Source organism: Sorex araneus, chromosome X, assembly GCF_027595985.1.
Source record: "Sorex araneus isolate mSorAra2 chromosome X, mSorAra2.pri, whole genome shotgun sequence".
NCBI classification, from domain to species: Eukaryota; Metazoa; Chordata; class Mammalia; order Eulipotyphla; family Soricidae; genus Sorex; species Sorex araneus.
Genome location: NC_073313.1, coordinates 346248723 through 346309670, shown reverse-complemented (window position 1 = coordinate 346309670; position 60948 = coordinate 346248723). Strand labels below are relative to the sequence as shown.

Below are 60948 nucleotides of genomic sequence, written 5' to 3'. Positions count from 1 at the left end.
TTCTAATGCTGTTTAGAAGCATGTTTAAAAAAAAATAGTTTAAAACAGTTTGGCTAACTAAAGGATAAGTCCAAAATAAGTGAGTCAATCTGAAATTGAGGCAAGTATTTTTTGAACAAACTGGGGTTAGGCGGTTAGGCAAGTCGGGCTCTGATGCGTCTCCTTTACAGTGGTTTATCTCTAGGTCCTCAAGAAGAAGTCCTCTAGTTTGCCAAATCACAACTGAAGTTATGCTGCTACTGTTAATTTGTACTAAAAGGATTCTGATGGTAAAATAGAGAAACTTAGACACTATCTTATTGAAAAAAAAAAAAAAACATGTTTAAAATTCTGTGGGAGCAAGTCCCCTCTGTGTTTCTCCATCTGTGTCCACATTGCTACTGACTCTCGTCCCCTCGAACAAGGCGTCAGCTTCCCAATGTTGTGAAGATACCAGAGTTGATTTGTAAAGCACTTTGAAGATGAGCACTGTTTGACAGTGCTAATTAGTATGCTTGGGGGGGCCTCTCCTAGATTCCCTTCCTCATAATAATGAGTTTTGTTTGGAATTGTAATAAGTTATGAACTGCATGATTTAGATAATCATAAATATTTGATCAGCTGTCCCCTTTGAACAAAAATTATACCCCTTTGATTTAAAAATTATGTTGCATCTTTGTAGTAATGTAATGTATTTTATGCCTGCTTTTTATTAAAAAATTAAATAAAAGAAATTAAGACAAGCACTAAAATACTTTTCCTGTGAGTAGTCCTGGGATGCTACATACTTCTAAAATGTACCCCCAAAATTTGCCTTCACTAAGGTTTAGCAAAAAGTTGTAGCTAAGGTTAGGATATGTGAACGTTTGCCCTGATAGCCTACAGAGAAAAACCAAATTAAAGTTTTAGCTAGAAGTCTTATTTGTGCTTTGCTTTAAAATGTTTTAGAAAGCATGCAGTCTCGGTAAGTCTCATTTCAAGGCCAAGAATAAAAGGAAGACAGAAAATAAAGGCAGGTGCCATCTATACTTACGTCAAGTCTTGTGTGCTACAGTGGTTGTGCTAAGAATGGTGTGCTTGATGGGTGCTTCTCTGGGAAGTACTTTGGTATCTGATCTGGATAGTTTATTCTAAGCCTCAAATGTCTTCTATAAAATAAAGATGGTTGGGACTGGAGCAATAGCACAGCGGGTAGGCGTTTGCCTTGCATGCAGCCGACCCGGTTCGATTCCCAGCATCCCATGTGGTTGCCTGAGCACTGCCAGGAGTAATTCCTGAGTGCAGAGCCAGGAGTGACCCCTGTGCATCACCGGGTGTGACCCAAAAAGCAAAAATAAATTAATTAAATGAAGATTGTTTACTTCTAGGCTTGTTGTAGGATTAATCGCTCAAATGATTGTTCTTCTCCCTCTCAAAGAAGAAAAATGGGAAACTCCTGACCCGAAGATAGTATAGTGTAAAAGGATTTGCTTTATTTTGGTTTGGGGGCCACACCTGGCTGTGCTCAGGAGGCCAAATAAGGTGGAGGAACGGCATGGGCAAGGCAAGCAGGCACCTTATCACCATACTCTTCAGTCCCTAACAGGTTTTGCTTTAAACCAGTGGTTTTCAACTGCTGGTCCTCAGGCTTATGCCAGTTGGCAGAAAAACATCCTGGTAAATGAAAAAGTTCCACTTGTTTAATACCTAGGATGCCTGGATCATGTAGCTGAAGCACAGAGAACCTGTCACAACTAGTGCGAGTGACTGTAATGATTTTGCCAGACTGAGAAGTGTTTCTCTTATTTTCACTGTCTGCATGTATGAAACCTCTGCTGAACAAGGATAAAGTGGTTGGGCCTGGAGATTCAGTACAGTAGATGGGTTTTGCCTGGTATGTGGCCAAACCCATCCTAGCATTCCATACAGTCTCCCTGACATCACCAGGAGTAATTCCTGAGTGTAGAGCCAAGAGTAAGCCCTGAGCATCACCAGGTGTGCCCCCCAAGCATAAAAAGTATTAATAAAACTATATAAAAATACTTAATTAAAAACAGTTTGCACTGTAGGTCAGAATATGACATATAAGGAAATTTGATGTTTTGTTTTTGGGCCACACCCAGCTGTGCTCAGGGATCACTCCTATGGGATGCCAGGGATCGAACTTGGGTCAGCCACATTCAAGGCACATACACTATTGTCTATTGCTCTGGCCCGAGGAAATAATGAACTGATATATAAGACGAATGATTTTTATTTCTACATAGTGTTTCTTCCTGCTAGCTCCAAGCAGAAATTTCAAAATTAACTGCAGCTTATAATTTTAAAACTCAACTTTACATAAGTTAAAACTAATCAGAAATAAAACAAATTGCAGCTTTATGACAGTTCAAAATATGAACATTTATTTTACAAAGGAAATTAAAACATTTTCTAATAAACAGCATTACTGTATGTATATAAGAATGATGTCACTGATTACAAGGGGGAAAAGCTAAATGTTAGGGCTTATAAACTTACAGGAAAATAAAAATAGGTTAATGTACTCAAAATCCATAAAAACTTGTTAAAACTTTGTATATATCTAATTTATGGCTAGCTCTATTGTATCAAATTCCAGTAATGGTGATCATGTGAGTATATTTCTTCTTAAGATGGTAACATTGTGCTTGAATCATAAAATTCACCGGAATTGCCTCATAATGTTGAGATTGTGGCTAACAGTACCATCATCCACTTTTTAAGGAATAATTTAAAGGCACAGTACAAAATTAACTTTTACTATATGAACTTAAACCAATTACATTTTACTAGCTTTGAAAATCATGCTAATCTAAGGACAATATAATACAGTAAGATTCTACCTAAACAGCTGGACATCATTCCCACGAAGTGAATCAGTGATGTACTACACTTATGACTGTAAGCCAATGCCACTTCATTTTGTTCATTTATGTTACACAAAGGATTTATTTAAAAGATTATGAAAGCTGGCGTTGGCGAAATAGTACAGGAGTAAGGTGCATGCCTTGTATGTCGTGGACCCCAGTTTGATCCCTGGTACCTCATAGGTCCCTGAGCACTGTGGGGATGGCTTGAGTAGTTCTGGCACCACAGACTAGAACCCTGACAATGAACCAGCAACCTGGTTGGCCAAGAATTATTGTAAGGAGGCCTTTGACCTCTAGAACATCCGCGTGGATGCCCATTCCCCCAAAACATAATTTTAAAAAGAAAATTGTGAAGGCTGGAAAATAGGTGATTCGAAATAGCTCATTGGAAAGAACCTGATCACAACTTCTTGTTCTTGGGGGGTCATACCTGGTGGTACTCAGGACTTAGTCCTGCTCTGTGCTCAGGGATCACTTCTGGCAGTGCTTGGGGGCCACATTGTTTGCCAGGGAGTGAGCCCAGGTTGGCTGTGTGCAAGCCAAGCGCTCCACCTGCTGTACTATCACTCCCATCCTGATTACTTTTAAAGCATAAGGCAAGGTAATCTCAAAATGGACTGAATTGGGGCCAGAGAAATAGTACAGGAGCCAGTAGGGTGCTTGCCTTGCACCTGGCACCACAATACTTCCCTGAGCACCATCAGGAGTGATCCCTGAGGACAGAACCAGGAGTAATTACTGAGCACCACCAAGGTGTGGCCCCCAAACAAAAAAGAATGATTTTTGTCATCACTCTTCTCAGAACTGCAGATGTCAAATTCCTACCTTAACCCAATGAAGCAGGAAGGAAATGAACATCTCTTTGGTGGTGGTGAGAGAGGGTTTCAATAAACAGCGGGGCAAGGGGGGAGGGGGGACTATTCTACGTGTGTGTACGCGCGCGTGCGCACGCGAGCACTCCAGGGAGAGGGGGTTTCAATAGACAGGGGAGGACTAGTGTGAGAGTGTGTGTGTGTGTGTGTGTGTGTGTGTGTGTGTGTGTGTTCAAGCACTCCAGGGAGAGGGGGTTTCAATAGATGGGAGGACGTGTGTGTGTGTGTGTGTGTGTGTGTGTGTGTTCGTGTTCAAGCACTCCAGGGAGAGGGTGTTTCAATAGACAGTGGGGGGTACTATTCTGTGTGTGTGTGTGTTCGTTCATGAGGGGGTTTCAATAGACAGTGGGGGGGACTATTTGTGTGTGTGTGTGTGTGTGTGTTCACTCACTCCAGGCACCATGCACAGTGCCTAGAATCCAACCTGGCCAGCATGCCAAGTATGGGCCCACTGAGTCATCTGTAGCCCCAGAAAATGAACAAGTTCAGAAATTCTTAAAATGTTTAAGTGTCTTAATTTTAAAATACGTTTGACTTTAAAATTTCTTGATCAGTTGACTAAATTTAAAGACCTTGATTGAGCAACTAGCTTCGCCCCTCCCCCCCTTGACTCAGTTACTCCAAATCCACTTGATGTGCAGGCATAGTTTCCATCATTCAGCCTTTGTGACTGTCTTCCGGTAGCGCAGTACTGTAACTGTTACCCATATATTTAAAGCCAGCATGACCACAAAACGTAAAAGAACTGAAATCGAAAAGAAAGAAAACTTGTTAGTTAAAAATGCTGTTTTCATATTATAAAACAAAATTACCTCCTGCTCTGAATAGCCTAAGGCTTCAGCATCACTTCCACCACCCCAAAATGGGGCCTCTACAGAAGGAAAAATGACTGGATCATGAGAATTATTTTCTTCTTTTTGTGTCACACATTGCACAGGGGTTACTCCTGGCTCATGCACTCAGGAATTACTCCTGGTGGTGCTCAGGGGACCCTATGGGATGCTGGGAATCGAACCCAGGTCAGCTGCATGCAAGGCAAATGCCCTACCCTCTGTGCTATCACTCCAGCCCCTGGATCCTGAGAATTTTTTACAAACAGGTATTTCTGGAAAAATATATGATTAACCTGATTAACCAAACCACTTGGTTTGACTTAAATGAGCTTTGACTAGAACATGTTATAGTTTCTTAATAACTATTGTTGTTATTACTGCTTTTTTGTTTTGATTGGATTTGAAGAATGGGTGCTACAGCTGGCAGTGCTACTCCCACCATGGTACTTGGGGGTTGCTGCTGAGGTGCTTGGGGGACCATACAGTGCTGGGGATTGAACCTAACATGCAAAGTACCAGCCCTCCGAACTATCCCCCTGGCTTCTAAGAGCTTTTATTTTTGAAGCTTTATGTGTGGTGGTATCAGCACATTCCATGTTAAGCAAAGATGGTATATAGGATATTAAGTTCATTCTAATGTATGTCACTGTCATCGATTTGCTCGAGCGGGCACCAGTAACGTCTCTCATTGAGAGACTTATTGTTACTGTTTTTGGCATATCCAATACGCATGGGTAGCTTGCCAGGCTCTGCCGTGCGGGCTCGATACTCTCAGTAGCTTGCCGGGCTCTCCGAGAGGGGCAGAAGAATGGAACAAGGGTTGGCCGGTGAAAGACAAAAGCCCAACTACTGTGCTATCGCTCCAGCCCTTCTAATGTATAATTTCTTTTTTTTTTTTTATGGGTAGACCCTTTTTTTCATCCTCAAAGAATTCAAGTTCTGTGGAGACTCAGACCTGTCTCCTTTCCTTACTTAACCCACTTATACTTTGACCTGGACAATTCTAACCCTTCTCTTAGAGCTGATAAAGTATTTGAGGCAAGACATAATCTCCAGAAAGGGGCTTACAAATGCATCCCAATGTTGTTTAGCTCTATGTTCTCAAATAATTAGCTTGTCTCAAGGGCCTATGTCTGAGGCAGAAGTGATAGCACAGCAGGGAGGGCAAGTTTACCTTGCACATGGCTGACCTGGGTTCGAGACCCAGCATCCCATATGGTCCCCTGAGCACTGCCAAGAGTAATTCCTGAGTGCAGAGCCAGGAGTAACCCCCGTGCATCGCCAAGTGTGACCCAAAAAGAAAAAAGGTCTATATCATAGAGTAAGTGATACTATCTGTTTTAATGATTTTCATGATTTCCCCAAAATTTCTATGTCTGATTTGGGGGTTAAGAACGCCTAAAGGAATGATTGAATTTAGGTTAACCGAAGTAGTTTATTTTCTCCATCCAATGTCCCTTAACAACATGTGAGTCAAATGATCCTCACGACCCTCCTTTAAAAAGCCAGCCTTCTGCTTGGAGGCCGTTCTCTGGGGCTAAGATCCTTTTGGTCATACCCCAGTCCCCTCCCGTCTCACCAGGCTTTCCATGCTCTGCGTGTTGGCCCCACTAGTACCTGGCCTCTGTGGCTAAACCATGCATTCACAACTCATGCCCTGACTGAGCGATATTCCTTGTCTTCTCCCCCAGATAGCTCTTCAAAGCAATTTCTGGTTCTCTTTAACTAGGTGAGGGTCCTTTATCATTGTTATTCCTGTGCTACCTTTTCAAAATACAATACTCTTTTTTTTTTTTTGCAAGAAGGGGCTTGAATAGGGGAGGAGTTGGGCCACACCAGGCTGTGCTCAGGGGCTATTTCTGATTCTGTGCTCAGGGATACTCCAGGCAGGGCTCGGGAGAATAGCTGCAGCGCTAGATCTGAACCTAGTTGGCCGTGTACAAGGCAAGCACCTTACCCACGGCACATTCTATCCCTTTCAATACCTTTACATACTCAATTCTGTAATGATTTCACTGTTTCCAATACTAGAGTATCTACAGTCTAGTACAGAATCTCTCTTACATTCTAGAAGTAAATTCTTGAAACTATGAACAGTGACTGATCAAGACTGAGAATATGCTGTGGAGTCCAGGTGATCTGTTAAACCCATACGAGAATTCACGAGTGAAAGAGACACACATGTCACAGAAGTCAAAAGATGTGGCAAGAAAATATTTGGCTTACTTGTAAGATCATTGGTGGTCATTAAAGTTGTTATTATTCTTGCTGTAAAAGAAAATTTTCTATAATAAATATCAACTTGCCTCTCAGATATGCTAATGCTTAGCTACTATCTTTCTCTTTTAAATACAGGAATCAGTGTTACTAGACTCTGGCAGCTCAGAATACTAAAAAGTCCTCTATTACATAAAGTTTCTAAAATCAAGCCAGTAGTTGCTGAAGCTGCCTACAGGAACAGACAGCTCCTAGGAGGTAGTGCAGTGCTGCCCAGGGAAGCCAGGATCCAGCTGCCTTTTCACCGACTACACCAACACCCTTCAAGTCTCCTGCACCCCAAGAGACTCTTGAAAATCCCCTGTGCATGCTACACTTCTGGGTCAGATTTCACCAACTCATGGAATTCATGCCCTTTATCCTACATATAATGAAACCAACACCTAGAAAAGGGGTAAGATACTCCTTAGGGTCTAACTGGAACTGTTTAATTCATTTTTCTGAAATAATACTTCACATATATACACTTGGGAGACGAGGGTGACAGTTTAAACATACGATGTAAATTGGGGTTTAGAAACCATCTGCAATTCAAGATCAGCTTTAGCATATAGCATATAGGCCCTTGAACATATAGAAGAATGCCCTGTGCATATATAACAACAATCTGGAAACATACAGAAACATGGGTCTCTTAACATATAGAAGAGAAAGAATATGTTTCAAAACTAGTAGGTCTAGTTAATGTGATAGCTCTGAATTTTTTTAATGTTCAAATATAGCATATACATATATATGTGTATATATATTTGAACATTATATATATTTGAACAAAAATACATATACATATATATATACATACACATATAAAAATACATATATGTATATGTATTTTTAAGGCAATTTTAAAAGGATCTAGACAGTGAAACAAGATCAAGCAATGTGACCCCAGGACTACTTCACTGCTTCAATTATAGTCATTCTTAAAATTCATTGTATGACTTGCATCTCTAATTTTTTTTCCTCTTTTTTTTTTTTTTGCTTTTTGGGTTACACCCGGCAATGCTCAGGAGTTACTCCTGGCTCAGGAATTACCCCCAGTAGTGCTCAGGGGACCATATGGGATGCTGGGGATCGAACCCAGGTCGGCTGTGTACAAGGCAAACGCCCTACCCACCGTGCTATTGCTCCAGCCCCTGCATCTCTAATCTTGTATAATATAAAATTTAAATTTTTAAATGTCGGGGAAAGTCCCAAATAGTGCTCATGGAGCCCAGGGGTAACGCCTAACAGTTCTCAACTAACCATACCAGTGTTTCAGTGCTAGGGCACAAGAACCTAGCATCAGCTACATACCAGGTACGTGCCTTAACCCCTGTACTATCTCTCCAGCCTCTAAAGATTATTATTTTTAAAACTTTATCTTCAGCTTTTGGGCCACACCTGGTGGTGCTGAGATGTGTTCCTGGCTCTGTGCTCAGGGATCACTCCTCAGAGTTCAGGGGACCATATGGTGTGCTGGGCTCGGCCACAGGCAAGGCAAGCATCTGACCTGCTGGAGACTATCTCTCTGGTCCCTTCTTTTAAAATTTTATTAAATAAATTAATAGATTAAAAATAATTGGCCTTTTAAAATTTTGTTTTTGTTTTTGTTTTTGGGGCCTTACCTGGTGATGCTCAGGAATTACTCCTGGCACTGCATGCATGTAGCGGGGTGGGGAGGAGGGGCATGGGAGATCAAACCAAGATCAGCTGCATACAAGTTGCAAGACAAGCACCTACCCCCTGTACTGTCTCTCCAGTCTCATACCTCTTAATACCTGATCATGTCAAATGAGAGGCCTATTGATTTTAAGCCAGACTTTTGCAGAAAGGTACACGTTACTCTTTTTAGCAAGTAGAACACAGATCTTATAGAAAACAGCAGTCTGCACTTAATCAGCCTTCCAAATATAGGTACGCTAGTAGGTTCAATCTTAAGCTATTTGTAAAATATTACTAAAGATGAAATTGTATGCATTTAAATTTTCGTTAAAGCTAGAATATTAACATTTGAAATTAAACACTATTGTAAATGTTTCAAATAAATGCATGAGGTTAATGCACAGGCCACCCCACCATCATTAGAGTCTTGCTCTTACTGGCACAGGTGTAGGAAGCAAGGATCCAGGTCAGAGCACTCACGGCCCCCGAGTCTCCTGTCTTCCACAGGTACTGGAGCTGGGCAAACTTGCTTGCAGCACTGATGAAAGTGCATAAATTCTATTTGCAGATAAAACATGGAAAAGTTAGGGATTTCTTGGTTTAAAAAGCCTTAGTATGCCCTAAGCACTGGTTGAACTCTACAAGAAGAAAACATCCAACCCCATCAAAAAATGGGGCGAAGAAATGAACAGAAACTTTACCAAGGAAGAAATACGAATGGCCAAAAGGCACATGAAAAAGTGCTCTGCATCACTAATCATCAGAGAGATGCAGATCAAAACAACCATGAGATACCACCTCACACCACAGAGACTGGCACACATCCAAAAGAACAAAAGCAACCGCTGTTGGAGAGGATGTGGGGAGAAAGGGACCCTTCTACACTGCTGGTGGGAATGCCGGCTAGTTCAGCCCTTTTGGAAAACAGTATGGACGACTCTCAGAAAACTAGAGGTTGAGCTCCCATTTGACCCAGCAATACCACTGCTGGGAATATATCCCAGAGAGGCAAAAAAGTACAATCGAAACAACATCTGCACATGTATGTTCATCGCAGTACTGTTTACAATAGCCAGAATCTGGAAAAAACCCGAATGCCCCAAAACGGATGACTGGTTGAGGAAACTTTGGTACATCTATACAATGGAATACTATGCAGCTGTTAGAAAAAAGGAAGTCAAGAATTTTGTAGTTAAGTGGATGGGCATGAAAAGTTTCATGCTGAGTGAAATGAGTCAGAAAGAGAGAGACAGACATAGAAAGACTGCACTCATCTATGGTCTATAGAATATCAGAGTGGGAGACTAATACCCAAGAACCGTAGAAATAAGTACCAGGAGGTTGACCCCATGGCTTCGAGGCTGGCCTCACGTTCCGGGGAAAGGGCAACTCAGAGAAGCGATCACCAACTACATTGTAGTTGAAGGCCATGTGGGGGAAAGGAGTTGCGGGCTGAATGAGGGCTAGAGACTGAACACAGCGGCCACTCAACACCTTTATTGCAAACCACAACAGCTAATTAGAGAGAGAGAACAGAAGGGAATGCCCTGCCACAGTGGCAGGGTGCGGTGGGGGGGAGATGGGAGTGGGGAGGGTGGGAGGGACGCCGGGTTTACGGGTGGTGGAGAATGGGCACTGGTGAAGGGATGGGTTCCCGAACTTTGTATGAGGGAAGTATAAGCACAAAAGTGTATAAATCTGTAACTGTACCCTCACGGTGATTCTCTAATTAAAAATAAATAAATTATAAAAAAAAAATAATAAAAAAAAAAATAATAAAAAGCCTTAGTATACCAGCTACCAAAACTGCCTTTAAAGCCAGAGTTTCAGGTCGACCAATAATTTGTATAGAGCCAAAATCCACGTGGTGAGAAAAGAATGCAAGAGAAACGGTCATATACTTCCTGATCCACTCTCCAAATCCCATCTCTTCAAATCCCCACAGATGGCGATTCAAGGTCTGTCTCTGAGGTAGAAAACACAGGACTTACCCCTTTCCCAGGAGGAACAGAAAAGGTGGGAGGCAGGGCTAGAAACACAGGATGAGTCTTAACACTAACCTGATCAAAAGCTCCACATTCTACAACTGTTTATTAAAATTTCTAGTTTATGCTCCACATTCTACAATGGTTCATTCTACAGCTTTTATCTACTTCCACAATCTGGTTCTCTATTCACTTCCAAAAGAAGTTTCAAAGGTTTTGAATATATTTAAGTTAAAAGAATATTTTAGTATATGGAGATTGGTGCTTTGGTAGCACTGTAGCACTGTTGTCCCATTGTTCATCAATGTGCTCGAGCAGGCACCAGTAACGTCTCCATTGTGAGACTTGTTACTGTTTTTGGCATATCGAATATGCCATGGGTAGCTTGCCAGGCTCTGCTGTGCGGGCGGGATACTCTCAGTAGCTTGTTGGGCTCTCCGAGAGGGATGGAGGAATCGAACCCAGGTTGGCTGAGTGTAAGGCAAATGCCCTCCCCGCTGTGCTATCGTGCCAGCCCAAGGTACTGTGGTACATCTGGAAAATGTACAAATTAAAGATATGACAGAGAAGGTTCTTTGCAGGGCAGGTGGAATGGGGAAGAGAGGACACTGCCATTTCTCACCATATCTTTTCAGGGAACAAGACCTACCATGGCCGTATCGATGATCCACTTCTGCAGAGTGAGGACAAACCAAGAGACCACCAATCTGACCAAGGGCTAAGGGAGACAGCAGTGTTCGGCGTGCAGCTCTGCACCCACTTACCCCCAGACCCATGCAGACAAACGAAGACCACAGACATTATACATCTACATCAAGTGTGGAACAGGGAATAGCTCTGCCAGCACTTGTGCAACCTGGGAGAGCGAGTGGGTTAAGTGAACACCTGCTAGGAATCCAAAAGAACAGAAGCAGATTATGGAAGAAAATAACAGTCCTGTGTTTCTGGATCATTCCTGGGATTGGAGACATTCCAAATGGGTTTGGCTTCATGCTTAATCCCTAAGCACACACACATCTCCAACCTCATGTCCCATGTTAACTCTTAAAAGAGAGACCAGTGATATAATTAGGCTTGCTCTGCAGAACTCTCGCCTTGGGGATCTCTGCTTGCTGGTTTCCCACTAACTCCACTGCAAAAGCCAGAGTTGGGATGAGTCATGCCCGAGACCAGGAGAGGGACAGTGTTTCCCATCATGCTTGAAGGGGAGGGACTTTGCTGGGGTCTGCTCATTTGCTGTCTTGCACCCGGGCCTCTCTCTAATCCATCAAGCTGGTAAAGGACCTGCTTAATAATGCATACACCCCGGCCCATCTCCAGTTCTCAGCGACAGGAAGGATACAGGATGACGTAAGGTGCTGCCCGCTTCACGTTCCCGTTGAAATGGAAGACACAGAGCAGAAGGACCAGGTCTGAAAGAGAGGCTCTGTGTGAGAGGGAGGACGGGGTGGGGGGTGGGGGCGGCAAGGAGGAGGATGGGTTTAAGGGTTTTCCCGGGCACAGAGGCTGGTTACCTTGAATAATGAGAATGGGGTACTCCAGGTAGGTTAGCAGTGGGTACTGGTAGTAACACTGGTACCGGAGAAACACCAGGAATCTGGAGAGAGAGAGGGGACCCCTCTGAACATGCGCTGACCAGCCCACAGGGCATCCACACAAGTTCACAGACCAACCCCTAGAAATGGTGGCTGGACGCTTTGAAGGTCAAGGTGGACCATTGAGAAGAAAAGCTAACGATCATCTCCAGTATTTTTGGAGCATGGTGGGCATGGGTGTCCGTGGTCTGTCTCTGTCAAGTCTCCGTGGACAGTCCCTTACAAACCAAGCCCTGATGTAGATCAAGGGAGAAGAGGCTACAGCTCTGACTCCAAACCCTCGGGAGTCCCTCTTCTGGCCCTCCCACACATCAGCTGCCCAGGCCAGACAGGACACACGAGTGGGGCGGCTCTGGGGGAGGGCTGGGGTAGGAGTGGGCGGTGGGGCCCTGCTGGGAAGAGCACTAAGCACTGAACACACACCCCGCCGGGGCTTGTGGCTTCCAGAAGAAGGTGGGAAGAACAATCCCTGGTTCCTCTAAGAAAATTCTAGTTCCGGGGTCCTGGGGATCAGAAAGGCCAGCGAAGACCCCAGGATGGCCACCCTTCTCCGGAGAAACGGTCCCAGAACATCCTGCCTTCCCAGCAGGCGCCCCAGCACCTACAGCCCAGATGGGCCACGAGGTGCCCCTCTGGAATCCGGGTCCGAAAGCAGGTGCCTGTCAGGCTCCAGAGCAAGGGTCAGGAACCTCTCGGCCGGAGGGCTGGGTTCAGCCAGGTCGGCCCCTAGCGGGGTGGCCGCTGCGAGCAGGCTCACGAGCCAGGTCACGGGCACCTGCAGCCTCTGCTCCATCTTCCCGCAGCCCAGAGGGCCCTCCCAGGGGCTCGGGTCCCTCCCCCGGACTTCCCCGTCTGCATCTTCCCGGCCTTGGACTCAGAGCCCCACGGGTCGCAGGATCTATGAGTGTGTCACACGCCCTCCCAAGCCTCCCATCCGATCAAACCTCAAGATCGGGATCCCGGGGTCACCACGCCTTCCCCGCACCCCAGTTGCCCCTCCGGACGGGCTCCCGCGGCGCAGCCGCGCCCAGGGGCGCCAGGGATAACTGCACAGGGGCAGAGTGTTGCGGACAAGGAGCCCAGACGAGGCTGCAGCCCTGCAGGGCCCGAGGACCGAGTCTCCCAGGACCCCGAAGCTCCCCCAAGCGCTCGGCTTCCCGAGTGTAGGTCTGCACCGAGTCACGGGGTGCACCCCTTGAGTCTCGGACAGGCAAGCCAGGCGAACCCGGGCCGAGGCACGCGCCCCGCTCGCCGGGGCCAGTTCCCGCCAGTCTCCTCTGCTCGTGGGACTCTGAGTCAGAGCGTGGGGAACCGGGCCGGAGCGGGGCGCGGCTCCCAGACCCGCTCTCGGTGCCGGGGCCCCGCCCGAGGGGCCACCGCGGGGTGGGTGTGGTGACTAACGAGTGCTGGGACGGCTGCCAGTCCGCGCCTCCCGCGTCCGGACCTTTGCAGACCCCGGGGCTCCTCCCAGAGGCAGAGGCGGGGGCGGAAGGGCGGTTGTGCACCCCCACCCCGCGCGGGCCTTACCCCGCCAGCTCCAGCAGTAAACTCGGGAGGCTGATGCCCCGCGCGCTGCGCGCCGCCAGCACGGCCGAGATCTGCGGCAGCTTGAGAGCCGCGCACACGCCCAGCGTGCTCCAGTTGCAAAAGCCCAGCAGCAACGGCCCCATGGCGCCGGCGCGGCTCCGGGGCTCGGGGGTCTCGGGATGGGGTTCGGCGGAGAGAGGCGCTGCCGGGACCAGAGCAGCGCAGCCCAGTGCTTCCGCCTTCCCGGGCCACCGCCCCGACCGGACCCCGCCCCGCGGAAACCACGCCCCCACTCACAACAGGCCCCGCCCCTCCACTAAAGGCCCGCCCTATCCCTCCCGCAATTGGCCCAGACTCGTCCCTGAACCTAGCATACCCACCCTTTTCCCCTTCAAAACCCGCCCGTCATCCTTCTAGGACACGCCTCCTGTGGGCTGGGCCCGCCCCTCCGGGTCCGGTCGCCGCGCCGCCTCCCCTCCCAGCTTGAACACGCCCCCTACAGGCCACGCCCCTTCCCGACTGGGCCCGCCCCTGACTCGCCCTGAGGCAGCCGGGTGCAGTCCCGGGAAGACGCGCTCGCTGCAGGCAAGCCCGGCCACCCTTTGTTCCCCCGGCCTCCCCTTTCCTGGTCGCCCCCTCTATCACGCATCCCCGCCCCGGCTTCTCCGATCGTCAGTGCCCAGCGCGGGCTGCACCTGCCAGGACTCGCTTTTCTGTGTTTTACCGGACCCGTGCAGTAGGACACGCCCAGGGGACACGCCCGGACGGTCCCGCTTCGTCCCCGGATGTGGTGGGTGGACAGACCCTGGGTGGGCCGCTTGGTTAGGGTTTTTCACGTCCTAAGAGAGTTGTTTACTTTCCTCACTAAAGAAACTTGAGCACGAGTCCCCCGTCACAATCCGAGGTTCGGAAAGAGACCTGGAGGGGGCCAGGGACTGCCACCCCCATCACCGCGGAGCCTGAACCTTAGACCCCGGGGTCCACCGCACTTCTGAGCAAACATGCTTTCTAGGGAATGAAAGTCGATTTCTAAGCATAAAAGAGCGTAGCCCTTGAGACAGTAAACAAGACAGTGAACAAGGGGGCATCAGCCAAGCTGTCAGCTTTTCGTGGATATGGAGTCCAAGATTGAGACAGAAAAAAATCTCTCTCCCTTCCCGCCCACCCCCAGGCAAGCAGTGCCAGACTGCACCCTCCCTCGTTTGTGCTGTGACTCACAGCTGGGGCTTTCCCTCTGCCCCAGCCTTCACCTGCCCTTTCCTCCCTGCCCTCCACGAGGCTGAAGAGGAAAGCAAAACAGTGCGTGTTTGGAGGCTGGACTGGCACTATGAGAGATAGGGTGTTTGATTTGCACGCAGTCTTCCCGGTTTGATCATACCCACCCCCGTGCCCCATATGCTCCCCCAGCACCACCAGAAGTAATTCCTGAACTTCTGTGGGTATGACCCCTCCCACCCAAATAGAACCCAAACAAAATAGTTTGTGTTTAGTCTTTGTTACACAGAAATACTAATATGTTTAATAAAATTGCATGAGGTCTGGAATTTGAGTCAAAATAGTAACACATGGAGTAGAAGGGTGCAGATGCAGATAAAACAAGACATGTGTTAACTGATTGGTTTTGAAGTCAGCTGAATGTCTTTGGGTGACTGTTTTGCTACACGTGATCCTTTTGTACATGCAGTCCATATCTAAAAAGGGAAAGAAAGAAGGAAAAAAAGAGAAAGAAAGAAAGAAAGAAAGAAAGAAAGAAAGAAAGAAAGAAAGAAAGAAAGAAAGAAAGAAAGAAAGAAAGAAAGAGAGCAGTAAGGAAGAAAGAAAGGAAGGAAGAAAGAAAGTCAGGAGGGGGCTGGAGCAGTAGCACAGCGGGTAGGGCGTTTGCCTTGCACTCGGTCGACCCTGGTTTGATTCCCAGCATCCCATATGGTCCCCTGAGCACCGCCAGGAGTGATTCCTGAGTGCAGAGCCAGGAGTATCCCATATGGTCCCCTGTGCATTGCCAGGTGTGACAAAAGGCAAAAATAAATAAATAATTTTTTTTTTTTAAAAAGAGTCAGCATTAAAACTTGTGCACAGCAGGTGTGTTCCCCAAACAAAACTCTCTAGAGGGAGGCAGTGGCACTCTATGTCCTTCCTTTTTTTGTTTTTTTTGTTTTTTGGGCCACATCTGGTAGTGTTCAGGGGTACTCCTAGCTGTGCGTGTGCTGGTGGACCAGGTAGTATTGGGGATTGAACTTGGACCTCCAGCATACAAAGCATGCACTCTGGCCATATCTCCTGACTTTCTTTCTTTCTTTTCTTTCTTTCTTCTTCTTTTTTTTTTTTTTTTTGCTTTTTGGGTCACACCTGGTGATGCACAGGGGTTACTCCTGGCTTTGCACTCAGGAATTACTCCTGGTGGTGCTCCAGGGACCATATGGGATGCTGGGAATCTAACCCGGGTCAGCCATGTGCAAGGCAAATGCCCTACCCGCTGTGCTGTTGCTCCAGCCCCTTACTACTGACTCTTGATCTGGAATCACTCCTTGTGGTATCAGGGATCGAACCTGGGTCAGCTGCATGCAAGGCTAGTGACCTTCCCCATGCCCTGTCTTGGCAGCTCCAACCACCTCTTCTTAGAGTGGAGAGTCTGAGCCTGGGGGTGATTCAACAGCTGGATTATGTCACTCAACCGGCATCATGGAAAATATCTCGTGCCCCAACACTGCCCTGTGCATCCACACAGCCCCCCAAATCTGGCGCATGTCCAGTGCCTGGGTTCCATGACCCTAACCCCTATTAGCTGGGGCACTTTAAGTCATGCATTTCAGTCTTTGGGCGCTTCTGCATTCTCCGCTCTAAGCTGACTCTATGGGAAGTTGCCAGGTGCTCATCCAAACGGCCATACTCACCTCAAGCACCACGGGCAGTGAGAGGTGTCAACAGTCTCTTTCTGGAGCCCTGCCCTGAGCTCCTGGTCTCCTGGCATCAGCCAGAGGAGCTCCAGGCCCTGAGCTAAAGAGGGAGTCAAATAAAGAGCTAGGACTGGACCTTACTGGCCCCACGCAGCATCCCTGCTGGAGACAGACACAGAGTTTTACAACTCAGCACGTTCTGTCCTGAACTGTGCACGCAACAGCAAGGAATGTTCCCACCACCGAAAGACTGGCTGGAGGACCCTTCCTGGGCTCCAAGAGAAGTTGCCTTCCCATCAGGGCCCCAGGCGGTCTTGGGTACACACACATCCCTGCCCCTCTCCTGACTCAGACCCGGGGGGTGGATAGGGCCACCCTTCAGCCTCATTTCATCAGTTCGGTTTTCAGGATTCTGTCTCCAATATAGGTGCCTTGGGGGTTGGGTCTTCAACATGGGATTTGGGGAGTGGGGGGACACAACTCAGCGTGTAAAGTGTATTCATTAACCCTCTGAATATACCTACATACATTTATGCACACGCACGTACACACACGCACATCACACAATGGACAAGAAGCTCCCGTTTTGCAAAGCCCCAGATGTGGACACACAATAAGATGAGACGCCCTGGCAGGAGGGGCTGAGGGCGGCTGGCCACACGCCTTCCTACCTGTCCGGGCCCCACTTTGGTGTGTGCATCCTGGGCCCGAGTGCCTCTGAAAGGCAGCTCCCTGGGGCTGGAGCAACAACACAGCAGATAGGGTGTTAGTCTTAAACGCAGCCAACCAGGGTTCAATTCCCAGCATCCCATTCCCATATGGTCCCCTGAGCACTGCCAGGGGTAATTCCTGAGTGCAGGGCCAGGAGGAACCCCTGTGCAGTGCCCAGTGTGACCCAAAAATGAAAAAAATAAAATAAAAAAAGGTAGTTTCCTGTCAGCGGTGATGGTGCAAAATCTTCCAAGGCAGCCGCCAGCTCAGGGCAGAAGTGTCTTCTCTGCAGACTCCTGTGCGGAAGCTCTGTCGCATGCTCTTACACCCCTCCAGCAGCCGGGAGAACAGGCTGCCCCTCTCAACCCCACCCCCTGGGGAAACAGGAGTCGCACTCGGCATAGCAGATCTGTGCACTCAGGCGTGAGATTGCTGTGGTCAGTTCTACCTGGCCCTGGGCCAGCCACCCAAACCGTGTCCCGGGAGACTGTGGAATGTTCTGGAAATAAGAGGGGTCATGGCCTTCTCTGCCAAGGGGAGTGTACCAGCAGAGGCTCCATTACAAGCCACAGTACCGCCTCCTCCCTCCGCTTGAATAGGTTTCCGGGGAGGGCAGCAGAACCCGCCGCGGGGGCGGGGAGGGGCAGCTGGGGCGCCAGGTAAGCCGCCGCTGCTCCTGCGCGGTTATCCCAAAGGTCCCGCATCTGCATCTCGGTGCTTCCAGCAGGGGTCTGGACCGGCCCTCCCTAGGCAGCCGCTGGTGCCCCGCCAAGGCGGGTCCTCAGCCACACCCAGCCTCAGAGCCTCCTTGGCAGCCCCGTGGCTGCACCCCGCCCTGTTCCCACCCGCCCGGCGCACTCGGGGCAGGAGGCGTCGTTTTCTTTCCTTACGTTTTATTAACTGTTATTTTGGTTTGCAATAGTATTCATGATGGTTTCTCACGGGCATATTCCAACCGTCCAACAACCACACCCATTGCCGGTGTTCCCTCCCGTCGTCTCCCTCTGCCAAGGAGCCTAGCCAGCCGCCTTCCGGCACACACCTCCTCCAATTCGATTGTGCCCTTGGTTCCCGCATTATGTTGCCTTAAAATCAAAACAAAGGGGCTGGAGGGATAGCACAGCGGGTAGGGCGTTTGCCTTGCACGCGGCCGACCCGGGTTCAAATCCCAGCATCCCATATGGTCCCCTGAGCACAGCCAGGGGTAATTCCTGAGTGCAGAGCCAGGAGTAACCCCTGTGCATTGCCAGGTGTGACCCAAAAAGAAAAAGAAAAAAAATTTAAAAATTAAAAAATAAATGAGATACCACCTCAAGCCCGTGAGAATGATGCAGACTCGAGTGGAGAAACAGCCAGTGCGGGGAGCCGTGGTGAGCGAGGAGCCCTCCTCCACGGCTGCTGGGGGTGTTGGCGGGTTCGACCTCGATGGCAAGCAGTATGGGTCTCCAAAAATCGGGCCCCAGATGACCCGCCAAGACCACTTCTCGGAGGCCTCATTTTCATTGGTCCGTTCTCTCTGAGTGGCAGGGAGTGGGCGGGCAGACCCAGTCTACCCTGGTGTGGCACTGCCTGGCCTGGTGTCGCAGCTGGAGCCCAGGGCTGAGGCCACAGCAGGGCAGGTGGAGTTTCGCCTGAAGTTTCAAGGCTTTGGGGCAATAGTCCGGGTCACGACACTCCCAGTGCCCAGGAGCTGGCGAGGGCCCAGACACTGTGAGGCCGTCAGCAGCCCCATGGCTGCCCAGGACAGGGCAAAGACAACCTCTTTCTGGCTGAAGCCTGTCCCTGCATGCAGCTCCGGCTGGGTGGGGACGTGCTGACACGGGGCTGTCCCGTCCCCTCAGTTGTGGCCTTGCAAGGCTGCATGAGCTCGGACAGGCCCTGAACTGCCTGGGTTTCAGTCTCGTCGTTGGATTAACAGGGATGCTGACGCATTACCGGAGAAAGGACTTGAAGAAGTCACACTGAAGGTGCTCAATGGCTGCTCTTCCTGACCAGCGCCAAACTGGCACAGACTGGTATTGGCATTGTGTGGAAGCAAGGGGGAGGCAGGGTCTGGGCCCTGAAGGAGGGTGTAGGGTTCCCCATGGCCCAGCTGAGGTGCCCCAGTGCTACATCGATTCTTCTGGCTGAGAGCTGATCTCTGGAGCTCCCGTCTGTCTGCAAGAGTGTGGTGTGCACCCCCACCCCATGGTGCCATCCCTTCATCTGGAAGAACTGGGCCTCTTCCCTGTGCCCTGTCCGTAGGGGAGCCCGCAGGACCTGCCTCCTCGAGCGTCCCCTCAGCAGAGCCCGGCATCCCTTCAGACTAGAGCTGGCCGCAGAGTGGTTTAATCTGCCCCAAACTCTTCACTGGGGTGAAGCTGGTGAGTTAGGGGCTGCTGGGCAAGGCCCTTCCCCTCACCCGGCCTTTTTGAGGTCCCCAAGCCTACAGACAGTTGTAAGAACGGTACAAGGAGCCCTTGTATGTTTTTCACTTGTGTGTCAATAATTAAGGTTTTTCACTGACATGAGCTTGATGAGTCTCTGTTTACACACCAGACACTTGGTTCTGCTAAACCCATTGGCAAGTTAAAGACATCAGGACATGCTACCCCGAATTTCTGCTGCTTATGTCTGCCCGCTTGGGAGAGCCTCACAAACTCCCCATGGTGTATTCATATGCCAAAACCAGTAACAATGCTGGGTCTCATTCCCCTGACCCTGAAAGAGCCTCCAACGCAGCATCGTTGGGAAGGACGAGTAGAGAGAGGCTGCTAAAATCTCAGGGCTAGGACGAATGGAGACGTTACTGAGACCGCTCAAGAAATTCAACGATCAATGGGATGATGTTGATGATGATGATGTCTCTTAAGAGCAGGAACCTTTGTCCACACGCCCTCTGTGGCATGTCCACCCTCTACAGAGTAATGTTCACGCAGCACTCAGGTTCGGTACTGCACCTTTAGCTGACACTCGACCTGTTCTCCAATGTGGGGTCTGTGGAGTGCTTTGCCGCTGCCTTTGCTGTGGTGGGCCCTGGTCCCGGATAGACCAGAGCGGCCTCCTTCACCATGAACTCCTTTGCCTATCCCTGATCTCGTGGGACAGCATCTCTCGTGACAGAGCCGTTGTGAAGACTCCGGCCAGCTCTTTCACAGAAAGTTCCCATGGGGCTGTGCCTGTTTTCATCCGACTGTGAGCACCTCTGCTCTGATCTGCAGAAGTGCCCAGTCCATCCAGTTCCACTGCTGTCTGCTGACCTGTTACGGGGGTGACTAAGCCTACTAATAACTCAGACAAGGTGGACTCCGCCGTAGGCCATCATCTAGTGCTCCCTAAAACTCTTTCAGTCAATAGTTTCAGTGCCTTTTTGTTTTGTTTTGTTTTGATATGGGGTGCTCCGGGCTTACCCCTGGTTTGGTGCTCAGGGATCTTCCTGGAAGAGCTCAGGCGTGCATATGGGTGCTGGGGATCAAATCTGGGGGCATCCATGTACAAGGCAAGGGCCCTTTCCTCTTCATATCCAGTTTTAGTGCCTAATACAGACTGCTTCAGTTATAACAAACACTGGGTGCCCCCCCCCAGTGCTCAGGGACTTCTCCTGACTCTGCACTCAGGGACCTCTCTTGGTGGGGCTTGGGGACCATGAATGATGCTGGGGATTGAACCTGGGTTGGGCGCATGCAAGGCAAATGTCCTACCTGCCGCACTAGCTCTCCATCCTCAGATATCAAATGTTAAATTATTGGTCTAAACTCACGGATTAGCATCCCCATTCATACATGGTGGGAGATGGCTGGTCAGAGGTGCCAGAGGCCTGGCCATCATTTTTTTTAAAAAAAATTTTAATGAAACATTGTGAGATACAATTATAGACTTACACACTTTCGTGATTACGTTTCAGTCATACAGTGGTCGAGTGCCCATCCCTCCACCAGTGCCCATTCTCCACCACAATGTTGCCAGTATCTCTCCCGTCACCCCCACCCCATCCCCAACCCCACCTCGGTGGCAGGCACATTCCCTTCTACTCTCTCTCTCCATTTGGGTGTCATGGCTTGCAATGCAGATATTAAGTGGCCATCATGTTCGGTCTACACTCTACTTGCAGCACGCATCTCCCATCCCGAGCGGGCTCTCCAAGCATCCCTTGCGTGGTGGTCCCTCTCTATCTCAGCTGCCTTTTCCCCCAGCATGTGAGACTGGCTTCAAGCCGTGGAGGAATCCTCCTCTGAGCATCATTCTGATGTCCCAAATTGGCCAAGGGAGCCCCTAAGGGTTGGAGTCTCGAGTCACAGCCTGGGCCCGGCTGCCTTGCTGGCACTGGAAGCAGCTGCAGTCATGTGGGTTCTTCCCGGGCCCGTGGTCAGTGTGACTGCATGAAAGTTGAGATGTGCGTCCTGCCAGAGTAGACAGTGGAGAAGAGAAGGGACACAGTGGGGAGGTGCATGCTTGGGCTTTGCTGCAACCCCTAGTCCAGTGCTCTCTTCTGCCCCCTGTGCCTTTACCAATGCCAACCCTGTAGGGGGACCCACATCTCCCCCTGCCCTTCAGCCTGGGAAGTTCTGTGCAGAGGCTGCCCCAGCGCCAAGGCTGATGCCATACCAGTTGGCGAGGTGAGAAGCAGGCAGCCTGGTGAGAAAGAAGGCGAAGTGGGGAAGAGAGAGCACAGTGGACAGGGCACTCACGTGGCATGTGGCCGACATGGGTTCAATCTCCAGCACCCCAGATAGTTCCCTGAACCCACCAGGAGTGATCCTTGAGCACTGCCAGGAGTGAGCACTGAGTACCACTGCACGTGGCCCAGACAACAACAAAGAAGAAGGTGGACTGAGGGCTGGTGGGGGGGGGTTGGCGGCAGTGCAGAACCAGAGACCTGGGCCTCCAGGGGTTGGTGCGAGTCTGAGCAGTCCCGGGTCTGGCTCCCTGAGTCCCAGGCTGGCGTCAGGCTCCGCACCCTGCCTGCCGGAAGCTGCCGTGTGAAGCTGTGTGTGGTGTGGTTCTGGCCCGCATGGAGTTGGGTCATCTGTTCTCGGGGCTCCCTTCGCGGGCGAGGGGGCCTGTCTCTGACTGGTGACGGGGGGGTCTCACGTGGCTGCCCGTGGCCAGGAGGCAGCTGCCAAAGCCTCCTGTGTGCCAGAGAAGAACATGCTAGGAAGCTGTGGGTCCCTGCGGATGAGAGACAGAGGGGGCCCACCTGGACCCCCAGTCCCTCAGCCATCCTCCGGGCTCTGGAGAGCGCAGGACCCTCTGCAATATGGTCAGCGACCCTGCTGCCACTGACTTCCTGGGAGAGTGAATGCCAGATCACCTTCCCGCACACACCCCTGTGATGCAGGTAGCCCTTTGGTTTCGGGCGTTTTTCTTCCTGTACTTCGGTCGTTGCCCTTGAGACAGGAAACATTGCCATGCCTGAGCCCAACGTCCTCCCTCCCTGGGGATTTGTCTGCTCCTTCTTTGCTGGGCTCCGCCAGCCCTCCCTGGGGACAGGAGGTCTGGAGCCTCAGAATCGAGGTGGCCCAGCTGCCCATCCCAGGATCACTGCTTGCTCTCACTCTGCTTAAATGGCAGCGATGGCCGGCCCAGTGGAAGACGTGCAGAACTGACCCAGAACCATCAGCAAGAGGCAGCTTCCGCCTGGACGCACACTGCTGGAGAGTGTCCCCAGGGAGTGTCCTTCCAGCCTGCTCACCCCTGAGAGCGTCCCCTGGAACTGCACTGTTGCTGGAGATGGAGGACCCGTGCCTGGGGCCAGCACCACCTGTGCTGGACCCATCCTGGCCACACCCACATCACTAAGGACGGTGGCTCTCAGCCCCCCACCTCTCCTCACGTGACTGTGCGGGCGGGGGCCCCCATCACAGGCGGCCTCCACTGCTCCTGCACGAGACTCAGCCCCTCGCCCTCTGGACAGCCCTGTCACCCCAGCACTGCTGTTAGCCCTGTCGGGGGTGGGTGACCCAGGGCCCAGGCTGGGAAGCAAAGGGGGAAGCTGAGGGGTGTGTGATGGGACACTGGAGCACAGGGTCCCCACAGGATGGGGGAGAGGGTGGGGAGAGAGACAAAGGGTGGAGAGACAGAGAGGGAGGGAGAGAAACAGAGACAGACAGAGACAGAAACAGAGATAGAGATGGGGAGAGAGGAAGGAAGGAAGGAAGAGAGGAAGGGAGGGAGGGAGGAAGGGAGGAAGGAAGGAAAGAAGGGAGGGAGGGAGGAAGGGAGGGAGGGAGAAGGGAGGGAGGAAGGAAGGCAGGGAGGGAGGAAGGGAGGGAGGAAGGGAGGAAGGAAGGAAGGAAGGAAGGAAGGAAGGAAGGAAGGAAGGGAGGAAGGAAGGAAGGGAGGAAGGAAGGAAAGAAGGGAGGGAGGGAGGAAGGGAGGGAGGGAGAAGGGAGGGAGGAAGGAAGGCAGGGAGGGAGGAAGGGAGGGAGGAAGGGAGGAAGGAAGGAAGGAAGGAAGGAAGGAAGGAAGGAAGGAAGGAAGGAAGGGAGGAAGGAAGGAAGGGAGGAAGGAAGGAAGGAAGGGAGGGAGGAAGGGAGGGAGGAAGGGAGGGAGGAAGGGAGGAAGGAAGGAAGGAAGGAAGGAAGGAAGGAAGGAAGGAAGGAAGGAAGGAAGGAAGGAAGGAAGGGAGGAAGGAAGGAAGGGAGGAAGGAAGGAAGGAAGGGAGGGAGGAAGGGAGGGAGGGAGGGAGGGAGGAAGGGAGGAAGGAAGGGAGGAAGGAAGGGAGGAAGGGAGGGAGGGAGGAAGGGAGGAAGGAAGGGAGGAAGGGAGGGAGGGAGGAAGGGAGGGAGGGAGGAAGGAAGGAAGGAAGGAAGGAAGGAAGGAAGGAAGGAAGGAAGGAAGGAGGCAGAGGTTTGGAAGGACATTGCAATATTGAATATTGTCTTCAAAGACAGAGATGACAGGGCAGCTCTGGAACTGGAATCAGGACCAGATTCTTCCACAAAGTCCTGCAGCACCAGGTGAGTCCCAGGTTGGTCTTTCCACATCTGAACCTGTTAGATAATGAGTGTGTGTGTGTGTGTGTGTGTGTGTGTGTTTTGTTTGGGAGCCACACCTGGCCATACTCAGGGCTTACTTCTGGTTCTGTACTCAAGGATTACTCCTAGTAGGGCTCTGAGGACCAAATGAGAAGCCAGGGATCGAACCCGGGTCAGTCACATGCAGGACAAGCACCCTGCCCGCTGTACTGTCACTCTAGCCTGGTGTTTTTTCCTTTTCCCTTTCCCCGCCACCCTTGTTTTGTTTTCTATTTGGGAGGCCAGACCTGCCATGCTTGGGGGAAACTCCGTTGTCAGTGCTCATGGTTTGCTCCTAGCCGTGCTCAGGGAACCACTCAGTGCCAGGGGCCCAGCATCCAGAGCCTGATCCCCAGCCCTCTGAACTCGCCCCTCCCACCCCACCTGTGCTGTCGTAGGGGGTCGTTTGTCACTGCAGTGCCGGGAAGCGGTTACGCCCACTTACAGGTGGGGAGACAGAGACACTGAGGTTCCAAGCACCCAGCTGAGAGTACAGAGCACTTGGTCAGGAGCAGCGTGGACCCGGGCCATTAGCTCCCAGAGACTGACCGGAAATCTCTCTCTTGAGGCATCCTGAGTGACCTGCGGGATCACTCAGCCGGTCCTCAGCCCAGTGCTCAGCCTTTACGAAGGGCTGAGGGAGACCCGGCCCAGATTAGGGGGGCTCGCTGTGCTGCACGGAGACTGGGCCCCCACTCCCCCAGCCCCGCTCTCTGACCTTCCCTACACGGGCTGCAGCTCCTCGTCCAGCTTCTTCTTCCGTGTCCCCTCCGCGAAGAGCAGGTCCATGCGGGTGAGGGCCCGGCCCAGGGCCGTGTCCAGCCTGCTGCCCACCACCTGGCTCGAGGCATTGGGGACCGTGTCCGAGAAGAGAGGCACGTGCTCGGGCAGCTGCACCGGCTCTTTCCTGTTACCCTGAGAGAGGGACAGTTGCGTCACGTGCTGGGGCCCGGGGACACCCCACACTAGCCGGGCCCTGAGGAGGACAAGGAAGGAGACAAGGGAGGAGGTGAGGAAGGACGCCCCCTCCCCCCCAGGAGAGTGATGAAACTCAGACAGCCCTGGGCCCCTTCTTCTGTACCCTGGGACTCCCCCAGAACTCCCTGGGCCCCTTAAGTTTGTTTGCTATACAGATCAGTGACTGGGTTGGTGGGGGCGGGGGGTCTGTGCTGTCTCCATTGAACCCTGCAGCCCTCCCACCCCCTAGACTCCAGCACCCCCAGGTCGGTTGCTAATGCATCACCGCAGGCAAGGAGAGATTCTTTTTTTTTTTCTTTCTTTCTTTTTGGGTCACATCTGGTGATGCACAGGGGTTCCTCCTGGCTCTGCACTCAGGAATTACCCCTGGCGGTGCTCGGGGGACCATCTGGGATGCTGGGGATTGAACCCAGGTCAGCTTCATGCAAGGCAAACGCCCTGGCCGCTGTGCTATCGCGCCAGCCCCAGGGAGAGATTCTTACTGGCTGGAAGTGGGAACCCGGAGCTGAGTGAAGTTTAGTCCCTTGAGCTGCGTTTTCGACCCCAGGGCAGCCAGCACCGAGGCAGGTTCAGAAGTGCCCGAGCTGCCCCCACGCCCTGCTCCAGACTGTCTCCTTCTCAGTCTTGGTGCTGCTCTTCCCCTGCCTGAAACGCCGCCCGCCGGCCCACCTGGGTGGGCGGGGATGGGGGCACAAAGTCAGCAGTGAACAGACAGCCCAGGGCCGCACATGGTCTTACCAGGGGGTCGAAATCTCTCAGGAAGCTCCAATTCTGAGCCCTGGGAAGGGAAGCGCGCAGCAGTGAGTTTGCCCGGGCATCTGGCAGTGCCTGATACTGGGCAAACGCAGGCACGGGGGCTCAAGGAGGAACTGGCGCGAGAGAGACAAACCCTGGTATCAACCAGCGTTCCGGAAGGGTCCTGTGAAACACACCCTCTTCGCACACAGGGATCAGCCCCATGAACCGATGGGAGGGTCAAGGCGGGGAGAGCAGCCAGGGGGACACATCTCCAGATCCCAGGCTCCTGAGCCCCTGGGTGACTGAGAGGACCTTCCCCTTGGTCCTTCCTGAGCACCCACCCCCACCCCCTCAGCATCCTGGCTCTGAGTGAGTGAGTGCTCTGCCTGGGCTCTCTGGAGCCACCTCACCCCTCCAAAAATTAATGCTCACAGTCACAGGACAGAGAGGAAAACTGGTGTTTTTTTTTTTTTTCGTTTTTCACAAAATATTCTGGGGCACATGCTCTGTTCTGCACTTCACCTCCACCTCTTTCTTTGTGCTGAATGAAATGCATTCTTTGCCCTGAGAAATTCGATATCTGGGAGGGGTGTGTGTGTGTGTGTGTGTGTGTGTGTGTGTGTGTGTGTGTGTGTGTGTGTGTGTGTGTGTAGGGGTGAAGGGGGGAGGGAAAGTGGGGGAAGGGGGAAGCGAACTTGGGTCATGCACTTAGAAGCTAGGGGCACAGGTCTGGCATATGCAGGGGCTGGAGTTGGAACTGGCAGCTCGTGGGCCCCGGCACAGTTGGTGTCGCTCTTGAGGCTCCTGGGCAGTGCTGGGCTGGGCTGGTGACCCTTTGGCAAGGCCAGTTGGCTCAGGCAGTTGACCAGGCACCACTGGGAGTATTTCCCGGCAAACATATATGATAAAAGCACTTTCTTGGCCTCTAACTCCAGGGCCTCCACTTGGTTTGCCACTTTCCAGTTGTTTCTCCATCTTTCACATTCATATATTCTATGTTTATTATTATTATTATTATTATTATTATTTTGCTTTTTGGGTCACACCTGGCGATGCACAGGGATTACTCCTGGCAGTGCTGGGGGCCTATATGGGATTTTGGAAATTGAACCTGGGTCGGCCGTGTGCAAGGCAAACGCCCTACCCGCTGTGCTATCTCTCCAGCCCGTTACATCCATATATTCTAGAATATATGCCACATCTATATATTCTAGAATAATAAACCTACCCTGCCATTTCTGGAATTAAAGAAGTAACCATCTCTATTGACTCTTATGGAAGATTAGAAATGAGTATTCTTGCCTCTTTCTCATCTTCTGTTTTCAAAAATAATTATAGAGTGAGGCCAGAGAGATAGTCCAGGGGTTAAGGTGCTTGCCTTGCACGTGACCAAGCTGAGTTCAACCACTGGTACTACATATGACTCCCTAAGCTCCACCAGAAGTGAGCCCTGAGCACAGAGACAGGAGTAACCCTTGAGCACGGCCAAATGTGTCCCCAAAATGAAACAAACAAAATTATAGAGTTTGGTTAAATTATTTATCTTTCATGTCCTTATGATTATAGAAATACTGTTCGGTGATGAACTGGGTCTAATACAATCCCAGTTTCTTTCTTGTTCAACTTCGATTTTTTAATAGTTGACAATTGCATTTTTCCTAATTAGAGCAAAACTACTTTTTCTTGGATTTTTCTACACACTAATCTTTGATTGCAAATTCTTCAACAGAACTATAGCATCCCACTCAATAGTACCTTCACATAATCAAACGCATGAGGTCATCAAGAAGGCTCTTTCTCTTCAGCTGTCCCTGTGACCCCGAGTTCTCCCGCTCTGAGGAAGGAGGCATGGGGCCGCCTTCTCCATCAGTCTATGGCGTCCTCCTTTCTGGCTCCTCCTTCCTTTCTTGGGTCTTCCGTTCTTGCTCCCTCTCCTGCACGGCAGCACGTGTCCCAGCACTGTGGACGCTCCCCTTTGATTCTGGAAGCCTCAACATCTCCTCTGCAATATTTCTCCTTGCCTCAGAGACCTCTATTAAGAGTATGTTGGACCTTCTTGCACTGTTTTCTAGGGTTCTCATTCCACTTGATATTTCATATTTCCCATCCCCTTGTTTTTCTGAATAACGTCTACTCATTTTGATTTTATGAACTGTCACTTTGTTCTGTGATTTTACATTTTAAATTTAGGCTCATTTTCTAGGAGAGTTTTTGTTTTGTTTTGTTTTGTTTTGTTTTGTTTTTGTCCAAGTTGCCTAGTTGCTCCGTGTGCAGACTCTGGGCCATACCTGTGGCTTCAGACCACCCCCCTGAGGCTCTAGTCCACCCACCTTCTGAGCCTTCCGATCAACTCTGTTTCTCTTTCTAGAGTCCCTACTGCAATCTGGATTACTTCAACCCCCGCCCCCCCCTGCCCTGTCCCCTCCACTCCACCGTACTCTGCCAATCCATCTCCTTCCTTCTTCCCACAATGTCCTGGCTTCTACTGACCAGTGTCTCTTGCTGTCGCAAGGGACCCAAGTTATGATTTTTGGCTTTGAACGAATGGAAGCTAAGGGCATGGATATCAGAACCTGCTACGCTTTGGCGAGAGCCAGTGAAGTATGAGGAAAGCACACAAGGTCCTTGCTTGCTGCCTACTTGCTGTGTGACCAGGGCCAGATCACTGCATTTGGGAACTCAGGGCCTAGTTTTCTCTGTGGAAACAGAAGTTAATTTGTCCAGCCTTTGAGAGGTAGCCAGTGCAAATAGAGACGAGCCATCAGTAAAGCACACAGACTAGATATCAAAGGCTTGGAACAAAGAACATAAACCACTTCTTGCATTTTTCTTTCTATTGCCTACATAGAAATGATAATACTTTTTCTTTCTATTGACTACATGAAATGATAATACTTTACATATAGAAGGTTAAAAAAATAAAGGTTAAAGTGGATTTTACTGATTTCTTAATACTTTTTGTGTTTTGGTTTCTGGACCGCAGCTGGTGGTCTTACTCGTGACTCTGTTCTCAAAGGTTACTCTCTGATAATACCCGTAGGGACCATGTGGCACTGGGGATCAAACCAGAGTCAGCCGAATGTAAGGCCAGATCTTTAATCCCTGACATGTGCACTTATATGTTCATCGCAGCACTGTCCACTATAGGACAAAATCTGGAAACAACCCAAGTGCCCTAGAACAGACAATTGGTTAAAGAAACTTTGGTACATTTACACAGTGGAATACTATGCAGCTGTTAGGAGAGATGAAGTCATGAAATTTGCTTATAAGTGGATAGACATGGAGAGTATCATGCTAAGTGAAATGAGTCAGAAAGAGAGGGACAGACATAGAAGGACTGCACTCATTTGTGGAGTATAAAATAACATAACACAAGACTGACACCCAAGGGCAGTAGATAGAAGGGTCAGGAAGATTGCTCCATAGTTGGAAGCCTGCCTCATGAGCGGGCAGGAGAGGACAGCTGGAATAGAGAAGAGATCACTAAGAAAATGATGGTTGGAGGAATTGGTAGAGATGGGGGATGTGTGTCGAAAGTAGATAAAGGACCAAACATGATAACCTCTCAGTCTCTGCACTGCAAACCATAATGCCCAAAAGTAGAGAGAGAGTGTGGGATTATTGTCTGCCATGGAGGCAGGGGGAGGGCGTTGAAGGGTGGGGGGCATACTGGGGATATTGGTGGTGGGGAATGTGCACTGGTGGAGGGATGGGTGTTTGATCATTGTGTGATTGAAACAAACATGAACGTTTGTAACTATATCTCATGGTGAATCAATAAAATAAAATAAAATAAGGTAAAAAAAAGATGGGATTCCAGCATCTCAGACCCTGGAGGACCAGGGTCTTGGCCTGGAATCCTCTCTGCCCACTGATCTTTCAGCTGAGTGGACTTCTCTGGCCCACTCTTCTTCAGCCTCCATGAACTTCTCTGCACTTTTATGTACTTTCACAGCTGGCTTTTTTGGTGAGGGGCCATCTCCAGTGACGCTCAGGATTCACTCCTGCCTCTGCACTCAGGAATTACTCCTGCCAGTGCTCCAGGGACCATGTGGGATGCTGGGGATAAAATCCAGCTCAGTCGCATGCAAGGCAAACGCCTCCTCCTCTGGCTCCAGGCCCTACTGCTCTCTGACAATCCCCTGGGTTTATTCAGTTTTCCAGTCACTCTCTTTGTGAACATTCTCTACACACAACACACATAGAGGACACACATTTCATGTTGTCCCACTACACACTCTCCTATCACACCCACACAGCTACACGCACAAAGACACCAATACTCTACACAGACACAGACACAGACACAGACACACATACACAGACACACATGTGCATACACACACAGAGACACACACACAGACACACATGCGCATACACACAGATACACACACAGACACACACACACACACACACACACACTCATCAGCAATTCTCACTCTACCGCCAAAACATTCCCTGAATTCTTCGCAGATCTCAGGCTCCACTTCCACCCCCAAGGGTAGGCCGCTCAGGGCCTCCACCACCCTCCCAGCCGGCCCCCCCCCCCCCCCCCCCGCCCCCACTCTGGCCATTCTAAGCTGGTGATCAGAGCGGGCTTTCAGAACTGTAAGTAAGCTAGATCCAGCCACACTCAGCCTAAAACCCAGCCGGTGTCTCCTTACATTTGAAAAAAAAAAAAAAAACCAACACAAAACCCCCAAACAATGCAGACCTTTGCAGTCCCAGAGAGAGGCTTTGTTTGATTCTGTTTTGAAAATGCACCAAACCTCCTGGCCCTTCTCATATATCAGGTCTCAGTTTAACTGTGACCTCGGGAGGTCTGGTCAACAACAGTGGACAAAGAGGTACCCGGGCCCTGGTTCCCGTCATCACACCAGCACCCCACCCCCATCATCCGCCCCCTCCCTTCCCCGCTGGGGTTTTTGGTTCTCACCAGGTCTGGAGCCTGCGGGTCACTGACGGGCCCCAAGGAGCCAGGACCGGGACGAGGCGGGCACTCCAGGCCTGAGGGAGCTGGGGACCCCCCCCACCCCCGTACCCGAGGCGCTGAGGGGACAGCCTCTGCCTGGTCTCAGCCTCCCCTCTGCCTCCCTGTGGTCTCCTGCCTGCCAGGCACAAGGACTCAGCCCTCAGGACCGCGGTGGGGGCGCCCAGAGCCCAGGAGGGGAGCCCGGGGGCCGGCTGCTGTCCTGCTCCCTCTGAGCCCACCCAGTCTGGCTCCCCGCTGCCCCGGGTGTCTTTCTCTAGAAGTTTCTCGGGCCCCCAGGGGTCACTCACCAGCGCCTCTGGCTCTGCCTCTCGGCCTGCAGCCGCTCCCTCCACAGCTGGTCCTGCTGCACGCTGCTCAGGGTCGCCCACCCTGACCTGGGCCCCGCGGGAAGACCCCCACTTGCCATCGGGGCCTGGCGGGGAGTCGAAGGACTCAGCTGCTGGGCCTCTCTGGGGGCCCCAGGGGGCCACTCCCCACTGGTGCCTGGTGTGGGATGTGTGTGTGTGTGTGTGTGTGTGTGTGTGTGTGTGAGAGAGAGAGAGAGAGAGAGAGAGAGAGAGAGAGAGAGAGAGAATGGGGGGCCTGCGCTCACCTGTCCCAGGACGCGCCCCCCCCAGGTGGGGTGGCCCGGGAGCTGTGGGGACACTGGAGGTGGCCCCACAGAGCGTCTGCCTGTTGACTGTCTGCCCTGTTGACTGTTGCCCTGGCAACGCGGTGGCTCCCCGTGTGCCCGTGAAGAGGCCATGTGGAGGGCTGGCCGGGCCAGCTGCTGCCCACTGTCCTCTCTGCCTGGGGAGGGGCGGGGCCAGCCTGGCCTCTGGGGCTCTGAGCAAAGGTTAAATGGGGCCCTGCCAGGACACCAGGGGACAGGCCCGGAGAGAAGGAGGCTGCCAGGGCCTGAGAACACAGACCTCACGGGCCTGCAGCAAGGCCCAGTGGGCAGTCCCTGCTGGACACCATCACCTCCTGACCGCTCAACCACTCATCCCCACAGGCCCCAGCCCCTCTCCTCCGCCCCTCTCCCCTCTCCTCTCCCCCTGCCCCTCCGCCCCTGCATCTCTCCCCCTACCCCTCTCTCCCTGCCCCTCTCCTCCTGCCCCTCTCCCCCCTACCACTCTCCAGGCCCCCCCCACTTCTCTTCCCTCCTTTGAGCTAGTCCAGACCACCAAGGCCAGAGCCACCAGCACCCCCTGCCCATACCCACCCACTGAAAGTGCCTCAGGGATGGACGTGCCTTGTGTCCATCAAGAACCCCTCTAGAGACCCCCGGGCAGGGCGCTGCCCAGATTGCCCCCTTGGGGTTGCTCCCTGATAGACCATTTCGTTGGTGAAGTCACTAGTGTTAGCAGAGCCAGGGAGCACTGGGGAACAGAGCCGAGTCTGTGGGCAGAGTCAGGCCCCAGGCATCATTGGGTACCCCTGGTCACCCCAAAACCTCCACGCGTCCCATAAAAATTTGGAGTCAGCAATTGTGTTTTCTTCCTGTCCTTGTACACTCCTTGAAAGCCTTTTAGAGGCAGGAAGGCTCTGTACTCAGGGATTACTCCTGGCAGGGCTCATGGTGCCCGGGGATCGAACCCAGGTTGGCTGTATGCAGGGCAGACACCCTTCCTTGCTATACTGTCACTCTGCCCCCTAGATTTTAATTTTTTCAAGGGTCATACCCAGAGGTGCTCGGCTGTTCCTGGAACGACTCGCCCCTGAGCACCTAGGGAGCCACCAGGGCGACGCCTGGAGGTGTCCGGGATCAAATTCATGCTGTTGTAGCCCTGGGCCTGCACTCAGCCACACCAGCCATCTCCCTGGCCCGACCCAGGGTTCCCAGGGGAGCTGGTGGCATAGTTTCTCTCGGTGTGTGGCACAGACCATGAGAGAGAAGCCACACACGTGTGCTGCAGTGAGTCCTCATCACCAGGGGAAGGAGGGAACCCTGGCTCTGCACTCAGGAATTACTCCTGGCTGTGCTCAGGGGACCATATGTGATGCTGGGATTCGAACCCGGGTCTGCCGCATGCAAGGCAAACGCCCTACTCGCTGTGCTATTGCTCCAGCCCAAGAGAGTCTGTCTTTGGTCTTGAGATTGGGTTCTCTCTGATGTCACTGCTACTTAGGTCACTGCTACTTAGTACATCCCTCTGACCCTGTCTTTGTCTCCCCTGGGGTCTCTGTGTATTCCTTTGGGTCCAAATCCCTTTGGTAATGACACGTGCACATTGCATTGCAGAGTGGGGCCACTGACTCCACCACAACCCCATATTGACAAATTCATGACGTTTCCAAGGAGAGTCCAGGCATTGGAACACCCACATCTGAACTTGGGCTGGCTGGACCACATTCAGCCTCTGATGGATTGAAGGGTTTGGAGTTCCCTCTGGCATCTGTTATGGAGAGAGCTCTTGTCTTCAGCCCGTCTGTGGGCTAGACACTCTACGTCTATGGGCGTCAGCCCATCTCCTTAGATGACGAGGCTTTCCTCCATGCCTTGTATAAGGAAAACCAAAGGTTCATCAGAGTTACAGAGTGACTTATCCAAGGGGACAGGCCACGTGCAAAGGGCCCAGTGGGGTGACGCGTGGGCCCACGCTCCTGCTGAGAGCCCGTGCTTCCATCAATGACAGACGAACACGAGACTCACTACACCATGTTTCTCTCCAGGAGCCTCCTTGATAATTTTCTGCAATTAGACACTCCTTTTTCAAAACCAATCTAGGCTCTGGGAGACAAGTTAAATATTCCCCAATAGATAATTACATGAAATTAGCCGTCGCCTTGCTCCTAGCTTGGAGATTGTATCCACTGGCATCTCTCCTTGATGTCTCCTGACAGTCTGGTAAGAGGGAGTTGATCAGACCTGGATTGGGGCGGGGGGCAGAGCTTGTAGGGGGTTGGAGGAAACAGTGACCCTGAACCAGAATCCCTGGATGGGGAATACACAGGGCTTGGGTCAGACCCCCACAGGCTGCCAGTCCCGTGCTCGATTCTTTTAATCTCGGGTTATTATTTTTATTTATTTTTTTATTTTGTGGGGTGTGGGGTGCACAAAGCAGTTCTTGTGTTCTGCAGTGACCCCAGTTTATGGTGCTAGGGTCGAACCTGGTTTGGGTGCATGCAAAGTATACTATAAGCCTTATGCTATCTCTCTGGCATGCCTGATTTTAATTTTTTTTTTGGGGGGAGAGCAGAGGGGCCCACCCAGTGGTGTTCAAGGCTAACTCGTGGCTCTGAGCTCCTGAGCGGACTCAGGGGACCATGTGTGGTGCCGGAGATCAAACCAAAGCTGGCCATGGCAAGGAAAGTGCCCTCTATCCTCTCCACTATTGCTCTAGTCACTGGTATCAATTCGTGAGCCCTTATTTGCATAGGAGAAATATCCCTTGTAAATGATTGTACTATATAAATATAAAAATGTGGCTTCTAGTAAGAAATGCATGCTGTGCTGGGGGGCCCAGGCTCAATCCCACCACCGAAGGATGCTCTAAATACTGCTGAAAGCAACCCTCTGAGCAACACGTGTAGGCCCCTGGCACCACCAGACGTGGACAATTTTACCAAGAAACAGTGAAAGCAAAGAACAAAAAACTCTGGGGAAAAAGTAAATAACTAACAGTGAAAGATGGAGTATCTATAAATAGCAAAGACTACTATGAGCAGGTTACATGCTGCTCAGAGAATATATCTATCTATCTATCTATCTATCTATCTATCTATCTATCTATCTATATATAATCGTTTATATGTCGGAGACCTTAATGCTTAGAGGAGCAGCTCTGGTATAATAGGCTTCAATTTCACAAATACTAATTTGGATATTTCAACCAATTTTAGTTTAAAAACTATATCCTGATGCTTTTGTGTGAACCCATTGTAACCTGGATTGCATCTTCTATAGAAAAAAAAAAGCTATACATACGTGTATATGGTAGTTTCTCAGGAAATCCCTGTCTAAAAATAACTAAAATATACCTAAAATACAAAGAAAAATACTAACACTATCCGTAGTTAAACACATAAACAAGTATATGATTTACATTTACCGACTCATTTATTTAAGTTTCACAGCAATGCCATGGGAAAGCTGCTATTAGACCCATGTATACAGGTTAGGAAATTAAAGTCAGGACTAAATAGTCTACTCAAGGTCCAATGGCCTGAAGTATCCAAATCAGAGTATTTTTTTATTCTTTTGTCGAGGTGGGGGGAATTGGGACTTGAGGCGGCACCTGTTGGTACTCATTGACTGACTATTCCTAGTTCCCTCACTCAGCTCAGTCCTGACAGTGGCTGGAGGACTCTAAGTCAGTCAGCGCTGGGCAAGGCGAGACTAGCCTGGGAAAGGCTGAGTGAGCTGGGGGATGGAGCAAAAGCTCAGTAGTAATTCAAACTAGATGGACAAACAAGCGAGGGAGTTTACTCGTGAAAGAGAATCTTTGACTTAAGGACAAAGGGTGAAGTGTAGACTCTGGTTGACCCCACAGAACCCACTCAATGCTCCTGGCTGCTTAGAGCAGCACCGTGTGGCGGTGGCAGTGTCAAAGGCAATCTTGCTTGTGACAAAAAGATAAGTGAGCCGAACAGCTCCAATTTTTTTTTCTTTCTGGGTGGAAGAGCAACGGATACAAGGATAGAACGTTCTCCTGTATTAGCACTCTAATTAGGGACAATGCCTCTTCATCTGTAACTTGATTTTAGGGTAACTAGAGATCTACTACAAATGATTTTAAAACTTAATTTAAAACTGGAAATCATCTATCTTCTGATCCCCTTTGCCATATTGCCCACCACCCCTGTCCTCATCTCTGGCAGTCGCTAATCTGTTCTTTTTTTCTATCAGTTTTTTCACTCCACACATGTGAGACCAAAAGTACCTTCCTTTCTCTGACTCACTTCACTTGACACTCTCAAGTTCCATTCATCTTGTCAAAAGTAATCAACATTTTGGCCTTCTTTGGCTAACTGAAATTCCTTTGTATCCGTATGTATGTGTGTGTACTTCTATTAGCTGTACACACATAAACACTATATTTTATCTCACTCCTTCTCCCCTAGAATTTTTCCTTTTAGTAATAGTTTGGACGTGTGTGTGTGTGTGTGTGTGTGTGTGTGTGTGTGTGTGTGTTTCTTGGTTTCTTTCTCCTCTTTAAAGCCCTCTGTTGCCAAAAATTTGCTTTCAATACTGTTTTGAATACTGTTTTGAATAATGCTTTCATTACACTGTTGGATGTGTGTTCTTTAACAACTCTAGTTTATGAGGGGTAAGGTTTTTTTATTTTTAAATGTATAGTAAGATGCAAGAGACTCTGTGTCACTCTCTTCCGGGAGCTTGGTCTTATAGTCTCTGGATGTTGGCTGTTGGTGGGATTACACGGTGCCAGGGGCAGTTTGTGGGTGTGGCTGCCAAGCTACTGGGAAATGGGGGATCTGGGTGGAGAAGGCCCAGTCCCAAGCCACAGCCATGTTCAAGGCCACTCTCCACATTTTCGGACGAGCCTCATGCACTAAAGGACCGGCAGAGGAACCCAGGTGTGCGGGACCCGGGGCTGAGATCTCCAAGCCTGCTCGGAATGGGCCTTCTCCACCCCAAATCCCCATTTTCCAATAGCTTGGCAACCACACCCACAAAATGCCCTGGGCGCTATGTAATCCCACTAACAGCCAACATCCAGAGACTATAAAACCAAGCTCCCGGAAGTGTGTGGCCGCGTGACATCTAATAGCCTTGTTCTCCCTCTTGGAGAATCTGACAAGCTACCAAGAGTCTATTGCCCCCACAGGAGAGCCTTGCAAGCTCCCATGGCATATTCATATCTCAAATACAATAAAAGATAAATACATACTTCTTGGAGAGCCCAGCAAGCTACTGAGAATATCCCACCTGCACGGCAGAGCCTGGCAAGCTACCCGTGGCGTATTTGATATGCCAAAAACAGTGACGATAGGTCTCATTCCCCTGACCCTGAACGAGTCTCCAGTCGTTGGGAAAAAACAGGTAAGGAGAGGCTGCTAAAATCTCAGGGCTGAGTTTAATAGAGACGTTACTGGTGCCTGCTCGAGTAAATCGACAAACAACGGGATGACAGTGACAGTGACTGTGATACAGTAAGAAATGCTGCATTCCTGAGAGTTGGAGGAATTTTAAACATTGGGGGGAATATTTGGGGCTTTGTCTCTTATTTTGCAGGCATGGGCAAGTGAATGCATTTGAGAGGATAAACGTTGAATCTGATGAGGGCCATCAATGCATCTCTCAGGCAGCAGGGGGCAGCCTCAGCTTTGCATCCAGTCTGGGTTCTGGAACTACTCATCTTCTTTTGTTGTTTTTTTTACCCAGCGTTTCTGGTACTGTGTGTGTGGGGGAGGGGGGGCGGAGCAGTGCATTGGTGCCCACACAATGCCTAGGACTCAGGACTCAATCCAGGGCTCCTGCATATAAAGTATGTGCTCGGTCCACTAGGGCTCTCTCCTGGCCTGGGCAGGAAGCCTTCAAGATGTGGGGTTCTGAGTGTGAGGACCTCCTGCCAGTTCTGATCTAAGACAGAGCGGAAGTGGAGTGCCCCTCAAAGAATGCATCTTCTGGGAAACGGGTCCTGGATAAGGACCTCTCAGGCCACGGTGGGTCCAGGCAGCAGGGAAACTCGAATGTTTTCTAAAGGGTAGGACCCAGGGCCGTCGGCTCCTCTGAAAGGACACATCTGGACATTTCCACTGTGCAGGCGTGCGAAGGAGGCGTGTTAGGGGTTGACACAGCGGATGTCAATCTTTTAACGAAACTGCTCCTTCCAGGTTGAATGTGGCCTCCCCTGAGGTCTGTGTGCTTTTTGTTTTGTTTTGTTTTGTTTTTTGGTTTTGTTTTTTCTTTTTGGGTCACACCCAGTGATGCTCAGGGCTTACTCCTGGCTTTGCCATCAGGAATGACCCCATGGCAGTGCTTGGGGGACCATATGGGATGCCGGGAATCGAACCCGGGTTTGCTGCGTGCAAGGCAACGAATGCCCTGCCCACTGTGCTGCCGCTCCAGCCCCAGTCTGTTGGCTTTGGGGGTGGCTGCTGCCAGGGTCTCTCCAGACCACACTCGGGCTCCTGGTGATGAGGATGAGTCTTTCCCCGCAGCCGAGGGAACCTGCGAACCATAACAGGGCTCCAGGGGCCTCACTTTGGCCTTTCCCGTCCCGCTGACCCAGGCAGGGGCCCGCCTGTCACATCTCGCCCCGGCTTGCTCAGGGATGGTCTCCCTGGTGGTCTCTGATGGGCACTGTGTTGGCCACAGGGCTCAAGGGGATGAGGGCAGTCGGGGTGGGTGCAGGGGCAGAGATCTGTCTCTGGCAGACCTTGGTCCTGGCCGGCCTGGCCCCCGAGGGACGTGGCCATTCCCCAGTGAGGCTGTAGGTGCTGCCGGGAGAATCTAGGGCCTGAACGATCGCCCAGAGGCGAAGGGAGATACCAAGGATGACAAAGCAGCGAGTATGGTGAGGTGTCAACCACGGGGGCAGGGTGGAGGGGCTGCGGGGGACAGGGTCTTGGGCCCCCCTCACTGAGGATGTGTGTGGGCACGGAAGGCCCCTCCCCTGTGGGCTGGGCGGTTACGTCTCAGATGGGCTCCCGAGTGGGTGTGACCTCCCCAGGCATCCCTCGTGAGCACAGAGCCAGGGAAAGATCAGTAACGGTCAGGGAGTCAGGGAGGCTGTTTGCTCCGGGCCTGACAGCCTCCTCTCCTGCCAACGGGCCTCCTGCTGCGAGCCAGGCCTCTGGGAGTTGACACTCACCGAGTGGCTTTGTGTGAGGAAAGGAAATAGAGCAGGTGTCTGAGAGCGAGCACTGAGGGGTCAGCCTGGACAGAGCGGTGCTGCTTCTCAGGGACACCTCACATCAGAGGACAGCTTTGTTTGGGAAAGATGTGTGTGTGTGCGTGTGTGTGTGTGTGTGCGCGCGCGCGAATGTGTGTGTGGCTACGTGAGTGTGTGGTGTGAGTTTGCATGAGTCTGTTTGTGCATGTATGAGTGTATGTATGTGTGAATGTGTTTGTGTATACGTGTGAGTGTATGTATGTGAGTGTGTGTATTTGTGTCTATGTGTGTTTTTGTATATGTGTGAGTGTGTTTGTGTATATGTGTATTTGTGTATATGTTGTGAATGTGTTCATGTAGATGTGTACTTGTAAGTGAATGTGTTTGTGTATATGTGTGTTTGTATACGTGTATATGTGAGTATGTGGAGTATATTGAGTGTGTTTGTGTATATGTGTGTTTGTATACGTATATGTGTGAGTATCTGAGTGTTTGTGTATGTGTGTTTGTGTATAAGTGCATGTGTATGTGAGTGTGTGTGTTTGTGTAAATGTGTGTATGCATGAGTGTGTATGTTAGTGTTTGTGTGTGTATGTGAATGTGTGCATGTGAGTGTGTGTGTATGAGTGTGTGTTTGTGCGCATCTGCGTGTGAGTGTATGTGTATGTGTTGCTGTCGGATGTGTGGCACAGACAGGCTCCGGGTGAAGACACAAGCTCCACGGTGGAGTGACCCTCTGCTTGAGGCCTGTTCCGGGAGTCCCACACACCACCCCCACCCCCATGAGTGGAACATGGAGCTCCTCACCCCGCCCACCCGTGATGTGTAAAGTGCTCAGTGGGTGGCTGGGCCCCGGGAAGCAGTCTCTGGCTCTGCTCTCTGGGGGTCTGGTTACAGCCCACCAGCTGTGGGGGCAGGTTCCTGCAGGCCAGACCCCTGTTGGGGGCCTGGTGTGGGTGCGGGGTGCGGGGTGCTAGGGTGGGGCGGAACGGGCACCCGGGTGCAGGGTGCTGGGTGCTGGGGTGGGCAGGGCCCGGTGCAGGGCGAGGGCTGTGGTCTGCGGGCAGGTCTGGGGTGTGGGCTGTGGGTCTGTGTCCTCACCTGCCCGGCTGCTTGGTTCCCCCCTGTTATCTCTCCAGGCTGCAGACCAGGGCGTCTCCGCTTTCTCGGAGATGACCGGCCCTTTGCTGCCCAGGCCTGGGTGTCATTTCAGCCCACATCTGATCCTTCTCCCCGGGGAAACGGGAGGACGTGTGAGCTGTCTGTGCTCGGTGCCTGCTCCTGTCCCCACTCAGGGTGCACGGCTGAGACTGGGTCTGAGCCCACCCGCCGGCCCACCCGCCTGCTCCCCTCACGTGCCCGCTGCTGTCATTGCCCAGCGGAGACGCCATGCTGTGACCTGGGACAGCTGCCCCTGGCTAGTCTTACCGAGAGCAGAAACCTCAGTTTCCCCAGTCAGCAGCTCCGTTTTAGCTGCCCCCATCCTACCTCTCACCTACACCTTAAGCATTTCTGCAACCCCCTGGGCTTTGTCTTAGGATAGAAGTTTATCCCTTCCCAAGGACCAGAGATTCTGCCCCAAACCTTGGGCTCAAGGGAGGGCTGAGAGATAACGGGTGGTGGCTAGTGGGATGGACAGTCAGATAATCATATCTCAGGGAATGCTTGCTACACTCACAGTTTCTGGAATGTTCTGGGCTAGCGCATCATCTGTTTGCTGTCAGGGTGGTGAGGGGGACCCTCCTTTGGCTGCTGTGTGTCGTGTGTGTGGGGACCCATCTCCCCCGGATCGCAGGAAGGTCTGTGGGAGAAGCCTCACTCCGCGGAGCGAGTCAAGCAGTGGGGTCTCTGAGGGGTCTCTGCGGGGTCTCTAGGGGGTCTTCACGGGTGGCAGGAAGCTCGGCGGCTAGAAGGACCTGCAGAGTAGCCTCAAGCTGGAACACGGGGGCCAGTGGCTCAATGTTTCCCGAAGCCCTTGACTCTCTCCTAGAGGGGCGTATGTTGATGCTTCGGTCTGTGTTTTGGCAGGACCACACCCAGAGCGCGCCGCCCACCCTCCAGCCCTCCCACCCCCATTTCCAGGTGCTAGAGGAGCAGGAAAGAGGGAGAGCCGATGAGGGCTGGGTTGTTCGTGAGAGTTCCAAGATGAGGGAGCAGCGCTTCAGGGTAGTGATTTCCAGGAGTCAAAGTGACCCTCAGCTTCTAACCGTATTTGTCGGTTTCAGGGGTTGCCGCGGCAACAGTAAACTGGCCCGTGGGCGGGTGTGATTGCCCTTGTGCAAATGCATCGCAATGAACACCTCCAGGCGCCAGGCGCCCCTTGCATGATCTTGGCTCCAGCAAATCTTAGGCTCCAGTGGGTCTCAGCCCTCCCCGGCCCCTTTGGGTGGTCTCACCAGTGTAACCCCTCAGCCCTCTGGCAGAACGGACCCGGCTCCCCTGCCTGCGTGTGTCGGGTAAGAGACCTGATCGCAGTGAGGAGCTGGCCACAATGGGCGGGAGCTGATGTCCCCCCCGTCTCACGCCAGGGCTCCATGGTCACTAGTCCGGAGTCAGCACAGGGACGGTCACCTGTGCAAGAACCCGGTGGTATTTGGCAATGCGGGCACTGGGGACCATGTAGGCCCAACAGTTTCCTGGGTCCCTCCTCACTGAGTTCCCAATACCCACACCCCCTGCTGCTCTCTCCCTTCTCACCGGCCCGGGGAGGTGAGTGACAGGCCAAGTGGGGGCGAGGGGGGACGGGGAGGACTGGGCTCCCTCGGACACCTGCCCCGTGAGCAGGTCCCCCTTGTCTCCTGGCCCAGGTCCCCATCTATTCTTCGCTCTGCAAAGTGCCATGGAGAGAATGTGCTCTGACCTCCCACCAGGCTCCAAGGGCTCAGCGCCTTGCATACGCGACCTCTGGGTTCTGTGGCCAGGGGGCCCTGCCACCTTCACGCCAGGTCCCTGCACCGGTATTCCGTCATTCCCATCCGGCTTCCTCCCTGAGGCACAGCCGGTCACTCAGAGGGCAGAGAGCGCGGCTTCCTTCTGGCTCCTGGTTTGTGGGGGTTCGGGAAGGTGCAGTCAGTGTCTCAGATAACCCCCCACCCCAAGAGTGGATGGTGGTGATGTTTGGGTGGAGCAGACCTCTACCCAGGGGAGGCGTGGAGGAATGAGAGCGAGACAACTTTTTCTGCAAACACACGGGGTTTATTTAGGCCAGCATGCAAGCATACTTAGAAGCAGGCAGGGGCTGAGAGCCCTGAGCTCAGGGCCTCTGCATCCCGTTTATCTGGGCCAGTTCCTGTCCAGGTGGGGTCTGGCCCAAGGATGCAAACTGCAAAGCTGCTGAGTTGTTACAGAAAGCAAACTAGCAAGTTAGCAAAAAGCATTCTTCAAAATTTTTTTTTTTTTTTTTTTTTTTTTTTTGCTTTTTGGGTCACACCCGGCGATGCACAGGGGTTTCTCCTGGTTCTACACTCAGGAATTACTCCTGGCAGTGCTCAGGGGACCATATGGGATGCTGGGATTCGAACCCGGGTCGGCCGCGTGCAAGGCAAACGCCCTACCCGCTGTGCTATCGCTCCAGCCCCTCAAAATTTTTTTTAACCCTACGTCTGCTGGCTCTTTCAATCCCCACTTCTGGTTGTGAGTATCTCTAATCTTAGAGATTATGTAGGGGGTCTTCCAGGGCCAGGCTTTCATATTGCTGTCTGATCACCCTAAGCTTTATCTGATTTATTCTATCTTGTACGCAAGTGACCAATTTATTCAGAATGCAGGGTCCTATAGTAAGGAGTAATAATAGGATAAGTAGGGGACCCATTGGAGCAGATAATAAGGTAGTAAGCCAGGGAGACTGGGAGAACCAAGATTCAAAGCATCCTTTTTGGGTATCATGCTGGCGTCGTCGGTCCTTGAGACGTTTGCGGAGGGCTGCCATGGACTCTTGGACCACCCCGGAATGGTCTGCATAAAAACAGCATTCCTCACCCAAGGCAGCACATAGGCCCCCTTCCTTGAGAAAGAGGAGGTCCAGTCCACGCTTGTTCTGAAGCACTACTTCAGCCAGGGAGCTCGGTGACTCCTGCAAGGCAGAGACAGATGTTTCTAAAGCCTCAAGGTCTTCTTGGTCCACAGCCTCTTGTATCTGAGACAGTTGGGAGGAGGTGTGGACAATAGAGCTTATCCCTGTACCTATTCCGGTTGCCACTCCAAGCCCCATCAGTATTGCCAATGAAAGGGAAACAAGTTCCCTCTTGTACCGGGGGTAGGGCAAGAAGGGATTCTCAAATTCCTCTGGGCTGTGGTACAGGATATGTGGATAGTGTTGGACCATTACACAAAAATGGGCAGAGGCGTTAAAGAGGGTGGTGGAGACACGTGGCGTAAGGCCAGTATCACAAGCCCACCATCACCCATAGCTGGGTGAGGCATAAGTGTCAGTGGTATTGAGTTCTAGTACCCTGGAACATAGATTTTGCAGTCCTACCGGGGCGGTTCCTATGCATGTTCCATATCCCCGGACGTCAGGGAGAGTAAGACAGGTTTGGCGTCCCAGTGGCAAATGTCAGTAGACTGGACAGTCCCATTACTAGTGATGCCTTCATAATAAGGGGGGAACCGCAGATAGACAGAGCCAACAGGAGTTTGTAAGTTCCCCATGGGTGGCATTGAGGGCTGAGTAAGCACCCTGGACAAGGGAGTAAAGGGCGGGGGAACCACCGGGCAGAGCTGTAATTGTGGGAGCCTTGGTTGGACTTTCTGCCAAGGGGCTTTCTGCTGAGGGGGTCGGGGAGGGAGCAGGGATGGGAGCCCTAGTAGGGTACTGCTGCCTGTGGGTAGGGACAGGCTGAGGTCTGGGCCTCATCTTGTTGGGACCGATGACCTTGGTTCATTAATTAATTTGAGCCTAATGGTAAACCATAAGCCCTCATCATAGCCCTCCTTGTAGATACGGAGCCCCCAGGGATGGCCTTTGTACCATTCAGAGAGAGTACCAGGTTTCCGGCCCTGTTTGGTAAAAGAGATGTTCAGAGGATTGCAGAGAGGTGTAGTTCCACATGGGGAAATCTTTCCGGGAGCGATACAGATCCGTCTTCCTTCTGAGGTAAAGTTTTTGCATACCCTAATCCAGTCCCAGGAGGAAGAGGGGTCCCAGTGAATATGTCCGGTGGTTTCGCAGCCCCAGGCTTTACAATAAAAGAACTCCGGGCCCCCACAAGTTAAGATTTGCTGTTGTGTCCGACCGTCCTTTGGGCAGACATAAAGACCATTGACGGAGCTGACATCGGGCTTGGGGATTTATACAAAGGAACATACTCGACCCGGGGTTGCGGGTAACCTTAGCATTTAGAGGGATATTTCCTAGGTCCTCAATAGTGGGCAGGTCCCAAGTATCCAGCCCCGCTGCTAACTGGCATACGTCTGGGTGTAACGTAGGCCACCATGTTCCAGGAGAGTATTTTCCCTTAAGAGACCAGACTACCTGCCCTGTGGGGTTTAGAATCTCCCAAGCCAGGGGTTGGGGGGCATGGGGGTTATCTGGGGAGGGGAGGCTACCCCGAAGGGGGTCTGGACTCAGGGCCAGTAAGACTATGAGCAATAGTCTCATCCTGCAGTAGAGCTTGGTTGCCTGACGAGCCAGATGTGGAGGGCGTTACTGGGATGTTACTTGGCAGTCCACTCGTCAGCAGGGTGATGAGATCATCCAGGGGTAGTTGCTGAAGCTCTGGGCTGGAGTGAGCCGCTCCGGTGTCGATCGAGAGCTGGCTTGAGCTGGCTGGCGTGGATCCAGGCCGAGATCCCATCTGCCTTGACAGCAGATGGAGTGATCAGAAGAATGACATATGGTCCTTTCCACCTGGGTTCAAGGTTCCGGACTTGATGGCGGCGTACGTACACCCAGTCACCTATGGAATAAGGATGAGGAGACACGGGGCCAGGGCGGTAGGCCTCTGAAAGACTACTCCAGATATACTTCTGGATGGCCTCCAGAGCCTTTAGCCGTGGCACCAGTAGGGCTGAGGGCATGGTCCTGACCCCCAACCCATGCTCAGTCATGAGTTTGAGTGGGGAAGGCCCCCCATATAGGATCTCAAATGGGGTGAGGGTCCTTCTAGAGGGAGAAGGGGTATTCTGGGCATGGAAGAGGGCAAAAGGGAGGAGCACTGTCCAATCTCTTAAGCCAGCCTCCATTGCCAATTTGGTAAGGGTCTCCTTAATTGTCCTATTCATTCTTTCTACCTGTCCTGAACTTTGGGGTCTATATGCACAATGTAGCTTCCAATTGAACCCTAAAATCTTGGCCAAACCTTGACTTACCTGGGCCACAAATGCAGGTCCATTATCAGAGCCTACAACCTTAGGCAGTCTGAACCTGGGAAAAATTTCTTCCAAAATATTTTTGGCGACCACCATTGCAGTTTCCTTCTTAGTGGGAAATGCCTCAGTCCATCCGGAGAAGGTGTCTACAAACACTAACAAATACCTATTCCCAAATCGGGCTGGTGTAACTTTCGTAAAGTCCACTTCCCACAGGTGCCTGGGCGATCTCCTCGGCTTCGCGTGCCATGGACATCCTCAGTCCGTCTTGCATTTATCATGTTGCAGGCTTCACAGGAGGTGACAATGTCCTGGGCAAGTTCTCTTGCTCGTCCAGGCGGAAGGATGGGCAAATTCTGGTCTTTAAGCAGTTCCAAAAGCACTCTGGTACCTAAATGGGTCCAATGGTGAGTGAAAAGGAGAAATTCATTTACCTTGGCCTCCGGTTCCTCCTCGGAAGTGGGTTCCAGGGCTGTCAGGATGTCGACGGGGGATGCAGGAGGGTCCTGGAGTGCTGCCTCGAGAGCCTCCGAGTCGGCTCTCCGAGTCGATTGCCCTCGGCAACTGCATCGTCGCCTCTCTGATGTCCGGGGCAGTGAATGATGGCCAGCTCCTTTGGTAGATGGGTGGCATCCAGTAGAGCTAGGGTTTCTAATTTACGCTTGATCTCCTTGCCAGCGGACGTCAAGAGCCCCCTTTGCCGGTAGATGGCGCCATGAATATGGGCAGTAGCAAAGGCATAGCGGCTATCAGTGTAGCTGTTGGCCCGTTTCCCCTGGGCCAAGCGGAGCGCCTGAGTCAGGGCTATTAATTCTGCTTTCTGAGCAGAAGTTCCCGCACGGAGGGGGGCGAACCAGACTGTGGCCTTGGGCCCCACCACTGCCGCCCCAGCTCTCTGCTCCCCCTCTTGCAGGAAGCTGCTTCCATCAGTAAAGAGAGTGAGGTCTGCTGGAGGCAGGGGCTCGTCCCTTAAATCCAGTCGGGACCCAGTTTCCTCCGTCAGGATATCCTGGCAGGTGTATGCTACAGGCTCATCGGTCTCTTCAGGCAGCAAAGTGTCAGGGTTAAGGAGAGCTGGGCTGCCAAGGGAGATGCGATCCTTATCTAGCAACAAACTCTGGTAGTGAGCAATACGGGTGTTCGACAGCCAGCGGTCAGGGGGTGGCCTGACCACACTTTCCAGAGTGTGAGGGGCTCTCAGAGTAATTTTCTGCCCCAAGGTCAATTTGTCTGCGTCTTTTATTAAGAGGGCCGAGGCAGCAATCACTTTTAGGCAGCGGGGCCGCCCAGCTGCAACAGAGTCCAATTGTTTCGAGAGGTAGGCCACAGGCCGCTTCCATGGGCCTAAAGACTGGGTTAGCACTCCCCGGGCTGTCCCGTTCCTTTCTTCCAGGTATAGAATGAAAGTTTTTCCACATTTGGTAGGGCCAGAGCTGGAGCACTGAGCAGGGCCTGTTTCATCTTATCAAAAGCCTCCTGCTGGGGTTTCTCCCATTCGTAGGGCGTGTCTATCTTGGTGAGAGGGTAGAGGGGAAGAGCCAGACTGGCAAAATCTGGTATCCAGAGGCACCAGAACCCCGCTGTCCCCGTCCCCAGAAACTCACGCAGTTGTCTCCTAGTCTGGGGAGGGGGAATCTGAATCACAGTCCTCTCTCTAGCATCAGTCAGCCACCTCTTACCCTCTTTAATTTTATACCCCAGGAATGTGACTTCAGTCCTACAAAGCTGAGCCCTTTTAGCGGAGGCACGATACCCTAACGAGGCAAGAGTCTTTAGTAAAGCTTTGGTCTCTGCTTCACACTCCTGCTGAGTTTGAGCGGCTAGCAAAAGGTCATCTACATATTGCAGGAGGGTTAAAGAGGAATGTGCTGATCTGAAAGACTTCAAGTCCTCATGCAGGGCTTCATCAAAAAGAGTGGGGGAGTTCCGAAAGCCCTGGGGAAGCCTTGTCCAAGTGAGCAGCCCTGAGATGCCCTCTGCAGGATCAGTCCATTCAAAGGCAAAGAGGCAATCAGGGTGCAAGCGGAGACAAAAGAAGGCATCCTTCAAATCCAACACGGTATACCATGTCCGGGAGGGGTTGAGGGTGCTCAGGAGATTTTAGGGGTTGGGCACTGTTGGGTGGATTATTTCTACCCTAGCGTTGACTTCCCGGAGGTCGTGCACCGGCCGTTTTCTGACGGGCAGAAGGGAGTATTCCAAGCAGACTGGCAGGGGACCCGGACTCCCCGTTGTATCAGCTTAGTTATGTGAGGCTTGATCCCTTCCCTGGCTTCCCTACTCATGGGATATTGTTTGACTTGAATTGGAGTAGCAGAAGTCTTTTTTTTTTTTTATTGAATCACCATGTTGAAAGTTACAAAGCTTTAAGGCTTAAGTCTCAGTTGCATAATGCTCGAACACCCATCCCTCCACCAGTGCATGTATTCCACCACCAAGAACCACAGTAAACCTCCCACCCCACCCCCGCCCCCCAGCCCCCCCACTCCGCCTGTGTAGTTGATAAATTTCACTTTACTTTCTCTTTACTTTGATTACATACAAACAAGAAAAAATCACTATTATTGTTTGGAGCTTCCCAACCAGAGTCGAACCTGCTGGAAAAGAAGCATTTGATAGTTTGTTTTCCACTGATGCGAATGAGGAGATATGAGGTCGTGTGGCCACAGTAGCGGCCGTGAGGTTCTAGATTTCTGTATTTTAGTATTTTAGTGACTAAGTCCAGAGGGCTTTCTGCCAGAGGTTGCATCTTTGCTAGCTCGTACCTCTCTGTGGAGTAGCAGAAGTCTTTAAGGATGCCACAATGGGAGGCTGGGCTACTGCTAGTCCCAGGCCACCAGTCTCTGCCCATGCTTCTGGAAAGTCCTGAATCCAAGACTCTATACTAGTAACAGAACTAGCTGATGTGGGTTCATACAGCTTGTGCTTATCCTCCAGAGATAGAGTCAGAGTATTCACCACCGGTGGGGCCGGGGGTGGTGTCAGTCCTGCTTTAGTCTGGTCAACGATGGGGTTTAAAAATTCAATGAGGGGGCTTGGTTCCATAAAGGTTATTCGGGCCCGCAACTTGGTCAGTAAATCTCTTCCCATCAAGGGGGCTGGGCAATCAGGGAGGACCAGGAAGGAATGATGTGCTTTCCCATTTCCCAAGTCCACCGTCCGTCTGGTAGTCCAGGGACGAGACCGGCTCCCATTTGCTCCTCGGACTAGAGTTCTTCTGGAGGAGGGGGGGCCCAGTGGTTGTTGAAAGACTGAGTAGAGAGCCCCTGTATCCAATTCAAAATTTATGGGAGTCCCCTCCACTTGAAATTTTACCCTGAGCTCGGGGAGGGGATCCGAGCCCCGTCCCCCCAATCATCATCTTCCAGAGCCAACAGATTAGCGGTGCGAGTGGGAGGGCCCGCTCGTTGGGTTGATAGGGGTGGCTTTGGTTTCTTTTTGGGGCACTCCCGTGCCCAATGGCCCCTTTCTTTGCAGTAGGCACATTGGTCAGATGCCAGGTTTGAACGACGCCTAGGTGGAGGGCCCAGGTTCCCTGATCTGCCTCCCTGTCGAGCGTCTGCAGGTTTCCCTATATCTACTATTGTGGCCAAGATTTTAGTCAACTCCCAATTTCTTTCTCTGTCTCTTTCGCGCTCTTTTTCCTCTCTCTTTCCGTTTCTTCCCTTTCTTTCTCCTTCCTCTCCTCCTTTTCCTCTGGAGTCTCCCTTTTATTAAAAATCTTGTTTGCCTCCTTAACTGAGTCCCTGAGGGACATCTCTTGCAGGCCCTCCATTCTCTGCAACTTCCTTCTTATGTCCACTGCGGATTGACCAATAAAGACCATGGTTACAGAGGCCTGCTGTTCTTCTGCCGTGGGATCGAAAGGGGTGTACCTTCTGTAAGCATCAAACACCCTCTCTAGAAATACGGAGGGATCTCCTCAGGCCCCTGTACCACGCTCCTTACCGTAGCCAAATTGGTGGGCTTGCGCCCAGAGTCCCGGAGACCGGCAGCCAGAGTCTGGCGATAGATGTGGAGGTGTCTCCTACCTTCAGGTGTATTCGGGTCCCACTCCGGACGCGTCAAGGGGGAGAATTCATCTAACAGATTTGGCATAATAGTAGGATGTCCGTCCGGTCCCGGAACATGTTTACGGGCATTGGTCAAGACACTTTCTTTCTCAGCCGTGGCCAGGAGGACAGAGAGAAGTTGCTGACAGTCATCCCAGGTGGGATTATGAGAACTCATAAGAGAGATAATAAAATCAGTAAGATGGCCAGGATCCTCTGAAAACGGGGGGGTTATTGTTCTTCCAGTTATAGAGATCAGAGGAGGAAAAAGGCCAATATTGGAGAGTTGGCATCCGCCCGCCCGCCCCATCAGGAAGGTCCGGACCAAACGGGCGTAAGGGAAGAACAATAGCCTCTGCCTCATTCTGATCATCAGAGGTCCGAGAGTGGCCCGGGAGCGGGTGCCATACGCCGGGCCCGAGGGCGAAACAGAGGAATCTGGAAGAGGCGCGGAGATGGATGGGGGGGATCAACGGGAATAGGAATAGGCGGGGGCAGAGGCTGAGGGCCAGGTACCAGGGATATGGAGGCAGTACCTCAAGGAGGAGGAGGTCCTGTGACTCTGGGAAGGGAGGTTTCAGCTGGGGATAGAGAGGTGGGTGCGCAGGTTGAGGGGCACTCAGGGCTAGGACAGGACTAGGAGTAGGGGCAGGTACGGGAGTCAAGGTGCCGGAGGGGAGGAGGAAAGGTTTGACCCCAGAAGGGGGGTCTTCACAGAGATTCTGCCAGACCAGGATGTAGGGTTCCTGATCTGAATGTTCCCCCCGAGGCAGGGTCGGTAGATGACTCCTTTTACCTGCAAAATAAGAGGAAGGTAGAAAGACCCTTCGTGGGGGCAGCTAACACCGAAACCAGGCCATTCAGAGGAGCCATTTATTCCTGCTAATAATCAAGGAAAGATTCTGTGCCCGAGAGCGAACTTCAGACCAATGAGAGAGAGTCAGAGACAGTGGAGTAGAGGGGGACTGCCCCATAGTGAAAGAATCCTCGTACAGGAAAGGTCCAACGGCGACCCAACCTAGAATGAAGAAACACTCCATCGCTTGTCCCTTAGGGGACTTCAGAAGGAGAGAGAAATAACAGATCGGCCGATGTCCAGATTTCCTGGGATGGACCAGACGTAGATCCTCCGGATCTACCAGATAGGAGACAACCAGGCTTCCCTGGTCCGCCTCCGCCTCTGGGGCGTCCCCCAGGGCTGCGACTGATGTCACTTGGACACGTCCGTCTGACACAGACCGCTACAGATATCCCAGGAAAGGAGCACTCAGACACAGGTCCAGATTCCAGATTCACGTGAATAAGAAATGTGCACGGAAACAAAAAGGAAACGGTACCGAGAGAAAAGAAGGGCGCCACAACTTACCCCAAAGGGAGCCTCGGGGTGGTCCCGTCCCGCGTCCTGCAGGCAGGGTCAGATCTCGGTGGGACCTTCAAGTGTTAGGGTGGAGCAGACCTCTACCCAGGGGAGGCTCGGAGGACCGAGACTGAGACGACTCTTTCTGCAAACACACGGGGCTTATTTAGGCCAGCATGCGAGCGTACCTAGAAGCAGGCAGGGGCCGAGAGCCCCCAGCTCAGGGCCTCTGCATCCCGTTTATCTGGGCCAGTTCCTGTCCAGGTGGGGTCTGGCCCAAGGAAGCAAACTGCAAAGCTGCTGAGCTCTTACAGAAAGCAAACTAGCAAGTTAGCAAAAAGAATTCTTCAAAATTTTTTTTAACCCTACGTACGCTGGCTCTTTCAGTGAGGGTGGAGGGGAGTGTAGATGGTGCATGGAGTGGGGGGAGGGGAGTGTAGATGGTGTGTGGGGGAGGGGAGTGTATATGGTGCGCGGGGGAGGGGAGTGTAGAGGGTGTAATGGGGAGGGGAGTGTAGATGGTGCATGGAGGGCGGGGAGGGGAGTGTAGATGGTGCATGGAGGGAGGGGCAGGGGAGTTTAGACGGTGCATGGAGGGAGGGGGAGGGGAGTGTAGATGGTGTATGGAGGGAGAGGGGGAGTGTAGATGGTGCATGGAGGGAGGGGCAGGGGAGTGTAGATGGTGTATGGAGGGAGGGGGAGGGGAGTGTAGATGGTGCATGGAGGGAGGGGGAGGGGAGTGTAGATGGTGCGTGGGGGAGGGGAGCATAGGATGTACCTAAGGTGGGAGGCACTGGTCTGTCCTCAGGCAGCCTTGGGGGGTGACACTGAGGTGACAGGTAAGTGCTGCCCCAGCAGTCCAGTAGGCAGGTGGCCGGAGGCTGGGGGCCCTGTCCATGGTCTGGGCACCCAGCCTGTCTCCCTGGCCCATGTCCCCCTGCCCCACTGGTGCCTGAAGGTGCCCTGGACCTTTCATTTGTTTCCTCCCTCACCAACCCCAGGGCCGTGCCTCTGACCTCTGGGTCTCCTGCCTCCTCTAAAGGGACTTGCTCTGGGGCGGGAGGGATAGTCCAGTGGGCAGGGCACTTGCTTTGCATGTGGCTGACCCAACTTTGATGTCTGGCACCTCCTATGGTCAGTCCCCTGAGCCTTGCCAGGAGCAGTTCCTGAGTACAGAGCCAGGAGTAGCCCCCGAGCGTTATAAAGTAAAGTGACTTCTCAGGCAAGCGTCCAAGGAGACTCCCAGCTATTTTGTACTTCCCTGTGGTCCCAGCCTCATTGCCCCAAACCTTAGGGGTCTCCTGCGTGTAAGGTTTGCTCGGGACCGAATGGCAGCCGAGATAGTGACATTCCCAGAACTAAAGATCCTGTGCCCCCCAGTGCGGATGACAGGGACTTATGGCCCGTCTGGTGACAGGAAGCCACCAGGCTGCATTCCATGCTTCCTCACACCCACCCTACAGATAACAAAAGGCCAGACCAAGGGCCCTGGTCCCCCATCTCTGTTTCTCTTTAACTGCTGAGACAGCTCAAGATCCCACTTAGCCTCCCAAGGTGCGGCTCTACCCCCGCCTCGCCAGGGGCCGGTAGGGTCCCCCTAGGAGGGCACCCCAATAAGCTTCTCTATTTCCACACTTCACTCTCTCTGTCCCTCTGTCTGCACCGGGTGAGGTCTCTGACCTGTCACTTGGCTGTGGGTGGGGGCTGAGAGCTGTTAGGCCAGCCAGTTTGCCAGAGCCAGACTCTTCCCTGGGAGACTCGTGTTTGGCTGGTAGTGTTATCACTGTTATACGTTATTATATGTACCATGATGATTATTTTTCAGATTCCACGTGTGCGGCCAGCCAGGCTTTGTCTTATTTCCTTAGCACAATGCGCACCACCGGCTTCTGTGCTGTCAGTAATGGAAAAGGTTTCCTTAACACAACAGGGAAGCTTCCGTTTTATATTTTCCTTTTGTTTTCTGGGCCCTTCCAGGCAGAGCTCAGGGCTTACTCCTGGCTGCACTCAGAAATCGAATCAGACTTGGCTGTGGCACAAGGCGCCTTCCTGGCTGCACTCTTTCCCGCCCCAGCTGTTTACCTGTGCATCCGCTCACCTCGGGGCGTTTTCCCAACCTGGCTACTGGGGGTGGAGGAGAGGCGGCTCGAATTTCCCACTGCCTGCCAACTCCTGCCCAAGTCCCCCTGTGCAGCCGCGATGCCACCAAGGGGGCAGGGGGCCAAGCACGGAACTGCTGACTCAGGACTTTAAGTCCAAGGAGAGTCACCATCTGTGGCCAAAGAGTGGTCAGGAGGTGATGGACAGCTGTGAGCAGTTTGTGTGTGATGGGACAAGGGCTCTCTGTACCCACAAAGCCGTAGCAGGGGCCAAACCGGGCTCCCGGTCGCCCTCTGGTGGCTGTCGGTGGACTCCACATCTACTAGGATGCCAATTCTACTAGAGTAGGGAGGCCAGGGATGATTCCAGAAAACCACCATCTGGAGCCTCTATTGAGGCCACACGCTTTGCATGTGCCTCCTTGTTGAGCTCTTGGACCAGATGTGGCCGGTAAAAGCTGATGACAGCCCATTTGACACCCAGGGAAACCGAAGTGCCGAGGGATTCAGAGATTCCCTTGAAATGGTGAGGCACCTCCTCACGTCTAGTGGGGAGGCAGCTAGCTTTGGACCCCGGGCTTCCTGGGGGGATCTGGTCACTGTGGGAGCCGTGTGAGTGAGGAAAATTCTGTCGAAAGGGAAGATGCTGGGGCCACAGTGATAGGACAGCAGGTTAAGGCTCTTGCCTTGCATGCGGCCAACCTGGTTTCTATCCCCGGCACTCTACATGGTTCGTGAGCACCGCCATGAGTGATCCCTGAGCACAAAGCCAGGAGTAGACCAAAAGCACTGAAGGGTATAATGCAGCTGCGCCCCCCCCAACAAAGGAATAAACTTTCAATGTTTATAGTTAACCATGCCTTATTAATTTATTCACACACTGCCTTCCTCTTGCCAATGTTTATTGAGCGCTTGCTATTTGCTGTACTAATAACAGCCCAGATAACGGTCCAGCAGAGCTGTCCTGGCTTCCTCCATCAGACGCTAAAGGCTTTTTGGGGTCAGGGCAGGGGGGCAGGGCAAGGAGCCGAGGAGGGGGTTTGCAGATCCTGTTCCCCATGTGCTTCCTTGCAAACCTGCTTCTCAGTCCCAGGGGCCCGGGTGAGCAGGTGCGTTCCAGGGTGAGTGCCGAGATGCTGGCCACACACCCTCCCCGGGATGCCAGGGTGTGATTAGAGAGACGGGTTCCACCCCAAGCTTCCCTCCCCCCTCGGCTCTAATCCGACATGGCCCCAGAACACACTGTAATAATTTGTCACCCATTTCCCAAGGTAGAATGCACTGCCTCTTAATTATAAGCCCCAGTGAGAGATGAGTAAATAAATATGCACGCCAGTCTGAATGCTATAATTAGAACTTGCGTTTGGCTAAAGAAAAGTAGCTACGACGACGACGATGTTTTCATCCCAGGCCTCTGCTGGAGCAGCACGGAGCTGCTGCTAGGGAACTCGCTTCATGTGTTAACACGTTAGTTTCCGTTGCGGGCTGGAGCTAAGCAAGAAGACAGGCTTCTGCCGGCGCTGCTGGGCCGGGCTCTGCCTGCCGCTGGACACTCAGCGCCGCTTCACTCCCAAAGCCACGCACACATGATGATTTTCCATATAGATTTGCTTGCTTGTTTGGGGCCACACCCTGCAGCGCTCAAGGCGGACACTGGGCTCTGTGCTAAGGGATGGATGCTTCCTGAGTGTGCCCCAAGAGATAGCCAGCAGGTGTGTTGGCCGAGGGGCAGGAATGTCGTCGAGATCTAGAAGTCGGCTTGGAAGTTGCCGGAAGTTGAATGGGAGTCTGGCTGGCGGGGGTGGGGGTGGGGGGATGGAGAGGGAGCTGGTGCTTCGTGGGGACAAGGTTCCCATCCTACCAGATGAAGAACTTGGTGATCGGTGGCAATAATTGTTGCACATTATAGATGTGTTTAATATCTCTGAGCTGCACTTAACTTGTAGAAAAGTTTAGCTGGTCAATCTTGTGTTATATATCTTCTACCATACATAAAGGAAAAAGAGTTGAGGAGGAAGTTGGAAGATTTCCCGTGAGTCCAGTTCAGAAAGAAAAAAAATAAAACAAAGCACATGCTAGCATTGAACTCCTTGGAATGATTAGCATTACTTACTTTGTTTCATTCCAGACAAACTCTAGACAACAGATGTTTTAGGGGAGGTGGTGGTGGTGGGGTCTGGTGAAATCCCATTTTCTGGGTAATTTCTGTTATAAAATAAAAATGTGTCTGGAGAGCTTATTTGGACAAGGAAGAAGGTCACATGGTAGTTACATGGCAGCAAATGCGCTTTGAAATTTGTCATAATTGAGTCTTTGAGCTTCTGTATAACTCCCCTTAAAAGGCAGCATTTCCTTCCTTCCTTCCTTCCTCCCTCCCTTCCTTCCTTCCTTCCTTCCTTCCTTCCTTCCTTCCTTCCTTCCTTCCTTCCTTCCTTCCTTCCTTCCTTCCTTCCTTCCTTCCTTCCTTCCTTCCTCCCTCCCCCCCTCCCCCCTCCCTCCCTCCCTCCCTCCCTCCCTCCTTCCCTTCCTTCCTTCCTCCCTTCCTTCCTTCCTTCCTTCCTTCCTTCCTTCCTTCCTTCCTTCCTTCCTTCCTTCCTTCCTTCCTTCCTTCCTTCCTTCCTTCCTTCCTTCCTTCCCTCCTCCCTCTGTCCCTCCCTTCCTTTCTTCCTTCCTTTCTTTCTATTGTAGTTTTTAGACTATATTTGATATTGCTATTTGAATAGCCAGTGGCTATTCCTGGCTCTCTGCTCAGGAGTGACCCCTGGCGGTGCTCAGGGGGCTGTATGTTGTCCTGTATGTTGTCCAAGGTTGGCTGCACATAAGGCAATTACCTTAACCCCTGTACCGTCTCTCTGGCCCCCAAAGCCATCATTTTCTTTTCTCAGCATCGCTTTTGTATGATGTAGAATAATCTTATTCCATTTGCCTTTGCAAACAGGGCAGCGATCTCCTCCCTGTCTATCCAGATCTGAAGGACACTACGGAAAATCGGATGCCTTCCTTTTGTGATTGTCGAAGAGACGAAGGGATACACTGGAATGGAGAATTTATAATGGTGTTGCCTTACACCTCACAGATCTGAAAATCATTATTGGAAAAACACAAGCTTGTAATTTCCTTAATTGCCCATCTGAGAGGCTCCACGGGGCCTGGAAAGATGGAAAAATGTACTGCCAAGGTAATGGCAGGAGAGGTGCCAGGTGAGCTAACTGAGGTAAGTTATACTGACTCAGAGACAGTGGGGCCTACAGCTAACATCTACCCAGCTTATTTTGGGGGCCTACTGTGCATTACATCTATCTTAAAGATTGCAGTTTCTGCAAATTTCTATAGAGCAACGGGGCGGGGGGCAGGGTAGAGAAAGGAAATAGAGAGGAATCTTTGGTATTTGTCATCAGCAAAAGCCTCTTTATTCATCATTTATTTCAAGTCATGCAGAGAAGAAATACCAATTTTGTATTTGTACTATTTCCCCCTCCTCCTGCCCCAGCTTAAACAGTGAGTCTCTTGAACATGAGTTGAAATTTAATTAAACTGAAAGTTGACATAAACATTCTGCAGCTTCATTAGAAAAATCCAAAAGGGCTGGTGCTGGAGAGATAGTACAGCAGAAAAGGCATTTGCCTTGTGGGTGACTAACCCAGGTTGGATCCCTGGCACCCCGTACAGTCCCCTGAGCACTGCCAGGAGAGAAAACAGTGCAGAGGCAGAGTCCCCCTTGAGCATGGCTGGGTATGGTCCTCCCAATGTTTTTTGAAAGGGGCCTCTAGGAAATGAATAGACACTGTATGACTTTAATAGCTGGAAACATGACCAAAGACAAATACAACGGGTCAAACATATTTACTCATTAACATAAAACATTGACAATGATAATCAACCTTTTTTAGGGATGGGTCACAGCCATGTGCTCAGGGATTACTCTTGGCTCTGTGCTCAGAGAATTACTCCTGGCAGTGCTCAGGGGGGCCATATGGGATAGCGGGAATTGAACCCGGGTCAGATGCATGCAAGGCCAGTGCCTTACCCACTATACCATCTCTTCAGTTCAATGATGACACAACTCTTGAACTTATTGAATGCAGTCTGAAAAGAATTGGGGGGAAATAACCCATATCTGAGGAATCTAAGAAAACCTGATTGAAATTCAGGAAGCACCACTGCTGGCTCCGTCTTTGAGACAGCGGGGGCCTCTCCCGAGCCTTTTGCCCCCTCTCCTGGGCCCTCTCTGTCTGCATGATGGATGAACTTTCCTTTGTACCAAGTTACCCTGCTAGAAATCCCCGGCCTGGGGGTCCCATCACAGCGTTAGCTGTGTCAGTTCAGCCTCCCCGTTCTCCGCTTTCTTCCAGGGCGCAGTCTCATCCCCGAGCTGGCCCCTGCCCTGTAATTTCACACCTGTGTGTTGTGATTTTCCATTTATCTCTCTCCCCAACTTCCTGTCCCCATCGATCTCTGGTTGTAACTTTGAGGGCCTGTGTGCACTTAGTTCAGGGTTCCATCACCTTTAGGCGAGGGTTCTGGAATGACTCTTGTTGGAACCTGAGTGTGCACGTGGAGAAGGGCTGAGAGGCACGCGTGGTGATGCTCAGGGTTTACTCCTGACTGCTCAAACATATTTATGTCATATTTACTCATTAGCATAAAACGTTGATAATGATGATCAGATGGGCCGGTCATGTAATGTGATTCAGAGACGACCGCTGGACTAGAGCTGTTACCGACTGGATTCCACGGGACGTCAGGAGACCTAGTGGCCGCCCACCAACTAGATGGTCAGATTTCTTCGTCAAATCCCTGAATGAACGATTTGAGGCTCTTCCTGTTCCTGGAGCGAGCAGATATCATTGGGCTGCACTAGCTTGCGACAGGGACAAATGGAGATGTTACTGGCACCCGCTTGAGCAAATCGAAGATCAATGGGACTACAAGTGATACAAGTGATACAATGATGATCAATCTTTTTTGGGGGGATGGGTCACCGTAGTGTGCTCAGGGATTACACTTGGCTCTGTGCTCAGGAATTACTCCTGACGGTGCTTGGGGGGACCATTGAGGATGCTAGAGCTCGACCCCAGGTCAGTCACGTGCAAGGCAAATGTCCTACCTGCTGTACTGTCCCTCTGGCCCCCCGGATCATTTCTGGAATGAGAGAAAGAGAAAACAATACTTAGCTTGATCACATCCTGAGGCCGAGGTCACGGCAGTGCCCACAGGCAGAGAAGTGATGGGGGCTGAGTCCACTTTCTTCTTGGCCTCCAGCCCTGGCTGTGTGTCAGCTGTGCTCGCCAGGCCTCTGTCATTGTTGCCCGTCTGATTGTGAGGAAGATGTGAAGGGGCGCAGTCTCTGCTCCCCACGGCTCCCTCTGTGGCCTCTTGGCCCCAGCACTCAGCCGCCGGCGGCCCAGAGACACACTTGCACACAGGCGCTTGCTTGCCGCTCCCGGGGTTTATTGCCTAATGATATGACAAATTGCATGGGATGCAGCTGCCTTGTCAATGAGAAAGCAAAGTAATTAAGTGTTAAAATTATATTGCTTCTGGGCCCCGTGCTGTGCTGGCTTCGTGTCAATGGGATGACTCTCAGAATCCTCAGCGGCCTGGGTAAATGGTTCATCGGGCCCCAGACAGAGGAAGGGCGCCTCCACGGTCAACAAGACCTTCTGGACCTCTAATGACAACGATGACAAATGGGTCCTGCTTCCTCCTTAGCCACCATTCTGTGTCACCCGCAGGGAGCAGGGGCACTGGTCAGGGATGCTCAAGGCCCTGTCTGCTGAAGGGGGGGTGGTCCTCTGCCAGCTGACAGCGGGCACAGGATGCTGGAAGTCAAGTTTGAGGTGGACTTTGCTGAAAGGTAAAGTTGACAGAGCCTTTCTGGGTCTCCCCAAAGCCCTGGCATGGCCGGGGTCTTGGTGCCCACTGTGCATGCAGCCCGGCCTGCGCTGTACCCACACACTGTCCTCCCTCCCACACCGTCCACATTTCTGATGCCGAGACCAGCTGCTCTGTCCCGCCACCAGGGCCCCTCTTTGTTGACAAAGCTATTAGGTTGGCTGAAAATAATGGTGACATCAGGCTGGAGAGTCGGTGCGACGGACTGGGTACAGGCTTTGCAGGCAGGAGGCCTGGGTTCGATCCCCAGCTCCCCTTGTCTCCCCTGAAAACCGCCGGGAATAACATCCACACACAGACCTGAGCGTGTTAGGCATGTTCCATACCAAAACCCAAACCCAACCAAACAGTGCAGTATCGTAGCAAAATTTAATGAAATTTTATCATTGACATAGCATGAATTAATGAATCCTAACCACTTGAGAGTATAGGACTCGATGTCATGAAATAAGGGGCAGCCTGTGCAACTCCAACCACTCTCAAAACCTGAATGAAGCCCTTGCTCCTTGCAGCATAAATTCTGCACCCGGCGACCAATCACCGAGTCCTCCTGTCCCTCCACCAGTCGCTGGGTCTTGCTCTGTTTCTTGAATGTGCTGCCTCCAGCACCTCAGGGAACCGGAATGTGTGTCTGTGTGTGTCACTTAAGGTCAGGCTTTTGAGTCCCACCCGCATGGCCGCTCCCGTGAGTGTCTGCTCCTTTCCTGCTCCTTTCCCCAGCTCCTGGTGTCACTGTGTTCTGTCCCCAGCTCTGGCATCACTGTGTTCTGTCCCCAGCTCTGGCATCACTGTGTTCTGTCCCCTGCACTGAGTGGCCTCTGAAAAGGTATCTCGGGGGGTGGGGTGCTCTGGCCCCTGCTGAGCATGAAGCCTGCCTTCAGCCCTCACCCGCAGTGCCCAGACACAGCCCCTCACTGCCTTCGGGTGGAGACCATGGCCCCACACCTTTGACCCTGGGGTCACAAGGCACATGGTGCTCTAGAAAATCTTGGGGGCTGCAGAGGAAGCACAGGCCGTGAGCCTTGGAAAGAACGGGAAAAACCCGAGAGCGGGCCGGTCTCTAGCTCTGACGAGACGCTGTTGGGATGGGCGTGGACGCAGAGGAGGAAGTTGCTTAACCAAGTCTGAGTTTCTCCCTTGGCCGGGCTGGTGGTCTCTCACTTGGTCTCCACGGGTGGCCGGGTCTCTGCCACTGAGACATCCCAGGAGAGTCCCAGCAGCGTTAGTTTGGGAGACTTGGCGGTGCTCTGTGGTCCCTGCCTTTGCCCTGTGTTCACGATGGAGGTCTTGGGGCCTCACCTTGAGCGAGCGAATGAACAGGTGCAGTCATGGCCGCTCTGCTGCTCTGTCTGCTACCATCACTGAGCCTTTGAGGGACCTGAGAGCTCTGTGTGTGTGTGTGTGTGTGTGTGTGTGTGTGTGTGTGTGTGTGTGTGGTGGGGGGGAAGTGGGCAGTGAGAGGCACCAAGTCCTCCCAGCTGGCACCGATCCCAGCTGTGACCAGCAGGGAGCACCTCCCTCCCTCCCCATAGGCTGGCAGGCGTCACCTCCAAATTGGCACATGGCAAGCAGGGCTGCAGGGGGCCTCCACAGCTGGAGGGGACACGGGCAATGCCAGACAGGCTGCTCTCGTGTTTCCATGTAGCATCTCCAGTCCTTGGCTCAGAAAGGGCCTTTTAACTCCGGGATGAGTTTGCCTTCCGGAAGACGATGATGACAGATATTGTGTCCTTAAAGAATCACTCACATTTGGCTGCTCTGCAAGCAGGAAAACAAGCCCAAAGAGGCATTGTACGGCTGATTCAGAGTTGGCCGAGGCTGCCAGGTTCACCGTGAGTGTACAGAGAGAATGAAAGGGGTCAAGTGGAGTTTGCTGTGAGCTGAACCACTAGGAAATCTGGCAATGATTAGATCTGACAGTGAGGGTTGGGTCAGGGCCTCAGCGTTTCCCACACCCAGAGGTAAGTGCTATGTCCCCTCCAAATCTCATGTTGAACCTGTTTTGTTGTTTTGTTTTATTTGTTTTGTTTGGGGGGTCACACCCAGTGAGAGACTCAGGGCTCACTCCTGGCTCTGCACTCAGGATCACTCCTGGTGGGCTCAGGGGACCATATGGGATATAGGGAAGTGAACCCAGGTCAGTCACAGGGCAAACACGCCACCCGCAGTGCTATCTCTCCAGCCCCCTCAATGATTCCCAATATGACAGGCTTGGGAAGGAGGGTCATTGAGAGGTGATTAGGTCCTGAACTCGTACCCACCTGACCTCGCTGGTAGGCTGCTCTGGCTGTCTGCAGGTGAGTAACGGAGCTAGGTTCCCCTGGGAGACAAGTGCAGTGGACTGGCCCATTCACATAGAAGCTTCTACGGGTTTCAGCCCCCAAGTGGTTGTGAAAGTTTCATGGCCTTTCACTGGCTCTCAGGACCCTTTTCTTAGCCCAAGTTCTTTCACTGGGGTTAGGATTTGGGACAGGGCTTACTCATGGCTCTGTGCTCAGAGATCACCCCTGGTGGGGCTTGAGAGATCCTTTGGGTCACCAGGAATTGAACCTGGGTTGGCT

At 52.0% G+C, this 60948-nt stretch overlaps 2 protein-coding genes and 1 pseudogene across 3 annotated transcripts; all 3 read right to left on the bottom strand.

Annotated features, from left to right (window-relative positions):
• Positions 1 to 267: 267 nt before the first annotated feature.
• SLC66A3 (solute carrier family 66 member 3) lies at positions 268 to 13816 on the bottom strand. 2 transcript variants are annotated; one of them, XM_004609360.2, is made up of 7 exons: positions 13583 to 13816; positions 11975 to 12057; positions 11803 to 11872; positions 11110 to 11167; positions 8913 to 9033; positions 6781 to 6822; positions 268 to 4466 (listed from the first exon to the last, which is right to left on the bottom strand). In XM_004609360.2, exons 1-7 carry the CDS (start codon positions 13723 to 13725, stop codon positions 4375 to 4377), a joined length of 609 nt encoding a protein of 202 aa, XP_004609417.1. In that variant the 5' UTR covers positions 13726 to 13816; the 3' UTR covers positions 268 to 4374. The 2 variants fall into 2 exon arrangements, with proteins under 2 accessions (XP_004609417.1, XP_012788399.1); XM_012932945.2 differs by lacking the exon at positions 6781 to 6822.
• Positions 13817 to 21261: 7445 nt separating this feature from the next.
• On the bottom strand, positions 21262 to 31300 carry CXH2orf50 (chromosome X C2orf50 homolog). Its single transcript, XM_004609408.2, has 4 exons — positions 31182 to 31300; positions 25899 to 25938; positions 24901 to 25097; positions 21262 to 21566 (listed from the first exon to the last, which is right to left on the bottom strand). Exons 1-3 carry the CDS (start codon positions 31298 to 31300, stop codon positions 24906 to 24908), a joined length of 351 nt encoding a protein of 116 aa, XP_004609465.2. The 3' UTR covers positions 21262 to 21566; positions 24901 to 24905.
• Positions 31301 to 41930: 10630 nt separating this feature from the next.
• LOC129399924 (uncharacterized) lies at positions 41931 to 59717 on the bottom strand (annotated as a pseudogene).
• Between the last annotated feature and the right edge of the window lie 1231 nt (positions 59718 to 60948).

What these genes read in the sequence shown, in the direction of transcription:
- SLC66A3 (XM_004609360.2), bottom strand. Translation starts at nt 13,725, where the DNA reads ATGGGGCCGTTGCTGCTGGGCTTTTGCAACTGGAGCACGCTGGGCGTG. An exon ending in GCAGCACCTTACGTCATCCT is followed by an intron (nt 11,168 to 11,802) that starts GTATCCTTCCTG and finishes GCCCTTGGTCAG; the next exon opens with ATTGGTGGTCTCTTGGTTTG. An exon ending in GACCACCAATGATCTTACAA is followed by an intron (nt 4,467 to 6,780) that starts GTAAGCCAAATA and finishes TTTCGATTTCAG; the next exon opens with TTCTTTTACGTTTTGTGGTC.
- CXH2orf50 (XM_004609408.2), bottom strand. Translation starts at nt 31,300, where the DNA reads ATGGCAAGTGGGGGTCTTCCCGCGGGGCCCAGGTCAGGGTGGGCGACC. An exon ending in AGGCAGAGCCAGAGGCGCTG is followed by an intron (nt 25,939 to 31,181) that starts GTGAGTGACCCC and finishes TTCCCTTCCCAG; the next exon opens with GGCTCAGAATTGGAGCTTCC. An exon ending in TGAGAGATTTCGACCCCCTG is followed by an intron (nt 25,098 to 25,898) that starts GTAAGACCATGT and finishes TCCCTCTCTCAG; the next exon opens with GGTAACAGGAAAGAGCCGGT.